The sequence below is a fragment of the Rhinatrema bivittatum genome, chromosome 2 (assembly GCF_901001135.1).
Source record: "Rhinatrema bivittatum chromosome 2, aRhiBiv1.1, whole genome shotgun sequence".
NCBI lineage: Eukaryota > Metazoa > Chordata > Amphibia > Gymnophiona > Rhinatrematidae > Rhinatrema > Rhinatrema bivittatum.
The window spans coordinates 5660967-5725989 of record NC_042616.1 but is presented as its reverse complement, the minus strand read 5'-3'; the positions used below and the strand labels follow the sequence as shown (position 1 = coordinate 5725989).

Sequence of the window (65023 nt, the reverse complement as noted above, 5' to 3'; positions counted from 1 at the left end):
CACACTGAGCAGAAGATTTCAACATATTTTCAATGATGTCACCTAGATCCTTTTCCTGAGTGGTGACTCCTAATGTGGAACCTTGCATTGTGAAGCTATAAATTGGGCTACTCTTCCCTAAGGGGTAGATTTTTAAAAACGGCGCGTTCGCGTACTTTTGTTCGTGCTCCAGGTGCAAACAAAAGTACGCTGGATTTTAGTAGATACGCGCGTAGCCGTGCGTATCTGCTAAAATCCAGGATCGGCGCGCGCAAGGCTGCCGATTTTGGGCAGCCGGCGTGCGCCGAGCCGCGCAGCCTACCTCAGTTCCCTCCGAGGCCGCTCCGAAATCGGAGCGGCCTCGGAGGGAACTCTCTTTCGCCCTCCCCTCACCTTCCCCTCCCTTCCTCTAACTAACCCACCCCCCCGGCCCTATCTAAACCCCCCCTACCTTTGTCCGGGGATTTACTTCTCCCTCCGGAACCGCCCCCGAGACGCAACCCGGGGGCGGTTCCGGAGGGTGCGGCCACACCCCTGGACCGCCCCAGGCCGAATCCACGCCCCCAGGCCCGCCCCCGAAACACCGCGTCCCGCCCCCAAAACGCTGCGTCGATCGGCCCCGCCCCCGACAACAGGACTTATGCGAGTCCCGGGGCTCTGCGCGCGCCGGCAGGCCTATGGAAAATAGGCGCGCCGGCGCGCAAGGCCCTGCTCGCGTAAATCCGCCCGGATTTTCGCGAGCAGGGTTTTAAAATCCACCCCTAAGTGCATCACTTTGCACTTGTCTACATTAAAGGGGCACTTAGAGAAGATAAGGCCATCGCGGAAAGATTAAATGATTTCTTTGCTTCGGTGTTTACTGAAGAGGATGTTGGGGAGGTACCCGTAATGGAGAAGGTTTTCATGGGTAATGATTCAGATGGACTGAATCAAATCACGGTGAACCTAGAAGATGTGGTAGGCCTGATTGACAAACTGAAGAGTAGTAAATCACCTGGACCGGATGGTATACACCCCAGAGTTCTGAAGGAACTAAAAAAATGAAATTTCAGACCTATTAGTAAAAATTTGTAACCTATCATTAAAATCATCCATTGTACCTGAAGACTAGAAGATAGCAAATGTAACCCCAATATTTAAAAAGGGCTCCAGGGGCGATACGGGAAACTACAGACAGCTTAGCCTGACTTCAGTGCCAGGAAAAATAGTGGAAATTCTTCTAAAGATCAAAATCATAGAACATATAGAAAGACATGGTTTAATGGTTTTATGTGAATAAACAGAAAATGTCATAATGCCTCTGTATCTCTCCATGGTGAGACGCACCTTGAATACTGTGTACAATTCTGGTCTCCGCATCTCAAAAAAGATATAGTTGCGATAGAGAAGGTACAGAGAAGGGCTACCAAAATGATAAAGGGAATGAAACAGCTCCCCTATGAGGAAAGACTAAATAGGATAGGACGTTTTAGCTTGGAGAAGAGACGGCTGAGGGGGGATATGATAGAGGTGTTTAAAATCATGAGAGGTCTAGAACGGGTAGATGTGAAACGGTTTTTTACTCTTTCGGATAATGGAAAGACTAGGGGCACTCCATGAAGTTAGCATGTGGCACATTTAAAACTAATCGGAGAAAGTTCTTTTTCACTCAACGCACAATTAAACTCTGGAATTTGTTGCAGAGGATATGGTTAGTGCAGTTAGAATAGCTGTGTTTAAAAAAGGATTGGATAAGTTCTTGGACGAGAAGTCCATTACCTGCTATTAATTAAGTTGACTTATATAGTAACCACCGCTATTATTAGCAGTGGTAACATGGACTAGACTTAGTTTTTGGGTACTTGCCAGGTTCTTATGGCCTGGATTGGCTACTGTTGGAATCAGGATGCTGGGCTTGATGGACCCTTGGTCTGACCCAGTATGGCATATTCTTATGTTCTTATGGCTTTACCCAAGGCAAGTCTTGCCTCACAAATCTGCTTCACTTTTTTGAAGGGGTTAATAAACATGTGGATAAAGGTGAACTGGTAGATGTAGTATACTTGGATTTTCAGAAGGCGTTTGACAAAGTTCCTCATGAGAGGCTTCTAGGAAAAGTAAAAAGTCATGGGATAGGTGGCGATGTCCTTTCGTGGATTACAAACTGGCTAAAAGACAGGAAACAGAGAGTAGGATTAAATGGACAATTTTCTCAGTGGAAGGGAGTGGGCAGTGGAGTGCCTCAGGGATCTGTATTGGGAACCTTACTTTTCAATATATTTATAAATGATCTGGAAAGAAATACGACGAGTGAGATAATCAAATTTGCAGATGACACAAAATTGTTCAGAGTAGTTAAACCACAAGCAGATTGTGATAAATTGCAGGAAGACCTTGTGAGACTGGAAAATTGAGCATCCAAATGGCAGATGAAATTTAATATGGATAAGTGCAAGGTGATGCATATAGGGAAAAATAACCCATGCTATAGTTACACAATGTTAGGTTCCATATTAGGTGCTACAACCCAAGAAAGAGATCTAGGCATCATAGTGGATAACACATTGAAATTGTCGGTTCAGTGTGCTGCGGCAGTCAAAAAAGCAAACAGAATGTTGGGAATTATTAGAAAGGGAATGGAGAATAAAACGGAAAATGTCATAATGCCTCTGTATCGCTCCATGGTGAGACCGCACCTTGAATACTGTGTACAATTCTGGTCGCCGCATCTCAAAAAAGATATAGTTGCGATGGAGAAGGTACAGAGAAGGGTGACCAAAATGATAAAGGGAATGGAACAGCTCCCCTATGAGGAAAGACTAAAGAGGTTAGGGCTGTTCAGCTTGGAGAAGAGACAACTGAGGGGGGATATGATAGAGGTGTTTAACATCATGAGAGGTCTAGAATGGGTAGATGTGAGTTGGTTATTTACACTTTCGGATATTAGAAGGACTAGGGGGCATTCCATGAAGTTAGCAAGTAGCACAGTTAAGACTAATCGGAGAAAATTCTTTTTCACTCAACGCACAATAAAGCTCTGGAATTTGTTGCCAGAGGATGTGGTTAGTGCAGTTAGTGTAGCTGGGTTCAAAAAAGGATTGGATAAGTTCTTGGAGAAGAAGTCCATTAGCTGCTATTAATCAATTTTACTTAGGGAATAGCCACTGCTATTAATTGCATCAGTAGCATGGGATCTTCTTAGTATTTGGGTAATTGCCAGGTTCTTGTGGCCTGAATTGGCCACTGTTGGAATCAGGATGCTGGGCTTGATGGACCCTTGGTCTGACCCAGCATGGCAATTTCTTATGTTCTTATGTAATTTAGGAATCCTGCCGGGTACCTGTGACCTGGATTGGCCTCTGTTGGAATCAGGATGCTGGGCTTGATGGACCTTTGATCTGACCCAGTATGGCAATTTCTTATGTTCTTATGTGCAGACGGCTACAATGTGCATACTAAGCAGGGCCAAGCATGGCTTTTGGGCTGTGCAACCTGTGCATCCGTACAGTGCTCCATGTATGAGGGTACCCTACCATGCCATGCTAGCCCACCCTCCCTCCACGTCCTTACACATCGTGGCGGCAGAGGGAGGAGGGTCATGGGATAACGTTGGGAGAAGTGAGAACGGGATGCTGTGCCAGACCTGCTACCACTTAGTGGGGGAGAAGAGGGCACTGGTTAGCCCTGCGGGTGGAGGGAGGCAGCGAGAAAGGCAGAACAGAGAGGAGGCCCGGCATCGGGCTGGGGGGGGGGGGGGGGGGGATGACCGAAGCACATTTCTTCACTGGATTGTCGATGGGTTGCAGCCCGTAGGTTAACACTGTAGATGGATGTCTCTCTGTTTTTTAATCCATTTCAGATACGGTTGAGATCTTTTCGTACCACAGCCTCTGCTCATCTCAAACCGTCCTCCCTGCCCCCTACACAGACTCATTTTGGAAATTCATCTCTACGGGGCGGGTCAATCTTTGCACGCTCTACACCGGTGCAAAGCCTGCAGTTATCTTCTACCCACAGACTCAGGGAAATGACTTAACAGGTGCGGATGGAAGAGCGGGCAAGCGATCCCGGGGAGCCCCTGGCCAGTCTGGCTTTCTGAATATGCTTGAGACAGACTTGCATGCACATTCATAGGGGATGTGCCGAAGACTGCACTCACTCGAGGGGGGTTTCCAAGCTCATTCCACTACATGGCCCACCACAGAAGCATTTAACACATTGTCTGCCTGAGTGCTAGAGTTTCAGCTCCAAGCTTAGGCGCCTCATGGACTCTGAAAATGCTTTCCAAATTTTAGGCACCTGCTGTTATGCGCTTAACATTGGACTTGGGCGTCCCACACCAAGTCTCTGAAAATCTAGCTCGGCGTGACCAGGGACAAGAATGAACAATCGCTGGAATCCTGGAATTGTCTTTATTTATCCAATGTGATTTGCAATTGTTTTTCCTTTTACAAGTCCGAGGTCGACATTCAATGGCTCTGTCTGGGCAGCTTACGGGGGTTACCTTGACGAAACCTGGGAAGCGAAAACTTAACCTGGGCGACTCTTTACCTGCGCAAGAGGCGTCGATGGGAGCAGCGAGCGCCAGCATTCAGTGGCTGCCTAATTAAAGTTAGCTGGGGCCGGGGTCTGGCACAGAACCCTTAGCTGGGCATGTAAGCTTACCACTCACTGGCCCACTCCACAGTGGCCTCTATCTGTATTACTTCAGCAACACGTGAGCAGGATCTCAGGGTGAAAAACGCATTTCTCCCTCAGTCGCTTCAGGAACTTTACGGTAAAGCCTGCGGCAACCAGAGCAAGAGAGCCATCCCTTCCTAAACCACCATCGTAGAGGCTAAAGCAAGGGCTAAGAGCCATAGCCCTCCCCTCAGTCCTTACCAGCTCCAGAGCGACACAGCATCAATGCTAAAGCAACATCTGACAGAGGTATCCTTCTCTGAAACGACCCAGAGAGATGCCCTTCCCCTCGTTCATTACCATCAGCAACTCTACAGCAAAGGGAGCGTCTTCAATGCCAAAGTTTGAAAGGCAGCCCTTCCTCAACCGACAAGCCCTGAGTCCTTACATTAGCTCCAGAGCAAGGCCTGAGAGACAGTCATCCATCTCTAAACAACCATGATCAATGTTAAAGCAAAGTCTGAAACAGACATTCCTAATATCAAGAGACAGACCTCCTCCTGTCACCACCATCATTAATAATCCTGCAGGAAAGGGATGAAGCAGGCATCTCTCTTTCAACTGTCACCATTTTCATCCTTAATTCTGGAGTGAAAGCTGAAAGACAGCCCTCCCTCCCTCTACCGCCGTCACCATGAGCCCTACTGCCAAGGCTGAGAGAACGGAGCATTCTTCATGCTATCATTAATCCTACTGCCAAAGCAGAAAGAGACATCCCTCCCTCTACCACCGTCACCATGAACTCTACTGCCAAGGCTGAGAGAGAGGAGCATTCTTCATGCTATCATCAATCCTAGTGCCAAGGCTGAAAGAGACATCCCTCCCTCTACCGCCATCACCATGAGCCCTACTGACAAGGCTGAGAGAGAGGAGCATTCTTCATGCTATCATCAATCCTAGTGCCAAGGCTGAAAGAGACATCCCTCCCTCTACCGCCGTCACCATGAGCCCTACTGCCAAGGCTGAGAGAGAGGAGCATTCTTCATGCTGTCATCAATCCTAGTGCCAAGGCTGAAAGAGACATCCCTCCCTCTACCACCGTCACTATGAGCCCTACTGCCAAGGATGAGAGAGCGGAGCATTCTTCACGCTATCATCAATCCTAGTGCCAAGGCTGAAAGAGACATCCCTCCCTCTACCGCCGTCACCATGAGCCCTACTGCCAAGGCTGAGAGAGAGGAGCATTCTTCACGCTATCATCAATCCTAGTGCCAAGGCTGAAAGAGACATCCCTCACTCTACCACGTCACCATGAACCCTACTGCCAAGGCTGAGAGAGCGGAGCATTCTTCATGCTATCATCAGTCCTAGTGCCAAGGCTGAAAGAGACATCCCTCACTCTACCACCGTCACCATGAGCCCTACTGCCAAGGCTGAGAGAGCGGAACATTCTTCACACTATCATCAATCCTAGTGTCAAGGCTGAAAGAGACATCCCTCCCTCTACCACGTCACCATGAGCCCTACTGCCAAGGCTGAGAAAGTGGAGCATTCTTCACGCTATCATCAATCCTAGTGCCAAGGCTGAAAGAGACATCCCTCACTCTACCACCGTCACCATGAGCCCTACTGCCAAGGCTGAGAGAGCGGAGCATTCTTCCCGCTATCATCAATCCTAGTGCCAAGGTTGAAAACGACATCCCTCTCTCAGTCACCATTGTCAACCCTAGCACCAAGGCTGAGGAAATACATTTTTACCCTTCAGTCCCAACACCACTGACCCCGTGACATGTGGAAAATGCCAACACTGAGTTGTACAACCTATCTGAGGTCATAAACAGGATGTTAGTCATATTGGAAAGTGCTGGTGGAGCTGATGAGGTCCTGCAAGAATGCCGTAGATACAACTAGGTTTTCATGGAGGCTTGAGCAGAAGTCACTCTGCAGCTCTGCCACAGTTTCCTCTTTCGCTGCCTCTTCCAGCACTCTTTGCTCATGAATTTTCAGGTGGACCGTGAGGTCCCTCTTTCGAATGTAACATCTCCCACATTCCTTGCACGGAAACTGCCTCTCTCCAATGATGCCTGTCTGGTGGGCTAGTAAATCTGTTGCCTCAGAGAACGCATTTCCCCAACGAGTGCCATCATCTGCTTTCTCTCCTGGGTGTGATACGGGACTGTGTCCGTCAGTGAAACCCGTCCCGCAGTCCATGTACAGAAAGAGTCTCTCTCGAGTGTGGGTTTGCCTGTGTTTTCTGAGAGCTTGGGTCCCTGTGAAGACCTTCCCACACTCGGGGCATGGAAAGGCCTTCCTCGCGGAATGGACCTCCTGGTGTTTTCTCAGGTTTTTCTCTTGGTCGAAGCTTTCGCCACACGCCGCGCACGGGAAGCGTCTCTCGGCTTTGTGGCTTCTCTTGTGCATCATGAGCGCTTGGACGGTCCTCAAGCACTTCCCACATTCCGGACACATCCAGAGCTTCTCCCGGGCGTGCATTCTCTGGTGTATTCCGAAATCTGCCTTGTTACTGAAGCGTTCTTCACAGTCGCTGCAGGAAAAGCGCTTCTCGAAAGTGTGGCTCCTCCTGTGTGCCGCGAGAGCTTGGTTGCCCCCGAACGTCTTCCCGCATTCCGGACATATCCAGGGTTTCTCCCTGTCGTGCCTTCTCTGGTGTATCCCCAAGTCTGTCATGCTGCCGAAGCGCTCATCACACTCAATGCATGCAAAGCGCTTCTCGGATCTGTGGCTCCTCCTGTGTGCTGAGAGGGCTTGGTTGCCTCTGAAGCTCTTCCCACATTCTGGACACGCGCAGAGTTTCTCTCTGGTGTGACGTCTCTTATGCACTTTGAGATCTGTAATTTCAGAGAAGCTTTCTTCGCATTCGCTACACGGAAACATTTTCTCACCCGTGTGGGTCCTCAGGTCCATCTGCAGATGTGTCAGCCAATCAAAACTGTTCATGTACTCCCCCCAGGTGACCGGCTGCTTTTCGGGCTGATACACAGGGCACTGGCTTTCAAAGGAGTCCTTTGCGTATTCAGAGCAGGCGAATGCTCCATTTCCCGCCGGCAGCTCTTGGCAGGTCGGAACGGCGGGGCTTGAGTGGCAGACTTCCCAGCAGTCGGGGGATGGAAGTGGGACGGGCTCCGTCTGCCCAGGATCCTCCGGCGCTTCTCCGGCTGCATCCCTGGCTGCCTCCTGAGACTCGCTTTGTCCGCAGCAGGTCCTGTCGCTCTGGGCTATTGTGGGCTGCAGCTGTAGGGGGTCGATGCCTTCCTCAGGGGATCCCACATCCTGGGTTCCACTCCCAGAGATGTGCCCTGCGGACGAAAAACAGCGAGGACGTTAGTTAACGGTGGCGGAGGGGACAGGAGAGGGACAGGGCTGGTGTGTGATGGCAGCCTGGGATGAAACGGTAACAGAAGATTCCCCCCCATGTTTTTCACAGCCTCCACCCCACCGTCTCCCCGAGGGAGAAGGAATAATGCTGCAAAGTTCAGAGAAGAACTGCTCGCTGCCTGCCTGCCTGGAATTCTGTGCAAGACGAAGGGACAAATTGAACAAAAATACCACAAACTGGATGATCTCTGCTCTGTTTCCTATTTCTGTTCATTTCCACTTAGCATCCACCTGAGGGGAATTGCATGAAAGCATCGTAATTAACCAAAACCCACTGCATAGAAAGCATTAATAATATTATTACACCTCCCCCTTCCCTACCCCCTGTAGATGCACATGCATAGAAAGCATTAATAATATTATTACACCTCCCCCTTTCCTACCCCCTGTAGATGGACATGCACAGAAAGCATTAATAATATTATTACACCTCCCCCTTCCCTACCCCCTGTAGATGCACATGCATAGAAAGCATTAATAATATTATTACACCTTCCCTACCCCCTGTAGATGCACATGCATAGAAAGCATTAATAATATTATTACACCTCCCCCTTCCCTACCCCCTGTAGATGGACATGCACAGAAAGCATTAATAATATTATTACACCTCTCCCTTCCCTACCCCCTGTAGATGGACATGCATAGAAAGCATTAATAATATTATTACACCTCTCCCTTCCCTACCCCCTGTAGATGGACATGCATAGAAAGCATTAATAATATTATTACACCTCCCCCTTCCCTACCCCCTGTAGATGCACATGCATAGAAAGAATTAATAATATTATTACACCTCCCCCTTCCCTACCCCCTGTAGATTCACATGCATAGAAAGCATTAATATTATTATTACACCTCTCCCTTCCCTACCCCCTATAGATGGACATGCATAGAAAGCATTAATAATATTATTACACATCCCCCTTCCCTATCCCCTGTAGATGGACATGCATAGAAAGCATTAATAATATTATTACACCTCCCCCTTCCCTACCTCCTGTAGATGCACATGCATAGAAAGCATTAATAATATTATTACACCTCCCCCTTCCCTACCCCCTGTAGATGGACATGCATAGAAAGCATTAATAATATTATTACACCTCCTCCTTCCCTACCCCCTGTAGATGGACATGCACAGAAAGCATTAATAATATTATTACACCTCCCCCTTCCCTACCCCCTGTAGATGCACATGCATAGAAAGCATTAATAATATTATTACACCTCCCCCTTCCCTACCCCCTGTAGATGGACATGCACAGAAAGCATTAATAATATTATTACACATCCCCCTTCCCTACCCCCTGTAGATGCACATGCATAGAAAGCATTAATATTATTACACCTTCCCTACCCCCTGTAGATGCACATGCACAGAAAGCATTAATAATATTATTACACCTCCCCCTTCCCTACCCCCTGTAGATTCACATGCATAGAAAGCATTAATAATATTATTACACCTCCCCCTTCCCTACCCCCTCTAGATTCACATGCATAGACTCCTGTCAGCCAAGACAGAATTGAAGCTGGAGTACTTCCTTGGCTCCCCTATCCTGGGGAGAGAAGTGACAGAACTACTCCTAGTTCCCAAACCCTATCACCAGCAGGACCCGCAATTAGCACATGGCCACCTTTTAGGGGTCCACTTGGACGAGGAAAAAAAAACCCAGAGAGAGAATGTTAGTGCAGTTGTTTTGGCCTGGCATATACTGACAGGTACAGTCCTGCCTGACGTGCCAATCACCTAAGCCTGCTGGGGTGCAGCTGGCATCCCTTATACCAATGCCAATTATACAGACCCCCATTTGAAAGAGTTGACATGGACCTAGTGAGGCCTTTAGAGAGATCTGCCCGGGAAAATAAGTACATCTTAGTTATTCTTGACTATGCCACCTGATATCCAGAAGCAGTATCTTTACGGAATATAAAGATCCAGACAGTGGCGTCCGCCTTAATGGAGTTTTTTCCTGACTTGGGCTGCCCAAGGAACTCCATTCATTTCCAAGGTAATGAAAAAACTTTGCACCTTGCTCAAGGTAAAGACTCTGCATATCTTGGTGTACCATCCACAGATGAATGGCCTTGTTGAGCATTTCAATAGGATGCTCAAACAAATGTTGAGAAGGTTTGTGGTGAAAGATGGCAACAATTAGGACTCCTTGTTACCCGACATGGTGTTTGCAGGCCAAGAGGTAACCCAGAGCTGGAGGGGGCTTTCATCTTTTGAGTTACTGTATGGGAGGAGACCGAGGAGAAGACTTGGGAAGAGTAACCAAACCCAGGGCAGAATGTAGTCCACTTCATTTTCTGTGTGCATGAAAGGCTGTAGAAGACTGGGGAGGCTGCCTGCCTATGCCTAGAAAAAGCTCATAAAACCAAGTCCGAGCACACGATCACTCCCCGGGTCAAAGAGAATTCCAACCAGGGGACCGAATCCTTGTCCTTCTCCCATCTTTGGAAAGCAAGTTGTTAACCTGCTGGAAAGCCCCTTATGAAGTCTTAGAGAAAACTGGACTCATGGATTATAAAATAGCCCAGCTGGATAAACAGAAGAAAACTCAGATCTACCACGTAAATGTCCTGAAGAAATGGGAGGCACCAGTGTGTGTGGAGTAGTGCAAGAAAAACAGTTTGGTCCAGAGGTGGAACCAGAAAAAGACTGAATCCACCACACAGACAGCCAACTTAAATCAGCTAGTGGAGCAAAACAAGGAGAACGTCTTGAACCTACCAGGTTGAATCTACCTTGTGCAGCATGATATCATTATGCCTCCTGGAGTTGTCATACAGCAATGACCCTATTGGATTCCTGAGGCCAGGTGCCATGTCATTGAGACTGAAGTGAAGTAGATGCTCCAGCTCAGAGTTATAGAGGAATCTAATAGTGACTGGTCCTCACCCATATTGCTGGTGCTGAAGCCAGATAGGAGCATCAGATTCTGCATTGACTTTTAAAAAGTCAACAAGGTCTCAAAAGTCAACACGTACGCAATGTCTTGAGTGGATGAGCTGATTGAGCATCTGGGATCAGCCTAGTTCATTTCTACCTTGGACCTTACAAAAAGGGTATTTGCAGGTGCCTCTCACACCAACCACGAAGGAGAAGACTGTCTATGCCAGGTGGACTCTTCCAATTCATCGCCCTTCCATTTGGACTCCAAGGTGCCCCCACAATATTTCAGTGCTTGGTTGACCACCTGCTATGCTCATATGCAGCCACCTACTTGGATGACAGCGTGGTGTGCAGCCTGGATTGGAAGACACATCTAAACCAACTCCAGTCCATGCTAACAAGTCTGAGGAAAGCAGGCTGATGATCAACCCTAAGCAGTACTGGTTGGGAGGGCAAGACTGAATCAAATCACGGTGAACCTAGAAGATGTGGTAGACCTGATTGACAAAATGAAGAGTAGTAAATCACCTGGACCGGATGGTATACACCCCAGAGTTCTGAAGGAACTAAAAAATGAAATTTCAGACCTATTAGTAAAAATTTGTAACCTATCATTAAAATCATCCATTGTACCTGAAGACTGAAGGATAGCAAATGTAACCCCAATATTTAAAAAGGGCTTCAGGGGCGAGCCGGGAAACTACAGACCGGTTAGCCTGACTTCAGTGCCAGGAAAAATAGTGGAAAGTGTTCTAAACATCAAATCACAGAACATATAGAAAGACATGGTTTGATGGAACAAAGTCAGCATGGCTTTACCCAAGGCAAGTCTTGCCTCACAAATCTGCTTCCTTTTTTTGAAGGAGTTAATAAACATGTGGATAAAGGTGAACCGGCAGATGTAGTGTACTTGGATTTTCAGAAGGCGTTTAACAAAGATCCTCATGAGAGGCTTCTAGGAAAAGTAAAAAGTCATGGGATAGGTGGCGATGTCCTTTCGTGGATTGCAAACTGGCTAAAAGACAGGAAACAGAGAGTAGGATTAAATGGACAATTTTCTCAGTGGAAGGGAGTGGACAGTGGAGTGCCTCAGGGATCTGTATTGGGACCCTTACTTTTCAATATATTTATAAATGATCTGGAAAGAAATACGATGAGTGAGATAATCAAATTTGCAGATGACGCAAAATTGTTCAGAGTAGTTAAATCACAAGCAGATTGTGATAAATTGCAGGAAGACCTTGTGAGACTGGAAAATTGGGCATCCAAATGGCAGATGAAAGTTAATGTGGATAAGTGCAAGGTGATGCATATAGGGAAAAATAACCCATGCTATAGTTATACAATGTTGGGTTCCATATTAGGTGCTACAACCCAAGAAAGAGATCTAGGCGTCATAGTGAATAACACATTGAAATCGTCGGTGCAGTGTGCTGCGGCAGTCAAACAGAATGTTGGGAATTATTAGGAAGGGAATAGTGAATAAAACGGAAAATATCATAATGCCTCTGTATCGCTCCATGGTGAGACCACACCTTGAATACTGTGTACAATTCTGGTTGCCGCATCTCAAAAAAGATATAATTGCGATGGAGAAGTACAGAGAAGGGCTACCAAAATGATAAGGGGAATGGAACAACTCCCCTATGAGGAAAGACTAAAGAGGTTAGGGCTGTTCAGCTTGGAGAAGAGACGACTGAGGGGGGATATGATAGAGGTGTTTAAAATCATGAGAGGTCTAGAACGGGTAGATATGAATCGGTTATTTACTCTTTCGGATAGTAGAAAGACTAGGGGGCACTCCATGAAGTTAGCATGGGGCACATTTAAAACTAATCGGAGAAAGTTCTTTTTTACTCAACGCACAATTAAACTCTGGAGTTTGTTGCCAGAGGATGTGGTTGGTGCAGTTGGTATAGCTGTGTTTAAAAAAGGATTGAATGAGTTCTTGGAGGAAAAGTCCATTACCTGCTATTGAGTTCACTTAGAGAATAGCCACTGCCATTAGCAACGGTAACATGGAATAGACTTAGTTTTGGGTACTTGCCAGGTTCTTATGGCCTGGATTGGCCACTGTTGGAATCAGGATGCTGGGCTTGATGGACCCTTGGTCTGACCCAGCATGGCAATTTCTTATGTTCTAATGTAATTTAGGAATCCTGCCGGGTACCTGTGACCTGGATTGGCCACTGTTGGAATCAGGATGCTGGGCTTGATGGACCCTTGGTCTGACCCAGCATGGAAATTTCTTATGTTCTTATGTAATTTAGGAATCCTGCCGGGTACCTGTGACCTGGATTGGCCACTGTTGGAATCAGGATGCTGGGCTTGATGGACCCTTGGTCTGACCCAGTATGGAAATTTCTTATGTTCTTATGTAATTTAGGAATCCTGCCGGGTACCTGTGACCTGGATTGGCCACTGTTGGAATCAGGATGCTGGGCTTGATGGACCCTTGGTCTGACCCAGTATGGCAATTTCTTATATTCTTATGTAATTTAGGAATCCTGCCGGGTACCTGTGACCTGGATTGGCCACTGTTGGAAACAGGATGCTGGGCTTGATGGACCTTTGATCTGACCCAGCATGGCAACTTCTTATATTCTTATGTAATTTAGGAATCCTGCCGGGTACCTGTGACCTGGATTGGCCACTGTTGGAATCAGGATGCTGGGCTTGATGGACCCGTGGTCTGACCCAGTATGGCATGTTCTTATGTTCTAATATCTTGGCTACACCCTTGGGAAGGAGAAGGTCCACCCACAGACCTGGAAGATTGAGGTGATCACCTGGGTGCCAGTCCCACAAACAAAAGCAAAAATGAGAGCTTTCCTAGATCTTACAGGGTAAAAGGAGGTTTATACACAATTATTCGGAGAAGGCGGAACCGCTCACAAGGCTCTTGTTGAAGAAAGCCACAGAGAAGGTACAGTGATCAGTCGAAGCAGAGTAGGCCTTTCGAGCTTTGAAAAAGCCATTTTGCTCTGAACTGATCCTGATAGGTTCGGACTTCGCCAAACCTTTCATGGTGCAAACCAATGCCTCAGAAGTAGGCCTGGGAGCAGTTTAGTTCAAAAGAAGGATGGCCAGGAACATCCTGTGGCATACATCATCTGGAAGTGATGCCAAGGGAGAGGTGCTGCTCAACAATTGAGAAGAAGGTCTGGGTAAGTCAAATGGGCCTTAGAGGCCTTTCGGTACTCTCCGTTAGGATGGCAGTTCATGCTTGTGACGAATCATCAACTGCTCATATGGATAATTAGAAACAAGGAATCGAACAAAAGGGTTATGAATTGGTTCCTGGAACTGAAACTCTTCAACTATGCAATCCGACATAGGGAAGGAAGGGCAAACATCATTGCAGATTTCCTGTCTAGATAGGTGCCCTAATACAGGCAGGCACTCAATCTAGTAAGGCTAAGCTGAGTGGGATGGTATATGAGGGAGTATATAAGAAACTCCCTCAGAACATCTTAAGGGACTGGCCACAGCTATCTGGACCAGTCCTCCTTAAGACCCAGCCCAGCAAAGTATTCTGGGCCCAGGGAGGATTGCTTTGCCCTAGCATAAGAAGGCAGGGCCCAGAAGGGTGGAAGAGGCCCTAGGGAGAAGGCAGGAAACCAGTTTATGCGAGAACTATATATATTTGATTGTTTGTTAACACAAGGGACTGCTGAGGTAAGTGGCCTTTATGCTGTACTTATGTTATTGCTTGTAAATAAAGTATTTTGTTCGTTTAGAACCAGCCAGAGTTTGGCCTCACTTTATACTCCTGGCTATTTCTCAACCTGTGATCGCTCCAGAGTGACCACAGGGGGTAAACACTGAAAAGGGCTATTGTGGGGCTGCTGAGGCAGCAAGGAAGTTGAAAATTTAGGATTTTAGATATTAGAATGGAGAGACAGAGGACACATCTGTGCAGTGCTCAGACAAAAAAAACGAGTAAGGAGGCTCACGAGGCAACGCCCACTCGCGAACTCCTGCACGTGCTCAGTAGAGTTCAAACCTCTGCTAGCAAAGAGAGACAAGCCTGTTCGGCGCTGCCGGATGACATCACCCCACGTGTTGTGGTCAATCTAGCCTGCTCGGAATTGTGCCTGTTTTACGCAAGCTGAGCCGTTTCAGTCTCCAGAACAGACCTTTGGACTATTCTTCAGTCTTTAATAAGGTCAGGATTGGTACGATTGCAGTTCCGTTCCCATGGGCCTTTCTGCCAACACAGTCAAGGCCCCGTCAGCAATTCAGAATGCAGCTGCCTTGAGTCTTAACCGGGGCACGGCTGCGTGATTACATAACTCCGGTCTTGAAACTGGTTACTTCTTGCTTGGCCTCTAAAACACGAGGCCGGGCCGGCTTTAATTCAGCAAGTCCTGAACAACGAGACTCCCTTGTGCGCTGTCTCTGCTGCGGCCCAGCTCGACCTTTACGTTCCAACGGTCAAGGTTGGTTGGAGAGCAAGTTCGTTTGTGCGAGGCTGGAGTGCGGCCTCCGGCTGGACCCGCTCTATGGGATGCACTTACGCTTAACCTTCCCTCAGTAGAACGTCACAAGTTATTTAAAACACATCCGAAAGGGTTTTTTTTAGTAATCGGGGGGGATTTTTCTCTGGTCCATGTGTGATGGGCGATCAAGTTTTTACATGCTGGTTTTGTTTTAATTCTGAGTGTTTTCTTCTAACTCGCCACAAACTATGGAGCGGGCAAGAAATAAATGTTTCCTTCTGATTAACATTGGGTTTTTTTGGCCCGTGTGTGTGTTCCAGACCCTGACAGAACTGGCACCCCAGCGTATTACTTCAGTCCTGGCTTCTGACTGTTTTTACGTCGGAGGAATCGCTACCGCTGGCCCTTTCCTCCCCCTCTGCCCCTTGAGAGCTGCTTTCCTCGCTTCTCCCCCCCCCCCCCATCCCCCACTGCAAGTTTCTGTGCACGTCCCCTGCTTACCCAGAGATGCCACCAGCTCCAGCGTCTCCGCCATCACCTCCTGGTACAGCGCCTTCTGCCACTCCTGCAGCCCCTCCCACTCCTCCAGGGAGAAATGGACAGCGATGTCGTCCAGGCTGACCTGAAAGACAGGACCCATGAACACCCTTGAATGGTCACAGGCGCATCTCAGAAACCCGCGGCCGCGCCTGCTAGAAAGGGCCCGGAAATCCGCTCCCTCCCACTGCATCATTTTCTGACACCTTCCCCCCTGGACTGGAACCGTTTCGGGTCTGAAGGGGAAAAGCAAATAGCTCTGAGCAGTTTTGGGGCGAGCGGTGTCACTCGGCACCAGGCTCGAGGTGGCGCGGGGGTAAATGTCAGGCACAGGCCGGCAGAGCACTGGATACGGTAAATATTCTGGAGCAGTAACTGATGAGACAGGAGACTACCTGCAAAGCTTAAGAAATGTCGAGACACGGCGACAGATTCTCATGAAAGGCAGCCCAGTCCCCTGGAGGAGGAGAAGGAGCCCTGCCTGAGGCGCAGCATCACAGGCTGCGGTCATCCAGCTGTGCAGACGGGTTAACCTGCGGATGTGCGCACGCTATCACCTGTGCCACTCTGCTCCCACTTTAACAAGGAGATTAGCAAACAGAAAACTTGCAGGCGCAGGTTACAAAATCGGGGGTCGGCGCGCGCAAGGGGGTGCACACTAGTGCGCCTTGTGCGTGCCGACGCCCGCGGGCTTCCCCCGTTCCCTCCCCCCTAACCTAACTATCCCACTCCTTCCCCTAATCTTTCCCCCCCAGCCCTACTCTAAACCCCCCCCCCAAATTATTCTCAAACCTTTTTGGCGCAGGTTGCGCGCGCCGGCAGACTACCGGCGCGCGCAACCTGCGACACGGCGGCAAAGGGCCGCTGTGTTGGAGGCCTCTGGCCCTGCCTCCTCCCCACCCCTTTTTGAAAATCCGGCCCTGTGTGCACAAATCAGCTGGCTGGATTTTTGCTGGATATGTGCCCAGTCTTCATTTAGCCAGATAACGTCTGAGTTAGCCAGGTAGATGCTTTTGAAAATGGACCTGGAGGCGTCTTCTGTGCACTTTTCAACCTCCTGATGCATTAGCATACCATTTGCTTACAGCATAAGGTGACTAGAACTTATCCAATCCTTTTTTAAACACAGCTATACTAAATGCACTAACCACATCCTCTGGCAGCAAATTCCAGAGTTTAATTGTGCGTTGAGTGAAAAAGAACTTTCTCCGATTAGTTTTAAATGTGCCATATGCTAACTTCATGGAGTGCCCCCTAGTCTTTCTATTATCCGAAAGAGTAAATAACCAATTCACATCTACCCGTTCTAGACCTCTCATGATTTTAAAGACCTCTATCATATCCCCCCTCAGCCGTCTCTTCTCCAAGCTGAAAAATCCTAACCTCTTTAGTCTTTCCTCATAGGGGAGCCGTTCCATCCCCTTTATCATTCTGCTCACTCTTCTCTGTATTAATTTTTAGCTTATTTGCCTGGCACTAGGAAACCACCGCTTGCAAAGAGCAATTAATTTTCTTAATCGTGGAACTCCCATTAACTTCAAAAGGACAAATAACCTGCACATTATTGGAATATAAATAAATGTAAGTAGTCATCCAATCGAGCCTCATAAAAATTTCATATAAACACTGCGGATAAAGATTAAACATATACAGCAACAGAATAGGAAAATTGATTCTAACCTGCTAATTTTTGTTCCTGTAGTACCACGGATCAGTCCAGTCCAGTGGGGTTTATTCATCCCTTCCAGCAGATGGAGACAGAGAACAAAACTTTGAGGCCCTGCTTCTTAACCGAGAGCGCCACCTGCAGGACCTCAGTACTGGCGTGCACCCAAGCCAGGATCCTTTAGAAACCCCTTCACACAGACGCAGGGGTAGATACCCCTGAACTACAAACCTTCTTCATCGAGAACCAAACAAGACAAGGAAGTGAATCCCGTAACCGCCCTCCAAGAGGAAGATTCTTTATTAAAACAGAAATCAGGCTCTCGGCATCAAACGGGAGGGCCTCTGAGCTGATCTGTGGTATTACAGGAACGAAAATTAGCAGGTAAGAACCACATTTTCCTTTCCTGAACATAGCCAGATCAGTGGGCTGTACCCAAGCACCCCTAAACCGGGCGGGCCCCTCGAAAGAACTGCACGCAGGACGGCTCCACCCTGTGCCCTGACACCCAGACCACACTCCTGCCCTACAAATCTCCGGTGGCGACAGAAGTCGACTGCAGCCCAGGAAGCAGATCCAGAGCTGGAGGAATTATTCAGCGAGAGAAGAGGAGAGGGGCACGTATGCGTGCGAGGTACTGAGGAAAGTGAAAGACGAAGCTTCCTGTCCTTCTGGCTCTTGTGATCTTTTCTGCAGTCGGGGCAGAACTGAAGCTGGTGTCGAAGAGAAAATTCTGCGTTTGCATAGCCTCATCAGAGGCCTTGGAATACCTGCATTTAAAGCCTCCTTGGACAAATGATCCTTTCCATTTCAGCTCTCATTGCATCTTGGTCTCCTATTAACTTACACTGCATTAAAGCCTGCATCTGTCAACCTGTAAGTAACCATCATGGTTACCCCTGGCATTACCATTAATAGACCCAAATTCCAAAAAATCCTAGGGAAGCCAGTCGTTACATCAAGATGTCTTACTTCAATTCTGCTTGTGACAAATTCATTGTTAATAGGCCCGTCAATGATATCTTTATTATTACTCAATGCTCAATCCCTGGTAAAAAAAAAAAAAAAAAATGCCGGTCTTTACCGATCATTTACTGGATAATAAACCAGACTTTTGTGGAGTGACTGAAACTTGGTTCAGAAAAATCGGACACTGTCGCCATTAGTCAATTACCAAAAAGCCTTTATGACATTCATTCTATCCCCAAAACTAATAAAAGAGGAGGAGGCTTATTACTTATGATCAAAAAGTACTTTAAATTAATTTTACAAAATGTTAATGCTCCAACTAATTTTGAAATTGGTTTGTTGAAACCCAAGAATTTACAGATCGGCTTATTATACGCTCCTCCTGGACTTGTAGAGCATAACCCTTCACCCCTAATTGAATTCTTAAGAGATAATATAGACATCGATCTCCTCGCTGTTATACTCGATGATTTCAATTTACATGCTGATACTGTACCTTTGTCTACCAGTTGTGAAACCTTCTTATCTGCTATGACTGCCATAGGCTTTCAACAAATTGTGAATTTGCCAACACATCAAGCAGGCCATACACTGGATCTTCTGTTTATTAACTCTCAAATGCAAAATACTGACCCACCCACAAGCACACCCATCCCCTGGACTGACCATCGTTTGATCTCAGCTCATCTTATTATACATAACTCAAAATGTGACCCATTCATTCAAAAAACATGGATTGAATACAGAAAACCATGTAGACAAGACGACCTAACAGAACTCCTCCCAGAAGGTCTTAAAAAACTAATACCGCTGTTAATTCCTGGATGTCAATAACTAATGATCTCGCCAACATTTGCTGTCCACTAATTAAGAAAGATCTAAAACTGCCTAAAAAAGCCGGAACCGCCTGGTATACTTCTGATCTCAAATCAATGAAATGTTCCCTTAGTAATGCAGAAAAAAAATGGCGAAAAAAATCCCTCAACATCTTTGTTAAGCAATTATCGAATCTTGCTTCATAAATACAGAGTATCAATAAACCCAAACAAGATTATTACTCAAAAAAATCCACAACTTTCAAGTCAACCGTAGAGTTCTATTCTCTTATGTCACTGATATAATTCAACCCACACCCAACTCAAGTCCTACTGATAACGCTGAAACTCAATGCAATGAACTTGCAAAATATTTTAGAGACAAATCTCTTAATCTGATAAATGCCATCCCTATAGATAAGACAAATACGATAATGCTGCCTACCAACATATGAACAACATGATCTAATTTCGAAAATATATCTTCCACAGAAGTGGAAACCCTTATAAAAAAAAAAAAAGAATCCTGGGAGGAGTTCAGCAGGAGAAACCTCTCTGTGGAGAGGGAAGGCGAGAGGGATCTTGACCGAGGCTTGTTTTGTCATCTGGGAGCCAGTAACACCTGAAATCGATCCGGAACCACGTCCCCCTTGTGACGTCATCTCGTGGGGATGGGACACTGAATAAATTCAAGGGAAGTGAGGCACGCATACCTGGAGGAGTTCAGCAGGAGAAACCTTTCTGTAGAGAGGTAAGGCGAGAGGGATCGTGACTGAGGCTTGTTTTGTCATCTGGGAACCAGTAACACCTGAAATCGATCTGGAGCTACGTCCCCCTCGTGACGTCATCATGTGGGGACAGGACACTGAATAAATTCAAGGAAAGTGCGGCGCGCAGCCGCCGGCGCGCTGCCAAAGCCATGCACCAAAGGGGCACGCCCCTTATCAAGAATGTTTTACTTAAACACTTTTCTTAACCTCCATGGGTAGGAAAAGAAAAACAAAAGTATGGACATCATCACCAGCTGCTCCTGTGGCCAGAGGTCCTATGGACTCCTATGTTATGAGGAGGGTAAGTCAAACTGCCTGAAACTCAATCCCTGAAATCTTTTTTTTCATTGCGATCCTCGGAGAGTCCCTGCCAGATACAGCCATCTCAACTATTGAGAGAAATGCCCATCCCCTCAGCCCAAACTATGATACCACTTTTGGTGGAAACATCAAATATTGACTCTGTGTTATCCACAGTTAGTGGAGATACAGAGGTATTGGGGGTACAGGGGGGTTCTGGACTACAGGTAGTAGTGCCGGAGCCCATAGACCCCCAAAATGTAATGTTGGGAGATGTGTGGATGGCAATTACTGACTTACAGAAAACTTTATTTGTCTCTATAACCCAGAATAATAAGACCTGTATAGAGATAAAAAATGCTATAGAATTACATAATCATCAAATAACTCAATTAGAGGAAATTAGTAAAACAACATCTGTACAATTAACTGTGTTACAGACGGCGAACATTTCCTTTATTAAAGATAGTATAACAACTCAGAGGCAGATGGAAAATTTGGAAAATGCTTTTAGGGTTAGAAACTTGAGATTTCTAAATTTTCCTGTTAAATTGTTAAAAAAATATTTGGAAGAAATTTTGTCAATTTAATTTATAGATGACAAGAGTATATCTAAGATATTCTATATTCCTAACACCAGATTAAGGATTCAAGAGGATGAGGAAGGTATGGACCAAGTCCAACAAGAGTCTCCTAATCTAACAGCATTCTTGGAAACATCAGTTGATGGTATTCCTCAAAGAGCAACCTTATTGGTCACTTTTTGTAGAGAATGTGATAAAAAAAATACTTCTGTAATATTAAGTTAAGAACAAAGACTTCTTGTTTTGTGGACAAAGGATCCAAATATTCCCTGATGTTTCACGTAGTGCACAGTGGAAAAGGAAACAATTTTTGGTTTTGAAGCCGAGAGTTTTATTCTAAGATTTCCCTGTAAGTGTTCGGTAGTATTTCAGAAGAATACATTTACATTTCAAGACCCTGCCCATTTGGAAACCTTTCTGGTGGAAAAAAATAAATAAAGGTTGAGGTAGTGCTGTACAAAAAAATGTATCTCCTGAATGTGTAAGCAAATACTTCTTTTTTCTTTATATTTGTCCTTGAAGAATCCTCCCATGCTGGGGACTAGGAATTTTGATGTATTAGATATTTTATACCTTGTTCCTTACGATTACTTGTTGCAAAAGTTCTTTCCTTTTGATTTTTTACAATTGTAAATTTGTTGAAAATCTCAATAAAGTACAAATTAAAAAATAAATAAATAAATAATCCAGCCGCCCATCCCTCCGATGCCATATCCATTACATTTTTAAAACTGGTCCCTAATATCAATGCTAAACAATTAGCTGACTTTCAGGTCGATACTGTAAGACCGCGGGAGAGCGGACGAACGCCCGCTCTCCCGGCGCACGCACCAGCCCTTCGCCGGTGCGGGCGATTCGGTATTTAAATGAGGTGACGCGGGAAAAACGGGGAAAAGGAGGCGCTAGGGACACTAGCATGTCCCTAGCGCCTCCTTTTTGTCAGGAGCGGCGGCTGTCAGCGGGTTTGACAGCCGATGCTCAATTTTGCCGGCATCGGTTCTCGAGCCCGCTGACAGCCACGGGCTCAGAAACCGGACGCCGGCAAAATTGAGCATCCGGTTTTCGGCCCGACAGCCGCGGGCCGAATTCAAATTTTTATTTTTATTTTTTTACTTTTTTTTACTTTTGGGGACCTCCGACTTAATATCGCTATGATATTAAGTCGGAGGGTGCACAGAAAAGCCACTCGGGAACTACGAGAATGACCGGACTTTGGTGGAGCTCTATTCATCTGAGCACTTTTCCTACCAGGGGCCAAGGGGGAAATACGTACAGAAGGACGTTGTGCGGCCAGGGAAGGACTAGAGCATCTACCCCTTCCGATCAGTGCTCCCCCCAGCTGCTGAAGAACCTGGGAGCTTTGGCGTTGTGCAAGGTTGCAATCAAGTCCAGGTGCAGAGGACCCCACCTGCTGACGATCAGTTTCATGGCGCCGGACAACTCCCACTCGCCTGGATCTTGACGTTGACGACTCAAGAAGTCGGCTTGCACATTCTCCTTGCCTGCAATGTGAGAAGCTGCTAGACACTCCAGGTGGTGCTCCGCCCACGCGAAGAGCTGACTTGTTTCGAGGGCCATATGGCGACTCCTGGTGCCCCCCTGGCAGTTGATATATGCCAAGGTGGTAGAGTTGTCCGAGAGTACCCCGACTTCCCGTCGGGGAAGCAGTGGGAGAAACGCCTTGAGAGCCAGATGAACTGCCCGAGCCTCCAGGTGGTTGATGTGCCAATGAGATTGGGCTGGGGACCAGTATCCCTGCGTGGCCTGAGACTGGCAGACCGCTCCCCAGCCGGAGAGGCTGGCATCTGTTGTGACTACCATCCACTGCGGGGTCTGAAGGGATATTCCACGTAGAAGGTGCTTGAGCGATAGCCACCATTGTATGTCGTTGATGGTAGAGTCGGAGAGTGGGAGTGGCATCTGAAACTGTTCTGATACCCACTTCCAACGGGACAGCAAAGCTCTCTGAAAGGGATGCATATGCGCAAACGCCCAGGGGACCAAGTCGATCATGGAAGCCATGGTCCCCAGGACCTGTAAATAATCCCACGACGTGGGAAGAGACATGGAAAGGAAATTTCGAACCTGATCCATCAGCTTGAATGCTCTCGAGTCCGGCAGAAAAACCTTGCCGACACAGGTATCAAAGTGAGCCCCTAGGAATTCTAAGACCTGGGTCGGTCGGAGATTGCTCTTGGAAAAATTGACTATCCAACCCAGGGACGAGAGAAGAGCAAGGACACGGTCCACTGTCTGACGGCATAGAGTCTCCGACTTGGCCCATACTAACCAGTCGTCCAAGTATGGGTGGACCAGGACCCTGTCCCTCCTGAGGGCGGCCGCCACCACCACAATCACCTTGGTAAATGTGCATGGTGCCGTGGTGAGGCCGAAGGTCAGAGCCCGGAACTGGAAGTGTTGGCCCAAAATGTGGAAACGGAGATACCTCTGATGTTCGGCATGAATTGGTATGGGCAGTTTATCGTTATATGTAAACCGGAGTGATTTATAGTCTCTATAAGAACCTCGGTATATAAAAATTAAAAATAAATAAATAAAATAAAATGTGCATGTAGGCCTCCATCAGGTCGAGAGAGGCCTGAAATTCTCCAGGATGGACCGCCGCTATCACTGCCCACAGTGTTTCCATCCAAAAATGGGGCACCTTGAGTGCTCGGTTGACCCTCTTGAGATCCAGATGGGATGGAAGGAGTCGTCCTTTTTTGGAACCACGAAGTAGATAGAATCCTGGCCGGTGGGGGGGGGTCAAGACCTGCCTCAGGAGACTGTGCGGGGCTCAAATCGGGGGGGCACTTGAAAAAAATCAGGCTCCTGTGAGTCCTGCTGCCCTGAAAAAGAAGCAGCTGAAAAACCCAAAATGGCCGCCGTTCCGGCGGTTTGACAGCCCGGGAACGGCGCGGCCATGCGTTTGGGAGGCCTTGCTCGGGCTCCTGAAGCCATCGCGACCGCAGAGGAACCTTCCCCTCCACTCCACCCGGCAAATAGTGAGAGCAGAGGCCATCTCTGGAGAGACGAAGAGAGGAATCCCCGCAGGCCAGACACAAAGGGGAGCGCGGTATGGCCCCGATATGGAGGAGGAGCAGCAATTAAGGTCAGCTGGGCTGCCGGGACTGAAAGGAGCAGAGGCAGAAGATTGAACTCTGCGCGCTCACAACGCTCTCAAAGGCTGCCGAGTGCTAATAGCGCTACGTCACACTTTTTTAAACAGTGCAGGGGAAAACACGTCCCTGCAGGTAGCTCGAGGAAGAAATCATCCCGATGAAGGGAGAGAAAGATTAGAGAGAGGGGGGCTATACAGGGGGAGTGACTGGCACCACCAATTTCACCCCCGCAGCCGAGGATCACCGGGGATAGGGAGCCTAGGCTATGAAATACAAGGGGCAAAGCGAAAGAGACAGAAAGGGGCGGATTTTAAAAGCCCTGCTCGCGTAAATCCGCCAGGATTTACGCGAGCAGGGCCTTGCGCGCCGGCGCGCCTATTTTCCATAGGCCTGCCGGCGCGCGCAGAGCCCCGGGACTCGCGTAAGTCCCGGGGTTTTTTGTCGGGGGCGTGTCGGGGGCGGGGCCGATCGACGCGACGTTTTGGGGGCGGGATGCGGCGTTTCGGGGGTGGGCCCAGGGGCATGGTTTCGGCCCGGGGCGGTCCGGGGGCATGTCCGCCCCCTCCGGAACCGCCCCTGGGTTGCGTCTCGGCGCGCATGGATTTACGTCTCCCTCCGGGAGGCGTAAATCCCTGGACAAAGGTAGGGGGGGGTGGGTTAGGTAGAGGAAGAGGTAGAGGAAGGGAGGGGAAGGTGAGGGGAGGGCAAAAGAGAGTTCCCTCCGAGGCTGCTCCGATTTCGGAGCGGCATTGGAGGGAACGGAGGCAGGCTGCGCGGCTCGGCGCGCGCTGGCTGCCCAAAATCGGCAGCCTTGCGTGCACCGATCCTGGATTTTAGCAGATACGTGCGGCTACGCGAGTATCTGCTAAAATCCAGCGTACTTATGTTTGCGACTGGTGCGTCAACAAAAGTACGCGAACGCGCATTTTTTAAAAATCTACCCCAAACTGTCTTCTGTAAGAGAATCTACAGAGTCCAATCAAAACAAATTATTTATTTATTTATTTATTTATTTTTACAGATTAATAAAGAATAAATACTTGCTTGATCCAATCAGTGTTAGATAAAAAAAGAAAGAAAGTCCCCAAGAGGGACAGAGAAGAAGAAAGACAGAGAACCGCAGGGTGAGCTTCCGGCATCTTCTGGAGACAGACAAATACTGAAGGGCTGCAGGGTAGGCTCTGTCCTCATATAGGATAACTTTTCACTTTTGGTCTGTCTCCATCTGCTGGACAGGAGGCTCAATCCACGGTCTGGACTGATCCGGCTACGTACAGGGAATGTATGTTATCTATAAAAGAAGGATCACTTCCAGTATAAGATGAGATGCTGGTGGACAGGTTGTCAGAGGCATGGCATCAGCATCTCCCGAGAATACTTATATTGTTCAATAAAAGATTATGTTCTACACTGAAAATCTAAGTGTTCTTGTCTCCCTGGCCATAAGCGTCATAAAAAATGGCGTGGCGCTTAACATTATGGCACCCCAGGTGGGACGGGATGGCTGTGGCCATCGCTTGTGCAGTCTTACGTCTGACTCTGCTGGACTGGATCAGATCTAATGCTGCTACTCGGAAGTTTTGTTCATTGCATAGTAATTCCTAGGAACAGGGGTTTCTGATTTCTGGATGACTGGTTATTGAAAAAGTAGTACCGGGAAGACAGAAGTGAGTGCCCCACGGGAAGACAGATCTGTAAGTAGTTAATCAGGCCTATATAATTAATTTCCAAATTAAATTTTCTAGGTAAGTAAAAGATTTTCTTCTTTGGCCAATTGCAAATAACAGTGCACTGTTTCTTTTGATCTACTTTGGGGACGCCCATTGTAGACTACTCTACTTAAAGGAGAACTTACTAAGAGTGATTGTGAATTATTTGTCTGTATATTTGTTAATAACTTACAGCCCGATCCAGTAAAGTCCGTGGGAGAGCGGACTAACGCCCGCTCTCCTGGCGCGCGCACCGGCCCCTCGCCGGTACGCGCGATTCAGTATTTAAATTAGGCGACGCGGTGTAAACGAGGAAAAGGAGGCGCTAGGGACACTAGTACGTCCCTAGCGCCTCCTTTTGGCCTGGAGCGGCGGCTGTCAGCGGGTTTGACAGCCGACGCTCAATTTTGCCGGCGTCGGTTCTCGAGCCCGCTGACAGCCACGGGCTCGGAAACCGGACGCCGGCAAAATTGAGCGTCCGGTTTTCGGCCCGACAGCCGCGGGCCGAATTCAAAATTTTTTTTTTTTTTTTTTAACTTTTTTTAACTTTTGGGGACCTCCGACTTAATATCGCTATGATATTAAGTCGGAGGGTGCACAGAAAAGCAGTTTTTACTGCTTTTCTGTGCACTTCCCTGGCGCCGGAAGAAATTAGCGCCGACCTTTGGGCGGCGCTAATTTCCTCCCCTTACTGAATAAGGGGTAAGGGAAAACACGCGTCCAGAGCAGGGTGACAGTGTGCTCCGACGGAGCACACTTTACTGGATCGACCTGTTTGTACTGAAGAAAAAAAAAAAACTCAATACAAGGAAGTTTAAAAATAGTGCCAGTTAGCCTATGGTTGTAAGCCCTTGCCCTGCTTGCGAGGCTGAGGGATTATTAGAGGAACATAAAAAAAAAAGTGGGAAAGTATAGCTTGCAATCTGGTTTTCTATTTATGTCTGATTGTTATGGCAGTTTCAGCACTTGAAAGGGCACTGGGAGCTGGAGAATTAACTGGGTTGGCAGGTAAAGCAGAGGTGGAAGGGTAAAGCTGCAGGGATTCATATGCACAGTAGGACCCAGTGGGGGAGAACTGGTTTACCTGACTGGCTTTTGTTTAAAAGGTATAAATAGACTATGGAGGAATTAAAGTTGTGGACAGTAAGTGAATCTAATTTAGTAGGATTCTTTCAGACAGTTTGGTTTCGTCAGCTTTCTCTGGCTGGCTAACATTCAGGCCGATACAGTACAGTGCGCACTGTTAACCCCTGATTGGACATGCATTTTCCCTTACCCCTTATTCAGGAAGGGGAGGAAAATGCGCGTCCAACCCAAATCACGGTGAACCTAGAAGATGTGGTAGGCCTGATTGACAAACTGAAGAGTAGTAAATCACCTGGACCAGATGGTATACAACCCAGAGTTCTGAAGGAACTAAAAAATGAAATTTCAGACCTATTAGTAAAAATGTGTAACCTATCATTAAAATCATCCATTGTACCTGAAGACTGGAGGATAGCTAATGTAACCCCAATATTTAAAAAGGGCTCCAGGGGCGATCCGGGAAACTACAGACCGGTTAGCCTGACTTCAGTGCCAGGAAAATAGTGGAAAGTGTTCTAAACATCAAAATCAAAGAACATATAGAAAGACATGGTTTAATGGAACAAAGTCAGCATGGCTTTACCCAGGGCAAGTCTTGCCTCACAAATCTGCTTCACTTTTTTGAAGGGGTTAACAAAACATGTGGATAAAGGTGAACCGGTAGATATAGTATACTTGGATTTTCAGAAGGCGTTTGACAAAGTTCCTCATGAGAGGCTTCTAGGAAAAGTAAAAAGTCATGAGAGGTCTAGAACAGGTAGATGTGAATCGGTTATTTTCACTTTCGAATAATAGAAGGACTAGGGGGCACTCCATGAAGTTACCATGTGGGTAATTGCCAGGTTGTTTTGGCCTGGATTGGCCACTGTTGGAATCAGGATGCTAGGCTTGATGGACCCTTGGTCTGACCTAGTATGGCATTTTCCTATGTTCTTATGATAAGGAGTGTGAGAGCCTCCTACCTGCACACATTGCCCTGCAGCCATGTCCCTCACTCTGGGGATCCTGGGGAGGGAGGGTCAGTGTCAGGGCTGGTGTCAGTCTCCTGTACTCCCAGGATAAGGGGTGTGAGAGCCTCCTACCTGCACACATTGCCCTGCAGCCATTTCCCTCACTCTGGGGATCCTGGGGAGGGAGGGTCAGTGTCAGGGCTGGTGTCAGTCTCCTGTACTCCCAGGATAAGGGGTGTGAGAGCCTCCTACCTGCACACATTGCCCTGCAGCCATGTCCCTCACTCTGGGGATCCTGGGGAGGGTCAGTGTCAGTCTCCTGTACTCCCCGGATAAGGGGTGTGAGAGCCTCCTACCTGCACACATTGCCCTGCAGCCATGTCCCTCACTCTGGGGATCCTGGGGAGGGAGGGTCAGTGTCAGGGCTGGTGTCAGTCTCCTGTACTCCCAGGATAAGGAGTGTGAGAGCCTCCTACCTGCACACATTGCCCTGCAGCCATGTCCCTCACTCTGGGGATCCTGGGGAGGGAGGGTCAGTGTCAGGGCTGGTGTCAGTCTCCTGTACTCCCAGGATAAGGAGTGTGAGAGCCTCCTACCTGCACACATTGCCCTGCAGCCATGTCCCTCACTCTGGGGATCCTGGGGAGGGAGGGTCAGTGTCAGGGCTGGTGTCAGTCTCCTGTACTCCCAGGATAAGGGGTGTGAGAGCCTCCTACCTGCACACATTGCCCTGCAGCCGTGTCCCTCACTCTGGGGATTGGGGAGGGAGGGTCAGTGTCAGGGCTGGTGTCAGTCTCCTGTACTCCCAGGATAAGGAGTGTGAGAGCCTCCTACCTGCACACATTGCCCTGCAGCCATGTCCCTCACTCTGGGGATCCTGGGGAGGGAGGGTCAGTGTCAGGGCTGGTGTCAGTCTCCTGTACTCCCAGGATAAGTGGTGTGAGAGCCTCCTACCTGCACACATTGCCCTGCAGCCGTGTCCCTCACTCTGGGGATCCTGGGGAGGGAGGGTCAGTGTCAGGGCTGGTGTCAGTCTCCTGTACTCCCAGGATAAGGGGTGTGAGAGCCTCCTACCTGCACACATTGCCCTGCAGCCGTGTCCCTCACTCTGGGGATCCTGGGGAGGGAGGGTCAGTGTCAGGGCTGGTGTCAGTCTCCTGTACTCCCAGGATAAGGGGTGTGAGAGCCTCCTACCTGCACACATTGCCCTGCAGCCATGTCCCTCACTCTGGGGATCCTGGGGAGGGAGGGTCAGTGTCAGGGCTGGTGTCAGTCTCCTGTACTCCCAGGATAAGGGGTGTGAGAGCCTCCTACCTGCACACATTGCCCTGCAGCCGTGTCCCTCACTCTGGGGATCCTGGGGAGGGAGGGTCAGTGTCAGGGCTGGTGTCAGTCTCCTGTACTCCCAGGATAAGGAGTGTGAGAGCCTCCTACCTGCACACATTGCCCTGCAGCCATGTCCCTCACTCTGGGGATCCTGGGGAGGGAGGGTCAGTGTCAGGGCTGGTGTCAGTCTCCTGTACTCCCAGGATAAGGAGTGTGAGAGCCTCCTACCTGCACACATTGCCCTGCCGCCATGTCCCGCGGTTGGAAGGTCAGTGATTTGCTGGTCTCAGACTCCTGCTGCAGGTCTGGGATGTGATCTCGGTCTCCCCATGCTGATCTGGGGCTCTGCAGTCTCTCTCTGGATCGCAGCTCAGGGTGTGTTTCTCTTCCTTCCGCTCTCCCCCTTCGCTGTACTTCCAGTTTCTGTAAGAGGAGCAGAGCTTGCTGTAAAACCCGGTCTGGCTCCGCCGTTCTCTACGGGTCTGGGGGTGGACTGTGACTGCCAGGGCTTTGCAAGCAGACGCCTACCTCGTGTCCACTGTCCTGCCAGTCGCATTTCTCTGAATCTCTTAAATGTGCCGAGGAAGGAAAGTTTTAGCATGGATAAGGGATTGTGCAGATTCGGGACACTTTACGGGCAGGGCAATCTTATCCACCACGGTGCTGCCCCCTGCTCTGCCCGAGCTTCGATTTCGGCTTTTATTTCACCTTGCCTGGACATTTCTATGTTAAAGCAGAAAGAAACAGGAGGGAATGTGACTTTGCCATTGCGACTTAAAAAGAACAAAACCCCAACCCTGCCTGGAAGGGTCCCTGCCGTATTTTGCTGTTCTGTCCGCCGCCTCTCCTCTTTGACCCCGGGATTAGAAAGAGGGTTTTCTTGTTTATTCCTTTGTGCAGGGAAACAAAAGCGGAAGGGAAGTGTCTGAGGCCAGAGATTGCTGTAGTGGTGGCTGGAGGAAGTGCGGGAGGAGCTCCCTCAAACCCTGACCTGGCAAGTTAGTGCAAGAAGAAGGAATCCCGCCTCTCCGCTCCGTTGCTCTCCGTTCCCTTGCTCTCCGCTCCCTTGCTCTCCATTCCCTCTTTTGTTATGGTAGTGGATCCTTGGTCCAGGACGAGGGATGATACCCACCAGCAGTGCCTAGGTGTGCTCGTCTCCAGAAGGTGGAAATGTACTGCAGCATAGCGAAGAGAAGTTCCAGGCAAGGGGTCCGAGGCAGGTGGCAAACAACACAGTCCGAGTTCCAGGCAAGGGGTCCAAGGCAGGCGGCAAGCAACAAAGTCCGAATTCCAATCCAAGTCAAGCCAGAAGACAGAGAATCCAAGCCACAGGTCGGGGCAGGCAGCGAACAACAAAGTCCAATATCCAGGCAAAAGGTCCGAGACAGGCGGCGAGCGGCAAAGTCCACATCCAATCCGAGTCAAGCCGGAAGACAGGGAATCCAGAAGAAACAAGCAGGCAACCACTGGAACCTTGTTGCAAAGGCGTCTTCCTGTCTTCAGGGAGAGGTTTAAATCTCCCTGGCTGATGATGTCATCTTCCGGGGCTGGCCTGGTCTTCGCGCTGCTGCCCCTTTAAGAGGCGGAGTTTGCCGCGTCTTCCCCGACGCTGCTCCCCGACGTCCGGAGGCAGTCGCGCCGTGGCCTCTGCGTTGCTGGCCGCCCCGATCGGGACCCTGTGCCGGCAGCGTGCTGAAGGTAGGGGGACCTGACCGCAGGTAAGCGCGGCCGGGAACCATAACAGTACCCCCCCCTCTTACGCCCCCTCCTGGAAGGTCCCGGCTTGTTAGGATACATATGATGAAAGTGTTGAAGTAAAGATTTATCTAAGATATTCGATGATGGTTCCCAGGAGTTCTCCTCCGGAACAAAACCTTCCCATGCAATCAGATATTCCCACCGTCTATGATTACGACGGACATCCAGAATTTCTTGATAGATGGGATCATCATCGGACTCGACGGCAGGAGGCTGGAGTGGAATATCGTGGAACGAAGAGGAAATCAAAGGCTTTAGCAAGAAGACATGGAAAGAGTTATGAATGCGAAGACTGGTGGGAAGTCGCAACCAATTGCTTACCGGCCCCAGACGTTTACTGATGAGAAAAGGTCCAATATATCTGGGAGTGAGCCACATAGAAGGAACCCGGAGGCGCAAATGACACGTGCAGAGCCAAACCCGGTCTCCCGTATTGAATTGTGGAGCAGGTCGACGACGTTTGTCGGACATCCGTTTCGTGGTCTCGGCAGCATGTAGAAGGCGAGCATTGGTAACCTCCCAGAGTTCATGGAGCTGTTGTGCCGAAAGTTGAGCCGCCGGGGAGGCGACTGTAGGAGGCAGGGGAAGTGGAGGCCGAGGTTATTTGCCAAAAACGATTTGAAAAGGAGACTGTCCAGTAGCCGAGTGTACATGGGAATTATGTGAAAATTCGGCCCATGGTAAGAGTGTGGACCAATCATCTTGGCGGTGGTTCACAAAGAGGCGTAAAAACATCTTCAACCCTCTATTGATCCGTTCCGCCTGCCCATTCCCTTGGTGGTGAAAAGCTGTGGTAAAATCCCACTGTATGCCGAATTTTTTGCATAGTGCACTCCAGTATTTGGCCGTGAATTGAGGACCTCTATCATAAGTTATGTGAAGTGGAAGACCATGGAGGCGGAAAATATGCAGAGAAAACAGACTCGCCAATTCAGGGGCAGACGGTAATTTGGGCAGCGGTACAAAGTGTGCCATTTTGGAGAATCGGTCGACTACGACCCATATTACCTGATTTCCGAATGACGAAGGAAGATCTACTACAAAGTCAGTGGATATATGGGTCCAGGGTTCTTGAGGAGGTGGTAGGGGCTGGAGGAGGCCCCAGGGTCGGCCGGGGTAATGGATTTTGTTGGGCACACTTTGGGCAAGAGGTGACATAGGCCCACACATCCCCTTTCATATGGGGCCACCAGTAATAACGCGATAAGAGTTCTAGAGTATGTACTCTCCCGGGATGACCTGCGGAGAGGGAATCATGTGCCCAGGATAGCACTTTGGGGCGAAGTGAAAGCGGAACTACCGTCTTCCCTGGTGGTGCAGTGTCGGTCGTGGCAAGAATCACCTTGGCTGGATCTATAATATAGCTGAGTGTTTCTTTTGTGTCCTCCGTCTCGTATGATCTGGAAAGAGCATCCGCACGGATATTCTTGGTTGCCGGACGATATCATAATACAAAGTCAAAGCGACTAAAAAATAATGACCAGCGGGCTTGGTGTGGGTTTAGGCGCTGAGCTTTGTTGAGGTATTCTAAGTTCTTGTGGTCAGTATATACCATAATGGTGTGTTGTGCCCCTTCCAACCATTGTCTCCACTCTTCAAAAGTCATTTTGATGGCCAACAACTCTTTATCGCCAATACCATAATTCTTCTCAGCGGGAGAAAATTTACGGGAGAAGTATGAGCAGGGGAGTAAGATACCTCGATCAGAGTGTTGGCTGAGGACCGCCCCAACAGCTATTTCGGAGGCGTCTACCTCCACTGTGAATGGCCGAGTAGGATCCGGGTGGTGGAGACATGGTTTTTGTAGAAAAGCTGTCTTGAGTCTTTCGAAAGCCTGTACAGCTTCACAGGACCATCTTCTGGAATCTGCCCCTTTCTTGGTTAGAGCTGTAATCGGGGCTACAATATGAGAGTATTGTGAAATAAAGTTCCTGTAAAAATTGGCAAAGCCAAGAAAATGTTGTATAGCTCGAAGTCCCACTGGTTGTGGCCAATCCCGAATACTTGCCACTTTATCCGGGTCCATTTGGAAACCAGTGGTGGAAACAATGAATCTCAAAAAGGGTAAGGACTGTCTCTCAAAAAGACATTTTTCTAGTTTAACGAATAACTGGTTCTCTCTTAGTCATTGCAGAACACGTCTGACATCCATGCGATGTGTAGCGAGGTCTTTAGAATAGATAAGGTTATCATCCAGATAAATGATTACTTGTTTGTATAACATGTTCCGGAATACTTTGTTCATTAAGTTCTGAAATACTGCAGGCGCATTACACAGGCCGAATGGCATAACAAGGTACTCGTAATGACCATCACGGGTATTAAACGCAGTCTTCCATTCATCTCCAGGCTTAATTCGGACCATATTGTAGACACCACGTAAATCTAGTTTGGAGAAAATTCTGGCTCCGTGCAGGCGATCAAGTAATTCTGGAATTAATGGAAGGGGATATCGATCCTTGCGAGTAATCGCTTTGAGTCCTCTGTAGTCGATGCAAGGTCTCAAAGACCCGTCTTTTTTAGGGACGAAGAAAAACCCTGCCCCAGCTGGAGACGTAGAGGGGCGGATGAACCCCCGTTCAAGGTTTTCTTTTATATACTGTGACATGGCTTGTGATTCTGGACCAGAGAGTGGATAAACTCGCCCCCTAGGCGGACTGGTATTAGGCAGTAGATTAATGGCACAGTCGAACCTTCGATGGATTGGAAGGATTTCTGCTCTTTCCTTGGAGAAGACATCCGTGAAATCAGCATACTGTCGGGCCGATACAGTAAAGTCTGCGGGAGAGCGCACCGGCCACTTGCCGGTGCGCGCGATTCAGTATTTAAATTAGGTCCAGCGGTAGATCCGGGTAAAAGGAGGCGCTAGGGACACTAGCGCATCCCTAGTGCCTCCTTTTTAAAGACAGGAGCGACGGCTGTCAGCGGGTTTGACAGCCGACGCTCAATTTTGCCGGCGTCGGTTCTCGAGTCCGCTGACAGCCACGGGCTCGGAAACCGGACGCCGGCAAAATTGAGCATCCGGTTTTCGGCCCAACAGCCGCAGGCCGAATTCAAAATTTTTTTTTTTTTACTTTTTTTACTCTTCGGGACCTCCGACTTAATATCACTAATTGGCTGCACATTTTACTTTCTGTATCCCGCGTGCATACCTAATAGGGCCATCAACATACATTTGCATGTTGAGGGCGCTATCAGGTGCCGCGGGTTGAACGCGCGTTTTCCTCCCCTTACTGAATAAGGGGTAAGGGAAACGCGTGTCAAATAGCAGGCTAACAGTGCGCTCCGTCAGAGCGCACTGTACTGATTCGGCCTGTGTGGGAGCACTGGAATCTTAGTGGTTGTTAACGGTATCACCGGTTGCGGTCTTGGTTGTAGACAAGTCTCAAAACAGTCCGGACTCCAGGCTGTAATCTGAAGTGTCTTCCAGTTAATAGTAGGGGAATGTCTTTGTAACCAAGGAAGACCCAGTACCACTGGGTGGGGCTGGAAGACAGTGATATGCGATTAGAGACTGACCACAAATGAGTCCAAGCCGCTGTTGTAAACGTCGGTCGATGCGGCCTGCCAAGTCAATGAGTGCTTCCAAATCCTCTGGAATATCCCAGGCTGCTAGTTCATCCTTGATGCAGGGAGACAAACCCTCAAGGAAAATACCCCGTAGACAGTCGGTATGCCATCCTAGTTTTGAGGCTAGGGTGCAAAATTCTACCGCAAAGTCAGCCAGTGTATGGGTACCTTGACGTAGATTGAGTAGTTCTGAAGAAGCCGTGGATAGCTATCCAGGCTCATCAAACACCTGACGGAAGGTCTGGATGAATCTTGATAGATCACTCAAGATGGGGTCCCCACGTTCCCAGATGGGAGAGGCCCAGGCCATGGCTTTCCCATCCAACAATGAAATGATGAACGAAGTCTTCACCTGGTCTGTAGGGAACTGTTGCCCTTGCAGGGAAAATCTGATAAAACACTGGTTCAGGAAACCTCGACACTGTTTAGCTTCTCCTGAAAAGCGAGGAGGAGCAGGCATGTGAGAAACTGAAGTAGAGGTACTTGGAATCGTCGGCAAAGGAGCGGCCGCCTCCGCTCCATGAGCAGAATCGAGACGACGGACCAGGCATTCCACGGTGGCGATTAAAGCCTCCAGACTCTGCTGCTGTTGCTGCTGTTGTTGTCGTTGCTGCATAAGCTGTTGGGCTAGGCCTGAAATAGCTTGGAGACCAGTCAAATCCAACGGATCCATGGCCTTTGCAATCTGTTAAGGTAGTGGATCCTTGGTCTGGGACGAGGGATGATACCCACCAGCAGTGCCTAGGTGTGCTCGTCTCCGGAAGGTGGAATGTACTGCAGCACAGCGAAGAGAAGTTCCAGGCAAGGGGTCCGAGGCAGGCGGCAAACAACACAGTCCAAGTTCCAGGCAAGGGGTCCGAGGCAGGCGGCAAACAACACAGTCCAAGTTCCAGGCAAGGGGTCCGAGGCAGGCGGCAAGCAACAAAGTCCGAGTTCCAATCCAAGTCAAGCCAGAAGACAGAGAATCCAAGAAACAGGTTGGGGCAGGCAGCGAACAACAAAGTCCAATATCCAGGCAAAAGGTCCGAGACAGGCGACGAGCAGCAAAGTCCAAATCCAATCCGAGTCAAGCCAGAAGACAGGGAATCCAGAAGAAACAAGCAGGCAACCACTGGAACCTTGTTGCAAAGGCGTCTTCCTGTCTTCAGGGAGAGGTTTAAATCTCCCTGGCTGATGATGTCATCTTCCGGGGCCGGCCTGGTCTTTGCGCTGCTGCCCCTTTATGAGGCGGAGTTTGCCGCGTCTTCCCCGACGCTGCTCCCCGACGTCCGGAGGCATTCGCACCGTGGCCCGTGCGCTGCTGGCCGCCCCGATCGGGACCCTGTGCCGGCAGCGTGCTGAAGGTAGGGGGGCCTGGCCGCGGGTAAGCGTGGCTGGGAACCATAACATCTTTTGTGTTTTTTGTATGGTCGGTCGCGCGGTCACCGTTCGCTTGGTCTCTGCTCGCGTGGTCACCGCTCGCTTGGTCTCGTGTTCCCTCGGTCTCGTGTTCTCTTGGTCTCTCGTTCTTGTCTTCTTGTGTCTGTGTTTCTACTGTACTTGCTTTGTTGGTTTCCTGTTGCTTTACTTTGTTCATGCTGTCCCCGGATTTACCAGTTTCCATTTTACCCTCGAATACCTCCATCCGGTATGGACTGATACCCTTATCCTTGAACTGTTGATAGGAGGTTTGAGGAAGGGGGCTTTGAGGAGGGGGTACTGTTATGAACCCTGCCCGCGGGCTTCCCCTGCGAGCAGGCACTCACCATTTGCTGCTTCCTTCCCCCGCGGTCGGATGCCGCCAGAGTTGGGCCTCCCATGCGGCCGGAGCCGCGGACTTTCCATCTCTCCTGCGGCCCAGAGGCCGCCCTGGGGTCTTGTCTTTGCTGCTGCAGGAGCCGCGGACTTCGCTTGACCATCTTCGCGGCTGGGAGCCGCCGCCAGCGTCTTTGTGATCTTCGCGGCCCAGAGGCCGCATCTCCTGGCTGGAATAGCGGCTGGAGCCGGCCCCGGGGTCTCCTGCAGCGGCTGGAGCTGCTGCCATCATCGGGCCTGCTCCTCAGGCCCAGCCCTGCATCCCTGGCGTCTGACGTCGGTGCAGGCCGCTGTCCGCAGTCCTGCACAGCTCTCCTGCTTCTTCCTTAGGCGCGGCGCACGCCTCTCTGCAAGATTTAAAGGGCCAGCCACAGAAAGTGTGGCTGACCCCACCTAGGGATGAACTTCCTGTACCAGCCCTATAAAAGGGCTGCTCCGTCAGTCAGTTTTGCCTTGCATCGGAGTTGCTTCACTCTGGAGGCTCCTGCCTGCCAGAGCTTCGTCAGGTCTTCTTCGTCTTCTCCCTGGAGTTCTTGTTGTTATGTCACCCAGCTCCCTTCCCCCTAATACTCTCATGCACCCTCATTCATACCCATAATCCCCTAATTCCTTCACGCTGATCCCTCCCCCCCTCCTCCCACAATCCCTTCACTCCCTCCCGATCCCCGAGTCTATCCCTCACCATCATTTGGTCCTCTGCTGACCATGCCTGGAGTGCAAATGAGCAGCCCAACACCATCTCCATCCTCCCCCCTGAGTCAGTCACTTACCCGCCTGGCCACCTCCTAAAAACCCGTGGCCTTGCAAGGACTCTCGTCTCTTTCTGCTTCGCGTGGTGTCATCGGGTGCCGACAGACGCGGGGCAGGAAGAGGGACCGAGGTGAGGCCACGCCAGCAATGAGTGAGTGAGCAGGATTGCAGGCAGAGGTCCGGGGTAGAGAGCGTGGCTGCCTGTCGCTGTGGCTCCTGCATCCCACCCCTCCAACTTCCAACGAGCTGCTAATTTGGCTGAAAATTGGTTTAAACAAACACGAAGATCTCTGCTTCTCCTATGTCTGCTTTCCCCACTTGTGAGCAGAGTGAGAGATTCTGCGTAGGGATCTGTAGCAGTCCGCCCGGATCTGCTTCCAGTTTGCTCCTCCCAGTGCAAGGTGTATTGGTGTTTTAGGGTACATTGCAATATTAGCATCGCCCTCTTTTCGTATGCCCGGTTGTGGTAGTTCGAGTTCCTGGAGCCAGTGCTGGCTTGCTACATCGGCGCTGGGAGTGCCTTTTCAGAGAGCCTGCTAGCAGAGGCCGGACCTTGGGTCACCGTTATTGAGATGACACCAGAATCTCCATATTCTTTTTTGGTAAGCTGAGAAACAAGGGAAGGTGCTCTGATTCTGCTTTGCACCTGTTATTAGGAGAGTTTCCGGGGTTCTGTCCCATTCTGTACAGTTTGGGGGGGGGGGGGGTTAATGATGGTCCCAGACCTCACTCCCAGATAGGATTAGTATTATTGGGGCAGGAGGGGGAAAGGGGGGGGGGGTGTCGTATATGTCCAGAGGTCACTGGTGAGGCCTCATCACGCCTCTCCTCTTTCCGTCTCACCAGTTCATCACCCCTCTCAGTCTTCCCCATCTCACCCAGTCCCCACACCTCAGTGGATGCTGGGAAAAATGGTAGAAGCCATTCTTAAGATCAAAATCACTGGCTATATAGACAGACGTGGTTTAATGTGAAGAGAGTTCACAGGGTCTTAGCAAGGGCAAGTCTGGTCTTGCAGATTGTTTAAATTCTTTTGAAGGCGTAAAAGATGTAGATAAAGACCAGCCGCTTGATATAGTGTACAAGGCATTTGACAAACTCCCCTTCGAGAGGCTGCTCAGGAAACTACAAAGTCATGGGACAGGAGGCAGTGCTCTGCTGTGGACTGGGCCGGATTTCAAGGTCAGGTCTCTATAGGGAGACAGGTGATTAGCAGTGGAGTAGCACAGGGGTCGGTACCGGGAGTTCTACTGCTTAACATCCTCATAAACAATCTTGAAAAGGGAACACTGTGCAGCTTCTTGCAAAGGCTGACAGTCCCTGGCCCTCTGCTCCACCTGGGACCCATCTGAGCCTCTTGCTTCTCACTGGGGGCTCCGTTCTGGGGTAATTCGGTGGGGGGGGGGGGGGGGATTATGATACATGTATGGACAATGCACCTACACCTGGCCCTCCAGCCCACACAGGCTGCAGTGGGCCCTGCTGTGGCCAAACTCCTACACTTCGCATTTTTGCAAGAGGAGCTAAAATGCTTTGCAGAACTGCACTGGAAACATTTCTTTATCTGCCCAGTAAGGAAGCCATTGGGAGACACTACTAATGAGAGGGGGTGCACGGAGGGAGATGAAGAAAGAAACAAGGAAAGCAAAAGGTCAAGTGGAAGAAAGGATGGCCGAAGAGGTAAAGCGAGGTGACAAAACATTTTTCAGTTACATCAGAGAAAGGAGAAAGGTCCAAAGAGCTATAGTGAAATTGAAAGGTGAAAAAGATCAATGTGTGGAGAGAGATGAAGAAGTGGCAGAAATATTAAACAAATACTTCAGTTCGGCGTTCACTAAAGAGGATCCTGGAGAAGGACCGTCGCTAGTTAACAAGAGACTGGAGGGGAGTGGCAGATGAAATTTAATGTGGATAAGTGCAAGGTGATGCATATAGGGAAAAATAACCCATGCTATAATTACACAATGTTGGGTTCCATATTAGGTGCTACAACCCAAGAAAGAGATCTAGGCGTCATAGTGGATAACACATTGAAATCGTCGGCTCAGTGTGCTGCGGCAGTCAAAAAAGCAAACAGAATGTTGGGAATTATTAGAAAGGGAATGGTGACTAAAACAGAAAATGTCATAATGCCTCTGTATCGCTCCATGGTGAGACCGCACCTTGAATATTGTGTACAATTCTGGTCGCTGCATCTCATAAAGGATATAATTGTGATGGAGAAGGTACAGAGAAGGGCTACCAAAATGATAAATGGGATGAAACAGCTCCCCTATGAGGAAAGGCTGAAGAGATTAGGGCTGTTCAGCTTGGAGAAGAGATGGCTGAGGGGGGATATGATAGAGGTCTTTAAGATCATGAGAGGTCTTGAACGAGTAGATGTGACTCGGTTATTTACACTTTCAAATAATAGAAGGACTAGGGGGCATTCCATTAAGTTAGCAAGTAGCACATTTAAGACTAATCAGAGAAAATTCTTTTTCACTCAACGCACAATAAAGCTCTGGAATTTGTTGCCAGAGGATGTGGTTAGTGCAGTTAGTGTAGCTGGGTTCAAAAAAGGTTTGGATAAGTTCTTGGAGGAGAAGTCCATTACCTGGTCCGTGAGTCCCAGAGACTGGAAGAGAAAATGGAGGAGTGGGCGCGGTATGGCCTAAGAACAGTCCTCCTGCAGGACTTAGGTCTGTCCGTATTCCGGATGAATGGAACATGTAGAGACGTTATGGCCGGGCTGACCACAGTACATGCAAAGACCGCGCCTCTTCCGAAGTCTACTTTCTTTGGAAGTTAAATGTCCATGACCAAGTTGCATCGGTTCATTTTTATCTACAGCAGGAATTACTGGAACCATCCGAGGTGCAGATATGGCACTAGCCTTTTCAACCCAGGCAACACCTTGGGCCGGAGTTCCTTCACCTTGTCCCGGAGCCGATGATCAATCCGAGTGGCCAAGGCTACTAATTCATCCAGCAAGTCAGGTGTTTCATGAGCAGCCAGCTCGTCTTTTAAACGGGTATCCAGGCCTCTGCAAAAGAGTGTCTTGAGACATTTGGGGTCCCAGCGAAGTTCTGCCGCAAGAGTTTTGAACTCGATGGCAAATTCAGCCAATGATCTGCTGCCTTGCTTCAATTCCACCAAAGCAGAACCGGCTACAGCAGTATGAGCAGGGTCGTTGAAAACGGATTTAAACAAGTCCATAAATCCTTCTATGTCCTGCAAAATGGGGTCCTTGTGCTCCCACAAGGTAGATGCCCAAGACAAGGCCCTACCATCCAGGTATGAAAGGATGTAGGTGGTCTTGGAAAGAGCTGTTGGAAATAAAGATGGCTGTAAGGCAAAGTGCATGCAGCACTGGTTTAAGAAGCCCCAGGCCTTCTGAATTTCACCGGAAAAGCAGATAGGAGCCGCCAGTGGTACAGCAGTTTTTAAAGTTACCTCCTGTAACTGACCTTCTTGGTTGGAAGCTGTGCCTTGAATCTTCTGTGTGTGTAGCTGATGAAACGCTGAAGTAAGTTTCTCCAAGGCGTCTTGCTGCTCCACAATGCGCTGGGCCAGGCCTGGTATGGCCTGCAAAGCACTGAGTTGTGCCGGATCCATGGAGTTAGCAATCTGTTGGTGTTTGAGGTAGTTGTGGGTGGATCCTTGGGCCGGTGGCAGATGACCACGCCCCCGGGGGAAGATCCCGAGAGGGACCACCGGTTAGGCTCAGAGTATGGAGACAGACACACACTAGTTCTTTTATTAAACAGTATATTGAACTAATAGAGGTGGCAGTAGTGAGCTGGAAGTGCCCAGCAGGGCTGTAGTCCCTCAGGTACTGGAACAGCGATCCTGGATAACTGAGCTGTAGAGAAATTGAATACAGTGAGTAGGCAGAGTATGCAGAATTCAGGAACAGAACCTTGATGGTAACACTCACACAATAGTCTCTAGAAATAGTCCAGGAGTTGGAATGAGTTAGGTCCTCGAGGAGCGAGTACCTGGTTCCAGGGAAAGGTCTGAGAGAGAGATGGTAACTCACTGGTGTAGTAGGCAGCGATGACTTCCAGGCAGAGTAAGTATTCAGCAACCAGTCTGGGCCCTCGAGGAGTGAGTGCCGGTTCCTGACTGTGACCTGAAAACAAAGAGAGAGCGAGGCCCCCGAGGAGCGGGTACCCCCGGTAAGTCCGAGGAGGCAGAGTAGCTTGGAGAGTGGGAAACTGGTCCTTGCTAACTCGATTAGCGATTTCTAAGACCTTATATATCCGGTACTGCTGACAGTCATCCTAGGGGGACGCCCCTGAGGTTCGCGCCATTGCTGGTACATCAGTCTCACCTTCTCACCTCACCCCTTCTCACCTCACCCCTTCCCTTCTCACCTCACCCCTTCACCTTCTCACCTCACCCCTTCCCTGAACTATTGTTATTTTATATTATTCCCTATAATTGTACATTTTGTATATACCTGCAATCTTCGCTTACAATAATTCACTAATCTAATTTTATTCTTCTGTCACTTCTCCCCCCCTTTTTTTCTCTTCTTTTACCTTCTTGTAATCATGTTATTCTAATTTTAGTTTAATGTTTTACTTCCCCTACCTTTCCTCATGCTCTAGTTATTATGTTCCAATATTTTTTTAACTGTATTATGTTAAACTTGTTCGATGTAAAGCGCCGCCACTGGCACTAGTTTCTTGTTACGCTGTGAACCGATGTGATATCTTTGATGAATGTCGGTATATAAAACCGTTAAATAAAAAAAATAAAAATAAAATAAATCAGTCGGGGCTGTGCTGCGCGTATCCTTAGGCCCTTGTGAAACATGGCGGATTGCAGCGTTGAGCCACTCCAGAGACGCCGGAGGAAGACGGCAGAATGACGCTGCGGCAGCCAACCTTCCACTTGAGCAAGAGGGAGATGCCAAGGAGGTGAGGAGGGCGGAGTGGAGACGTCGGGCAGCGACGGTCGCAACAATAGCACAGCTCATTTCTTCAACGGCAGGGGCAATGAAGAAAAGAGGATTTATATTAAGATAACAACCAACTAGGATTGAATTGCATAGTCTGGGTAAACAAATAAGCGTGGGAGTAGCTTGCTTATTCTGGCGGTTACTACCCCAAACCAATTATTTATTTATTTATTTAGGGTTTTTATATACCGACATTCTCGATATACATATCAAATCAAGTCGGTTTCCATATAACAAAACTGTCGCCGGTAAGGCGTTACATTAAACAATAGACAAAATATTGAACAGAGAACGTGCAGCGTAACATTAAACAATCAACAAATTATTGAACAAAAGAACGTAGATCAATAAATATTAAATATTAAACGTAAAAAAGATATATAAAATAAAATAACTATGGGAAGAGCATGAGCTAGAAAGCTGATGCTTCAAGAGATGGTTTTTCATAGCAGGTGGGTGGACTGTCCAGATAAGGTCCTGAAGGTCCTAAGGGTATAAAGTCGGTAGTTTAAGCCTGTTACTTCACTTTGAATACATATACAGCGCAGCTTGCTGCTTCAACGGCAGGGGGGATGAAGAAAATAGGATTTATACTAAGACAACCAACAAGGACTAAATTGCACAGGCTGGGTAAACAAATAAGCATGGGAGTAGCTTGCTTATTGCAGCGGTTACTACACCTAACCAATTAGGCTTGATACTTCACTTTTATGCAGCTCCAGCATTGCTCTCTACATCAATGGCAGGGGTGGAAGGAAATTAGAACCGAAAAGTTACCAATAAGGGCCCTGACCTCAGCGGTCAGAGTAACTGATAAGTATGAGAAAAATAACTGTGAAAGCTTGCTGGGCAGACTGGATGGGCTGTTTGGTCTTCTTCTGCCATCATTTCTATGTTTCTATGTATTGTTATTATCATTAGAATAAGCTGTGAATTGTGTTTACAACGTAGGTGTATGAGTAGAGGAGCCTATTGAGCCAGCTGCTTTAGCTGTCAGTGTTAGGAATAGCTGGTGCTCATTTTTCCCAATTATTTATTTATATATATATTTAAAATGTTATATAAATACAGAGGAGAAATTTAAAGCCAGTTGCAGAGTTATAGCTTTTTTTTTCTTCTCACTGAGACAAACCACAAAGGCTTCCTGTCTCTTGCACAGAAGTTTTGCAGCCAGCAAGATGCACTGCCAAGGTAGGCCAAGAGCAGTCATATCTGATAAGACTGAGCCATGGAAATGTCAAAGGTTGGGAAGTCACACCAAGGAACATCTTCAGCCAATCAACAAGAACCGGGCAGACAGAGGAAAAACTGCAACCTTTGCAATAGACTGAACAAGAGAGAAACCTGGGCGTATGTGACATTTCAGAACCAGGTGGGGAACCGATGAAATAATGAGAACCTTGAGCCCAATACTGAAAATGGCACTTAGCCAGCTAAGCGGCACTGCTGAATATCTGGCTACAATGGTCAGCAGGCGTGGGTTAGCAGGGTAACTGGTTCAGCTGGCTGAGACTGGGGCAGGGACTGAGCAGAGCAGGGAGGAATCGAGTCGGCTGGATAAATTAAATGGCTAACTCGGTATTCATTGCTAGCCGGCTGATTTATCCAGCCAGCTCTGGTCGGGGACAAAGGGCCATCCTAAAGTTAGCTGGTTATCCGTACTGTGACTGTAAGATAGCTGGATGTATTCAAAGGCACAGCTGTGCCGCTGAGCATAACAGCACTAGTGTAACCGGCTAACTAGCAGAGCCACGTGGCGGCGGAATACACACCTCTGTAGATTTGGTTTTTGTCAGGATGGGCCTCTTGAAAAAACTTGACGTCACAAGCAAAACAACTCCAGGTCCTATCTGGCCAAACAGCCAATGCATTTCTGATGGCAAAATCACTCTGATGTGAAGGCAGGGATACCATGAGCAATCCTGTGACGCAGTGCGTGGTCTCTGGCTGTTTTCCCTTGGGATCATCACAATGAGGCCCTAAGTCTTGAACCCTGTGAGCTACGACAGGAAAGGTAGTGAAGGAGAGAGGGGGGGGGCTCCAGTTTTCTGAACACCTCCTCCACCGAGGTCGCTGGAGCTCCTTGTAAAAGCAGGCCGTGGCATTGCTAGGTACGGCATTTTGCTCAGGAGTTAGAGAGGAGGAATGCTGTTCTTGAGTCGTTCCCCTGCTTTTCACAGCCTGGGCCAATATCTTAGATGGAAGGGGATCAGTTGCTGGTTCTCTGTTTTGATTGAGACTTTTGGATGGTTTTTTTTTTTTTTTGCCTTTTTGAGGATTCCTTCTGTGAGAGCCCTGGTACCCCTGGCTGGAGGAATCAGAGAATTCACCAGTTGGGTGAGATCTGGAGGTCGGGAATATTCGAGGTGGAGACTTGCAGAGTTGTTCTACTTGTTTGCCCATCTTGAGAAGATTTTGTTCTGAGTTCCCAGGAGGAAGCTTGTGGCCACCCTTCCTGCCTGAAGAGGGAACATCTGTAGAGAGCTGCTTTGTTCCCTGCCTTTGGACTTTTCCTAAGAAAACTCTCATTGAGAGCACTGAATGGTAGAGTTGTGGATCCTTGTGTTGTGTTGACGCCACCTACTGAGGGAAGGCCCAGGAGGTCCTCACTGTCAACTAGTGGAAGATAATGCAGAGACTTAACCGGGGCCTTTCCTATACCAGCCCCTTTGCCAGCGGGTTGAGGCTTTGGGGTTCCGGAGGCCGGCAGGTTTTAGGTGAATGTCTCTGGAGAAGGGTAAGAGAGGTTCCGTAGTAAGGCAGGCAAGGATGGTCAGGTCACAGGCTACGGTCAGTCCAAGGGTCAGTCCAAAGGGGACAAGGCAAGGATGGACGAGGCTGAAGATGACGAGGCAAAGCAAGGCTGAAGACGAAGAGTCTAGGCACCGAAGCAGCAACTCACACTACTGGGATGGTAGTCGACCCGTTACTGAGGCAGTGAGAGAGAGGCAGAGAAAGCCCTTTATAGAGCTAGGCGTGTGATATCATCTGAGGGTGCCGCAGGCCTTTTCCCGCCACAGGCCCTCTAAATCTGCCCCGAGTTCATGTGCACAAGCCTAGAGGCGGGTTGGAAGGCAGCAGGAGTGGCGGCGTCCGGCCGTGAGTCGGCAGCATCCTGCCGCGCTTCGGAAAAACTGGCATTAAGGTGAGCGAGCCGGCTTGCGGGGCAGTCCACAAGCCGGCAAACGTAACACTGAAGAGGAGAACCACAAGTAAGACCTAAAATTCTATTCTGAGGACACCCAACTGGAGTCTTCACCCTGGGAGAGAGGATTTGGGGGAACTGTGCAAAGACTGTAAACCTTTTGCCATTCACTATTTTTGGAAGGGGTTTTCGGTTCCAGCTGGGAACCTCACTTAGAGTCAGATGAAAGCGGGTGAGAGTTTCCCTGCCCTGTACTGAGAGATACCTGCACAGACAGAATTTACAGTTCTCCGGTTTATCTTTTGCCAAGGACTGATGAGAACAGTGCCTTTGTATTACTGAACCACTCTGATGGTAAAAAGATTTAATTTCTGGACACTCAGCCTGAGCCTCCAGAGCCTGTCCCAGGGCCTTTGCACTACGGAGTGGGAGAAAGCTCAAGGTATTGGCCTAGGAACCATCGTGTGCCTATTGCCCTCCTGGCCCCATAAACCGGAGAAAGTTACATAAACCTTTCATTAATTGCAGAAATAAAAACACAAGAGAAACAACTCTGCTTACCTTTGCAGTTTTCAAAAGCAAAAACAAATCCAGCCAGGCAGTTCACGGCGAGTCAGGACTGAGCTTAGCTGGGCTTCCTGGGATCCCGTGTCCTTCCCCTGGCCCAGCTTCTTATCCCCTGCCGGGGAGAAAGCCCTCAGAGATGAACTCTACTTACTGCTGTCTGTGGCTTAAGGGTGGGGACCCTGGCTAAACGCCTGGCCTCAGTTTGCTAAATAAAGCTCGGCATTCGATTCTTATTCTGTGTGCGTGTATGAGTTTTCTGGGTTTGGGAATGATAACCTTCAGGGCAGCAGGGCCCAGGGGCGGGAGGCCACAGGTTCAGCGGGGAGACTCCCGTCCGTCCCCCCACTCCGGATCCTCAGGGCCCTTCCCGCACCATTCCCGGCCCCACTCTGGCAGCCCCCAGTCCGGGCCAGCGCAGGGCAAAGATGGGCCGCATTTGTGTCTTACGCCAAGGACGGCGCTGCTACTGGAGGAGCGAGTTTCCTCAGCAGAGATGTGAGGAATTGCGCCTCAGGTACAGACTTAAGCTCCTGAGCCCCTCTGGGGACAAGGAAATGCGGACAGTTACCTGAACGTAACCCGCTCTGAAGTGTCATGAAAGGGGGAATATAAATCAAATAAATGCATAGATAAATACATTGAATTTGTAGCCCAGGGTGCATAACTCCCGGCCCATAAGTAACTCTAGAAATCCATTCTCAGGGTGGAAACATCCAAGATCTGGCAACGTGTAATTGTTGGTTTCTGACAGCCCAGAGTTGCCAGCAGCAGGGACAGTGCCACCGGCAATTAAGCGGCTTTTGCAGCCACAGTGGATGGCTAAAGGCAGGCAGCTTGCTCATGCCGCCCTTCCGTTTTAAGCCTGGATCCCCCGGATAAGTCAGTTCTGGTTTATGCCACTGCTCTGGCCCCTTCCTGCTCCCTCATGGGTCCTCCGCCATCTCACTCTCTCCCGGTCAGGGACCGGGGGGCTACCAGGCTGAAGATCCTCTTTCCGCCATAGCAAGGTGAGATTAAGCCAGCCTCAGGCGTCACTGCAGGGAGGGGTAACACGGATATTCAGAGGAGATTCCCTATCAGCTGCACTTGTGGCCAAGACCTGACCTTTTTGTTCAGGGCACTTCTGTGCAATGCCCCACTAACTGGACAGTGTGCGGTGTGTGCGTATGTCTGACTCCAGTAATACTAGGGTAATGTCGGTGCACAGAGCTGCTCTTCCTGGCCAGGGACCATTTCTGTGAAATGCCCCACTAACTGGACAGTGTGCGGTGTGTGCATATGTCTGACTCCAGTAATACTAGGGTAATGTTGGTGCACAGAGCTGCTCTTCCTGGTCAGGGACCATTTCTGTGAAATGCCCCACTAACTGGACAGTGTGCGGTGTGTGCATATGTCTGACTCCAGTAATACTAGGGTAATGTTGGTGCACAGAGCTGCTCTTCCTGGTCAGGGACCGTTTCTGTAAAATGCCCCACTAACTGGACAGTGTGCGGTGTGTGCATATGTCTGACTCGAGTAATACTAGGGTAACGTTGGTGCACAGAGCTGCTCTTCCTGGTCAGGGACCGTTTCTGTGAAATGCCCCATTAACTGGACAGAGTGTGGTGTGTGCGTACGTCTGACTCGAGTAATACTAGGGTAATGCTGGTGCACAGAGCTGCTCTTCCTGGTCAGGGACCGTTTCTGTGAAATGCCCCACTAACTGGACAGTGTGCGGTGTGTGCATACGTCTGACTCCAGTAATACTAGGGTAATGTTGGTGCACAGAGCTGCTCTTCCTGGTCAGGGACCATTTCTGTGAAATGCCGCACTAACTGGACAGTGTGCGGTGTGTGCGTATGTCTGACTCCAGTAATACTAGGGTAATGCTGGTGCACAGAGCTGCTCTTCCTGGTCAGGGACCATTTCTGTGAAATGCCCCACTAACTGGACAGTGTGCGGTGTGTGCGTATGTCTGACTCCAGTAATACTAGGGTAATGCTGGTGCACAGAGCTGCTCTTCCTGGTCAGGGACCATTTCTGTGAAATGCCCCACTAACTGGACAGTGTGCGGTGTGTGCATAGGTCTGACTCGAGTAATACTAGGATAATGCTGGTGCACAGAGCTGCTCTTCCTGGTCAGGGACCATTTCTGTGAAATGCCCCACTAACTGGACAGTGTGCGGTGTGTGCGTATGTCTGACTCGAGTAATACTAGGGTAATGTCGGTGCACAGAGCTGCTCTTCCTGGTCAGGGACCGTTTCTGTGAAATGCCCCACTAACTGGACAGTGTGCGGTGTGTGCATAGGTCTGACTCGAGTAATACTAGGGTAATGCTGGTGCACAGAGCTGCTCTTCCTGGTCAGGGACCATTTCTGTGAAATGCCCCACTAACTGGACAGTGTGCGGTGTGTGCATATGTCTGACTCGAGTAATACTAGGGTAATGTTGGTGCACAGAGCTGCTCTTCCTGGTCAGGGACCATTTCTGTGAAATGCCCCACTAACTGGACAGTGTGCGGTGTGTGCGTATGTCTGACTCCAGTAATACTAGGGTAATGTTGGTGCACAGAGCTGCTCTTCTTGCTCAGGGACCATTTCTGTGAAATGCCCCACTAACTGGACAGTGTGCGGTGTGTGCATAGGTCTGACTCGAGTAATACTAGGGTAATGTTGGTGCACAGAGCTGCTCTTCCTGGTCATGGACCATTTCTGTGAAATGCCCCACTAACTGGACAGTGTGCGGTGTGTGCATAGGTCTGACTCGAGTAATACTAGGGTAATGTTGGTGCACAGAGCTGCTCTTCCTGGCCAGGGACCATTTCTGTGCAATGCCCCACTAACTGGACAGTGTGCGGTGTGTGCATAGGTCTAACTCGAGTAATACTAGGGTAATGTTGGTGCACAGAGCTGCTCTTCCTGGTCAGGGACCATTTCTGTGAAATGCCCCACTAACTGGACAGTGTGCGGTGTGTGCATAGGTCTGACTCCAGTAATACTAGGGTAATGTTGGTGCACAGAGCTGCTCTTCCTGGTCAGGGACCATTTCTGTGAAATGCCCCACTAACTGGACAGTGTGCGGTGTGTGCATAGGTCTGACTCGAGTAATACTAGGATAATGCTGGTGCACAGAGCTGCTCTTCCTGGTCAGGGACCATTTTTGTGAAATGCCCCACTAACTGGACAGTGTGCGGTGTGTGCGTATGTCTGACTCGAGTAATACTAGGGTAATGTCGGTGCACAGAGCTGCTCTTCCTGGTCAGGGACCGTTTCTGTGAAATGCCCCACTAACTGGACAGTGTGCGGTGTGTGCATAGGTCTGACTCGAGTAATACTAGGGTAATGCTGGTGCACAGAGCTGCTCTTCCTGGTCAGGGACCATTTCTGTGAAATGCCCCACTAACTGGACAGTGTGCGGTGTGTGCGATTGTCTGACTCGAGTAATACTAGGGTAATGTTGGTGCACAGAGCTGCTCTTCCAGTTCCAGCCCACCACCACCATCACTGTCACATAATCCCCCCTCCCCCTGTTACTCTGACATTTAGCCATGGACATCGTAAGGCTGTCTCTGTATAAATAATACCTGCAGTGCCTGAACGTAAAGCACTTTGAAGGGCCTGAAAAAGCGGTACGTGAAGTGAAAAGATCGACAAGCTTGCTGTCACTGTTCAAAGCTCTGCCTTCCTTCCCCACCTGACTCTTTCACAGACTCCAGGAGATAAAGTGAGCTGCCATGTGAAAGTTCCCTCTTTGTGATCTCTGCACGACCAGCACACGCCTGAGCACAGGCCTTCTCCTCCTGCCGCCCTCCAGTCCTCCTTGGTATCACCTTGCAGCCTGGACAGGACACCCTGCGCAGACTGGATGGGGCAGCTGCAGGTTATCTGCCTTCACCTGCCATGTTACCCTGCGTTACTGCTCGGGCGAGATAAAGTGACTCGCCCTAAAATCGCAAGCAGAGTCAGGAGTGAAGCACCCGAAACGGCCCTGGCAGGGGAAGAGCACCTTAGCTCTGACTCAGGGTCAGTGACAGAGCTGGGATTAGAGCCCTGGAGCTGTCCTGGCAGGGTCTGATCTCTTGAGGTCACACACAGGGTCAGTGACAGTGCTGGGATTAGAGCCCTGGAGCTGTCCGGGCAGGGTCTGATCTCCTGAGGACACACAGAGGGTCAGTGACAGAGCTGGGATTAGAGCCCTGGAGCTGTCCTGGCAGGGTCTGATCTCCTGAGGACACACAGACGATCAGTGACAGAGCTGGGATTAGAGCCCTGGAGCTGTCCTAGCAGGGTCTGATCTCCTAAAGACACACAGAGGCTTGGTGACAGAGCTGGGATTAGAGCCCTGGAGCTGTCCTGGCAGGGTCTGGTTTCCTGAGATCACACAGGTCAGTGACAGAGCTGGGATTAGAGCCCTGGAGCTGTCCTGGCAGGGTCTGGTTTCCTGAGGTCACACAGGTCAGTGACAGAGCTGGGATTAGAGCCCTGGATCTGTGCTGGCAGGATCCGGTCTCCTGAAGCCACTCGGAGGATCAGAGGCAGAGCTGGGATTAGAACCTTGAGCAGGGGTGGATTCGGACGGTGTCTGAGCTGCTTTGGAAACCACCACCTGGAACAAGAAAGAGCGGAGAATGCTGGGCCGGTGCCTGGCAACTGGCGCCTAGCAACAGGAACCAGTGCCTAGCAACTAGACCTGGCACCTAGCAACTGCCAGCAGTGCCTAGCAACCCCTTGTCCTCACCCCGAGGGAGAGAGAGAATGAGCGGGAGCTGCCGGGCCCGTGCCGGGATGAAAAGCTGCTTACAGAGTCGCTTACAGCAAAAGTGGATTTCCAGGCCCGAAGCTTTTTCTGCAATGTGATTCTGGGGCAGAGTTATGCAGGGAGGAAGACGCTCATGAACCCTTTGCACTGGTGCAGGGTCAAAGATGGTTAAGAAAAGCTGCGGGAGCACTTCCAATGCTGGCAATGCGCTTGGCTGATCTCCCGGGGAGGGTTTTTGCTATTCCTTGTTTCCTGCTGTTTCTGTCTCTTAAGGGAGCGGCCAGTGCCAGGGCTGAAAGAGCCTTGGGGGTATGGGCAGCCCCCATGTATATTTATCGCCCAGGCCTGAAGTGTACCCGCAGTGCAAGCCATTCATTTTAATAACGTGAAAGTCAAAGGTTCATGATTTCATGGGCTCGGAGGATGTCAGCGGCCATATATGTAGTCCCTTCTAGAACGACAACCATCCTAATTAAAGGGCATGAAAAGACGGGACACGATTAACCATGACTTCTCCCTTAGGTCTCCGCCTTTATTCCCACTTCGTTCCCTTTGGCCCCTGCCCTACTTCCTTCTTTACCTGACACCTCAGAGGAGGAAATGGCCCATCTTCTGTCGTCCTCCAAACTCACCATTCCCACCCAGGTCCTCAGCTCTGTCTTCCCCTGCAGTTACCCCTTCCATCTATCACATCCTCAATTGATCGCTTACCTCCACGACTGCTCCCTCCTTCCCCGAAACATGCTGTGATCAGGCCGCTCTTCAAAAAGACATTCACTGGATCCTACCTGCCCTGCTATCATCCCATCTCCCATAAAATGCTTGAATGTGCCGCCCAACTCCTCGGTCTTGGCTTTCTTTCATCTCAAGCCATTCGGGATCCACTCCAGTCTGGTTTTCTCCCTCTACATTCCACAGAAACTGCTCTTGCTAAAGTCTCCAGAGACCTCTTTGTGGCCAAGTCCAAGGGCCTTTACTCAATCCTCAACCTTTTTGATCTATCTGCTGCTTTTGATAGCATTGATCACTGTCTACTCCTTGACATACTCTGCTCATTTGGATTTCAGGACTCTGCATTTCTTATCGTTCCCATCGTACTTTCACTGTATTTTCTCTTGGTTCTTCTTACACTGCTATTCCGCTATCGATCAGTGTGCCTCAAGGCTCTGTCCTAGGCCATCTTTTTTCTTCTATTTACACATCTTCGTCGGCGCTCGGATATTTCCCATGGGTTTTACTACTACTTTATGCTGAAGACTCCAAGATCTACCTCTCTACACCAGTCCCAAATTTCAGCCTGTTTGTTTAACCTCACTGCCTGGTTGTCCCACAACCACCTTAAGCTTAACATGACCAAGATGGAACGTCTTGTCTTCACCCCAAAACCCACTCCCCCTCTTTTTCTGTCTCTGTGGATGGCACTTTCATCCTCCCAGTTCTCTTGGCCCATAATCTTGGGGTCATCTTTGATGCCTCTCTCTTGTTATCAAAGCACATCCAAGCTCTACTAAAAAGCGTGTCAGTTCTTCCTTTATACAGTTGCAAAAATCCATCCCTTCCTTTCACAGCATGCTACCAAAAGATTCATCCACTCGCATCACTGCCTTAGACTACTGCAACCTGCTCTTTGTGGGTTTCTCATGGAACTTTCTCCACTGCAATTTAGCTGCATTACTTATCCATCTTCAGCACTGGTTTGACCGTGTAACCCCTCTTCTGAAGATAACTATAGTGACTCCTTGACTGCTTCCACAAACAGTTCACGCTTTTCCCTACACACTTACAAATGCCTTCACTCTGCAGCTCCTCATTACCTCTCTTCTCTCTCCCTACCCCCTTCCAGGTGAACTCCATTTCATCGGGCAATTTGCTCTTTTCTGTGCCCTTCTTCTCCACTGCCCAACTCCCGACTCCTCGTTTTCCAACTTGCTGTGTCGTATGCCTGGCATAGACTTCCTGATTTGGTGCATCGTGCTCCCTCGCTGGCCCTATTCAACTCTTAAGCTCTAAGCACTGCTCACAGACTCGTTTGTCACGTATATTCGCCTTCACTAGAATGCAATCTCCATGGAGCAGGAACTGTCTCTTGCATGTACCTGTACATTGCTACATATGTCTCCATTGTAGTCTAAAAGTTCAAATGCAGTTTTTTGGGTTTTTTTTAAAGCAAATTTTAAAATAATTTGTGGAAACTGCAATTTCTTAATTCCTTTCTTCAGATGCTGAGACTCGGGAATAGAACTGTATGTTGACTTGGTGTTTGAATAAATTCAATGTATTAGCAGGAAACTATTATTTCGTATGGAGCTATAGAGTGGCAGATGACACCCAAATTCTTTAATTTAAGATTACTCATAGCCTGTGGCTTTGATCTGGATGTTTTGTACATTAAAACATTCAGGGAAAAAAGTTTTAATAATGATATTAAAGAAAATGTGTAAATAATTATTAGGAGAGCAGAAACTGGAAAAAAAAATGTTTGTTTGTTTTTTTACGTAAGTCCTATTGTTTCAGGATAAAGGCACGCCATTTTTTTTTCTTAAATCTATTTTGTCAGTATCCTCTCACAGGGATTTCTTAATGCTGAATTATAAAGCAATGGATTTTGAGTTCAAACAGCTGCTTTGGCGAGAACAGGCTGAGAGCAGGAGACTGAAAGAGTTTGATGAACTGATGCCAAACGCCAGCCACATGACGTGAGAACCTGGGAAAAAAGTGTAGCATACAGAAAGTTGGTACTGGTTATTAAAACATGTAAATGATGTACCTGCAGCACGTGATCAGGAACCTTTGTTCTGTTCCCGAGATAGTGCAACCAGAATAAACCAATCAGCTGAGACACAGAAACGTAGAAATGACGGCAGAAAAAGACAAAACGGTCCATCCAGTCTGCCCAGCAAGCCCATAGCAGCACCCACTCTGCGCAGTACAGATCATCCCCATACTTATTAGTTTCTCAGACAGTAAAAGTCAGGGCCCTTGTTTATTGCTGTCTGAGTGCAATTCCCCGTTATCTCTTGCCATTGAAGCAGTTGCATCAAAAGTATCAGGCTTATTGGTTAAGGGTAGTAACAGCCCCAGCAGCAAGTTACTCCCATGTTTATTTGTTTCCCCAGACCGTAAAAGTCAGGGTCATAAGAACATAAGAACATGCCATACTGGGTCAGACCAAGGGTCCATCAAGCCCAGCATCCTGATTCCAACAGTGGCCAATCCAGGTCACAGGTACCCGGCAGGATTCCTAAATTTCATAAGAACATAAAAAATTGCCATACTGGGTCAGACCAAGGATCCATCAAGCCCAGCATCCTGATTCCAACAGTGGCCAATCCAGGTCACAGGTACCCGGCAGGATTCCTAAATTACATAAGAACATAAGAAATTGCCATGCTGGGTCAGATCAAAGGTCCATCAAGCCCAGCATCCTGATTCCAACAGTGGCCAATCCAGATCACAGGTACCTGGCAGGATTCCTAAATTTCATAAGAACATAAAAAATTGCCATGCTGGGTTAGATCCAAGGTCCATCAAGCCCAGCATCCTGATTCCAACAGTGGCCAATCCAGGTCACAGGTACCCAGCAGGATTCCTAAATTACATAAGAACATATGAAATTTCCATGCTGGGTCAGATCAAAGGTCCATCAAGCCCAGCATCCTGATTCCAACAGTGGCCAATCCAGGTCACAGGTACCCGGCAGGATTCCTAAATTACATAAGAACATACGAAATTGCCATGCTGGGTCAGATCAAAGGTCCATCAAGCCCAGCATCCTGATTCCAACAGTGGCCAATCCTGGTCACAGGTACCCGGCAGGATTCCTAAATTACATAAGAACATAAGAAATTGCCATGCTGGGTCAGATCAAAGGTCCATCAAGCCCAGCATCCTGATTCCAACAGTGGCCAATCCAGGCCACAAGAACCTGGCAATTACCCAAACATTAGAAAGATCACAAGCTACTATTGCTTATTAATTACCATCATAGCAGTTTATGGATTTATCCTCTAGGAACCTATCTAAACCTTTTTTAAACCCAGCTACACTAACTGTAACCACATCCTCTGGAAATGAATTCCAGAGCTTAACTATGTGCTGAGTGAAAAAGATTTTTCTTTGATTTGTTTTAAATTAGCTACTTGCTAACTTCATGGAGTGCCCCCTGGTCCTTCTATAATCTGAGTGTAGATAACCAATTTACATTTACTAGTTCAAGCCCTTTCATGATCTTAAAGACCTCTATCACATCCCCCCTCAGCCATCTCTTCTCCAAGCTGAACAGCCCTAACCTCTTCAGCCTTTCCTCATAGGGGAGCTGTTCCATTCCTCTTATCATTTTGGTAGCCCTTCTCTGTACCTTCTCCATCGCAATTATATCTTTTTTGAGATGCGGCGACCAGAATTGTACACAGTATTCAAGGTGCGGTCTCACCATGGAGCGATACAGAGGCATTATGACATTTTCCGTTTTATTCACCATTCCCTTCCTAATAATTCTTAACATTGTTTGCTTTTTTAATTGCCACAGCACACTGGGCTGACAATTTCAATGTGTTATCCACTATGATGCCTAGATCTTTTTCCTGGGTGGTAGCTCCTAATATGGAACCTAACATTGTGTAACTACAGCAAGGGTTATTTTCCCCTATATGCATCACCTTGCACTTGTCCACATTAAATTTCATCTGCCATTTGGGTGCCCAATCTTCCAGTCTCGCAAGGTCTTCCTGCAATTCATCACATTCAGATTGAGATTTAACTGCTTTGCATAATTGTGTCATCTGCAAATTTATTCACCTCACTCGTTGTATTCCTTTCCAGATCATTTATAAATATATTAAAAAGCACCGGTTCAATTACAGATCCCTGAGGCACTCCACTGTTTACCTTTTTCCACTATGAAAACTGAACATTTAATCCTACTCGCTGTTTCCTATTTTTTAGCCAACTTGCAATCCACAAAAGGACATCACCTCCTATCCCATGATTTTTTAATTTTCTTAGAAGCCTCTCATGCAGGACTTCTGATGCTTTCTAAAAATCCAAATAACCACATCTACTGGTTCACCTTTGTCCACATGTTTATTCATCCCTTCAAAAAAATGTAGATTTGTGAGGCAAGACTTCCCTTGGGTAAATCCATGTTGGCTGTGTCCCATCAAACCATGTCTATCTAAATGTTTTGTGATTTTATTCTTTATAACAGTTTCCACGACTTTTCCCGGCACTGAAGTCAGGTTCACTGGTCTATAGTTTCTCGGATCACCCCTGGAGCCCGTTTTAAATATTGGGGTTACACTGGCCATCTTCCAATCTTCCAGTCTTCAGGTACATCGGATGATTTTAATGATAGGTTACAAATTTTAATTAATAGCTCTGAAATTTCATATTTTAGTTCTTTCAGAACCCTGGGGTGTATACCATCCAGTCCAGGTGATTTACTACTCTTCAGTTTATCAATCAGGCCTACCACATCTTCCAGGTTCATCGTGATATGGTTCAGTCCATCTGAATCATTACCCACGAAAACCTTCTCTAGAACGGGTACCTCCCCAACATCCTCTTCAGTAAACACTGAAGCAAAGAAATTGTTTAATCTTTCCATGATGGCCTTCTAACTGCCCCTTTAATCCCTTGATCATCCAACAGTCCAACCAACTCCCTTGTAGGCTTTCTGCTTTGGATATAATTTTAAAAGGTTAGGGTTAGTTTTTGCCTCTATGGCCAACTTCTTTTCAAATTCTCTCTTAGCCTGTCTTATCAGTGTCTTACATTTTACTTGCTAATGTGTATGCTTTATCTAATTTTCTTCTCAAGATTCCTTCTTCCAATTTTTGAATGAAGATCTTTTGGCCGGTAATCGTTTTGCCTTTCTTCCACCTTTCTTAATGCATGGAATATATCTGGACTGTGCTTCTGGACTGTGCTTCCAGGATGGTTTTTTTTTTTAACAATGTCCATGCTTGTTGCACATTTTTTTTACCTTTGTAGCTGCAGCTTTTAGTTTTTTTCTAACTATTTTTCTCATTTTATCAAAGTTTCCCTTTTGGAAAGCTTAGCGCTAGAGCCATGGACTTACCTACTGTCCCCCTTCCAGTCATCAATTCAAATTTGATCATATTATGATCACTATTGCCAAGCAGCCCCACCACAATCAAAAATTTCTCCCTCTCTCGTCCGTTCCTGAACCAATTGCTCATAAAAACTGTCATTTATTCCATCCAGGAACTTTATCTCTCTAGCATGTCCCGATGATACATTTACCCAGTCAATATTGGGGTAATTGAAATCTCAATTATCAAGGAGAGTCAACCCACGTAGTAAACTATAGGCAAACAAGGAAACCACACACATATATTCAAAATAGCCTAAGTGGTGGCTAGGGGATCATGTCCCCTTCTGCTCCAGATAACAGTCTTGCCCCACCTGCATACAGGAATATGGAAAGATCTGCAGCATGATGCTTTGGTGTTTTTATCACCAAAGGAGTAGAGGATTGATGATCCAGGGCGTGATGCATCATGGACTTAATGTTTCAATCTCCAGGATTTGGAATAGTGCAATTACCTCATCAATTGCTTGTCACAGAGGTGGCTCTTAAAAGAGCAAAGAAAACAAGAATACACTCAAAATACTCCACAAGGAAAAGATCCTAGGTTTTTAAACAATTTTATCAAAAAGATGTTTCAAAGCTCCATGCAATGCATACCTACTATACTTAAAAAAAAAAAAAAAGACATAGAAGTGAATTTTAAAAACCCGGCACGCGCCAAAATTGGGAGATATGTTCACAAATCAGGCTCGCGCACATCCACAGAATTTTAAAAGTTGTCCAGATTCATGCGTATCTCCTGCTGCATGCACATAAAAACATAAGAAATTGCCATACTGGGTCAGACCAAGGATCCATCAAGTCCTGCATCCTGATTCCAACAGTGGCCAATCCAGGCCACAAGAACCTGGCAATTACCCAAACACTAAGAAGATCCCATGCTACTGATGCAATTAATAGCAGTCGCTATTCCCTAAGTATAATTGATTAATAGCCATTAATAGACTTCTCCTCCAAGAACTTATCCAAACCTTTTTTGAACCCAGCTATACTAACTGCACTAACCACATCCTCTGGCAACAAATTCCAGAGTTTTATTGTGTATTGAGTAAAAAAGACCTTTCTCCGATTAGTTTTAAATGTGCCACATGCTAACTTCATGGAGTGGCCCCTAGTCCTTCTATTATCCGAAAGAGATTTAAATAACTGATTCACATTTACCTGTTCTAGACCTCTCATGATCTTAAACACCTCTATCATATCCCCCCTCAGCCGTCTCTTCTCCAAGCTGAACAGCCCTAAACTCTTCAGCCTTTCCTCATAGGGGAGCTGTTTCCATTCCCTTTATCATTTTGGTTGCCCTTCTCTGTACCTTCTCCATCGCAACTATATCTTTTTTGAGATGCGGCGACCAGAATTGTACACAGTATTCAAGGTGCGGTCTCACCATGGAGCAATACAGAGGCATTATGACATTTTCCTTTTTATTCACCATTCCCTTCCTATTACATGCACAAAATATATGTGCATATTTTAAGAAAATGGTAGACAAAGTATACATTTTCCTGGAGTATAAATAGTTTTCATAAAGGGAGGAACGTGGGCATGGTCTGGGCAGGCAGAGGCATTTCCGGGCATGGCCAAGAGATGTATGCGTAAATACCTTAGCGCTGGGTGCACACCCAGATCCCCCACTACGTAAGTTTACTTCTGCTATAGAGGAAGTGCAAGTTTAAAAATAAAAAGAGCCATTTTTCAGGGGTTTAAGAGGCCGGGGGTAACTGGGGGAAGTGCAGACTATCAAACCGGAGGGGGACGAACTGGTGAACAAAGTGGTGGATGAATTGGTAAAACTGGCAATGGCATGGATGCAAACCCCTTTTAAAATTCCCCAACTTATACGGCAGAAGCAGGATTTATGCACACAAGCTCGCACCCATTTAAAATTGGGCACACGTGCACGATCAGACTATTTATAATGTGTGTACGTATATGCAAGTTATAAAACTGCCACGTAGCTGGGTGCGCGTTGATGCAGAAATGCCAAAGTGCGCCCACATGCCGGTTTGAAAATAACTGTCCCTCTTTTTAGAGATGCTCCTTCCCAAAATTCTAGCAATTCGGATGCAGCTTTTACTGCCATAACAACAACAACTTCTACCTCGTGCTTGACAGCATGAACTGTCCAAACTAAACCTGGACCAAGTTTTTGACCTCTTTCCAAACACAAGAACCATCCTCTCTAGTAGGGGGAGGAATCCAGCACTTCTTGGAAGAATGGCACAAAATCATTTGGCGGTTCGCAGGCTCCTCCTGTGAATCACCGCACTCACCCGATAGGCCGGGCCGCAGCAGCCTCACTCAGATGCTGCCAACTAGTTCTCTCTTTCCACGCAGTGGGATGCAGCTCCTCGCCACAGCAGGACGCCGTTGATGGTCTTTGCTCACTTATATAGTACTCGTGAGACCTCTTTTTCCATTGCTGCGCCAACACAATGGAATCCAGTCCATTTGAGCTCAGGTCTTTGGATGATGCAAAAAAGTTCAGACAGTTATTGAAAGAGCACCTTATCCATCGTGCATACAACATATTGTAGAGTGCTGCCAGCAGAATAAATACCTTTACAGATGTGAGGATTCTGTTACATATTTTGGGTGATTGACTATTTATTTTGTTTATATGAGATTGGTTATTTTTGTTTCTGTGAAATACATGTAATTTTTATGTTTTCATTATGTATGTTAATGTTGTAAATCGCCTAGGCCTCTCTGTGGTAGGCGATCAATACATTTTAATAAATGAAATGAAATGAAATGGATGCCGCCAGCACTCGCCCCAGGCCCTCCTAAGGTGTGCATGCACCCGATAATGTCTCATTTAAAGGAAAATTAGTTTCTTACCTGTTAGTTTTTGTTCCTGTAGTACCACGGATCAGTCCAGACTCCTGGGGTTTTGCCCCACCCCTCTAGCAGATGGAGACAGAGAAGTTTTCAAAACAAAACTCCGCCTTATATAGGATGGTGCCACCTACAGTCCGGCAGTATTACTCAATGTCAAAGCAGAATGGCTCTCAAAAAATCACCATAACTATGTACAATAACCCTTCAACAAGAAAAAGAAATAACCGGTTCACTTAACCCTCCTCGGAACTGAACCTGTAGAACCACTTGAGGACGGACAATCCAATTTCTGCAGATCTGAAAACAAATCAGTCAATAACTGAGTGGACTCTCCTTTACTTCTATGCGTTCCCTGGGCGGGATTTGGACTGATCCATGGTACCACAGGAACGAAAATTATCAGGTAAGAAACTAATTTTCCTTTCCCTGTATGTACCCAGATCAGTCCAGACTCCTGGGATGTACCAGAGCTTTTTTACCTGGGATGGGATCTGGAGAGGCCTGCTCTAAGCACTGCTTCTCCAAAACCTCCTTCACCCGGTGCCTGAACATCCAGTCTGTAGTGTCTGGCAAAAGTATGCAAAGACTTCCAAGTCGCCGCCCTGCAGGTCTCCTGTGGTGAGACCATTTGACACTCTGCCCAAGATGCCGCCTGCGAACGGGTAGAATGAGCCCGAAGACCAATCGGTACAGGCTTACCACGCAGCAAATATGCCGAGCCTATAGCCTCTTTCAACCAGCGCAAAATCGAAGCTTTAGATGCCATATTTCCTCGTTTCGGACCAGCCCACAGCACAAAAAGATTGTCCGTTACACGAAATGCGTTAGTAACTTCCAGATAACGCAACAAAGCCGGATGAACATCATCCAGCTTCCGTAAGTCTTTAGACATAGGGTCTGACCGGTCCAAAACGGGAAATGACGGAAGCTCCACTGACTGATTCACATGAAAAGCAGACACCACATTCGGAAGAAAGGAAGGAACCGTCCGCAAGGACACACCAGAATCTGAAATTCTCAGAAACGACTCCCTACAGGATAGAGCCTGGAGCTCAGATACCCTGCGAGCAGATGTGATAGCGATAAGGAAAATCACCTTTAACGTGAGATCATTTATTGTAGCCGTTTTCAGAGGCTCAAAGGGCGCCGTACACAGACCTGAGAGAACCAAGTTCAGATTCCAAGAAGGACAAGGATGCCTGATCGGGGGACATAAATGCTTTGCCCCCTTTAGGAAACAAGCCACATCGGGGTGAGCAGCCAACATCACTCCTTGAATGGAACCGCACAAACAACCAAGAGCTGCCACCTCAGGGAACTAAACAATAAGCCCTTGGCGAGTCCGGATTGTAAGAAACCTAAAATATCCGACACCGAAGACAGAGTAGGAACAATCGCCTAGTCCATGCACCAAGATTCAAAGATTCTCCACACGTTCACATATGGGACCGGAGAAGTGTTGCTACCACAGCGTTCGAATACCCTTTGCTCCTCAGGCGGCGCCTCTCAAAAGCCATGCTGCTGGACAAAAGCGATCGACCTCTTCCAAACACACGGGCCCTTGATGGAGAAGGTCCGGGAGCAGTAGCAACCACAGGGGAACCGCCACTGCCAGCTTGACCATGTCCGCAAACCAAAGCCGTCTCGGCCACTCTGGAGCTACAAGGATGACTTCTGCTGGGTGCATCTCCACTCTCCTGAGCACTTTGCCTATCACCGGTCAAGGAGGGAAGACGTACAGCAGCACATCGGTCGGCCAGGGCAGCACCAGGGCATCTACCCCTTCTGCTCCTTTTTCTCTGCAGCGACCGAAGAAGCGTGGAGCCTTGGTGTTCTGAAACGTTCCCATGAGATCCATGCGGGGTAAGCCCCATGTGTCACATATGAGCTGGAAAGCTTCGACTGTGAGCTCCCATTCCCCGGGATCGAGACAATGCCGACTGAGAAAGTCCGCCTGAACATTGTCGACTCCTGCCATGTGAGACGTTGCAATACTTACTAAATATTCTCCAAGCTATCTTATTTTCAAAAATAGATTACTGCAATTCCCTTCTAATCGGCCTTCCAGCTATCACTACCAAACCACTTCAAATGCTACAGAATTCCGCAGCCAGGATCTTAACCAACACCAGCAGAGGAGAACACATCACCCCAATTCTTATGAACTTACATTGGCTCCCCATTAAATTTAGAATTCTGTATAAAGTGCTAACCATGATCCACAAATCTATTCACTCCCAAACCTCGTTCGAATTAAATTGCCCTCTTCAACATCGCTCAGCATCCAGACCAATTAGAACAATGTACCTAGGTACCCTGTATGTACCCCCTGCAAAGTCATCACTAAAGAAACGTGCCTTCTCGATAGCCGGCCCCATGCACTGGAACACTCTCCCCCCGGAACTTCGCCTAGAACCCTGTCTGCGAACGTTCAAGAAAAAGCTGAAGACTTGGCTCTTCAAAGAGCCTTTACTTAAAGTCTTTACTACCTAATACTACAGCATTGACTGTTATCAGTATTTATGCTCTTATTACTTCATTGGACTAGATCACCCCCGGATCTAAGGTCACAGGTTAGAAAGTCTGTGGCAAAGGCCCAAATATCTACGTGTTCCAGATGATACTCTTTATACTCTGTGTTTCAGTTGATACTAGGCTTGTTATTATGTTTTGGATGTTTTGCATTTCTTGAGGTTCTCTTTAATCCTTATTATGAATTCCATGTTCAATGTATTCATTCATTTTGTTTGCTGTAATTTCCAATTTTTGGTTCTCTGTAAACCGAAGCGATATGTACCAGTACATGATCTTCGGTATATAAAAGCCTTTAAATAAATAAATGCTTCTCCGCCCAGCTGATCAGCTGCCGGGCTTCCATGGCCACTGGCTGGCTCTTGGTTCTCCTTTGGCAATTGATATAAGCCACCATGATCGCATTGTCGGAAAGAATTCTGACTGACTTCCCCTGGAGGAGAGGGCGGAACGCTTGCAATGCTAACCACATTGCCCTGGTTTCCAAACGATTGATCGACCACTGAGATTCTTCCTGGGACCACTGTCCCTGCACCGACTTCCTCAGGCAAACCGCTCCCCAACCAGAGAGGCTGGTGTCCGTGGTCACCACTGTCCATTTGGGCACCTCCAGGGGAACACCTCGGGATAAGTTGTCTGAGATAAGCCACCAATCGAGACTGGAGCGCGCCGTATCCATAAGAGAGAGAGGTAAATTAAACTGTTCGGAGACTGGATTCCAATGTGAAAGCAACGCTGACTGTAAAGGACGCACATGAGCAAAGGCCCAAGGCACCAGCTCCAGGGTGGAAGTCATGGAGTCGAGAACCCACAAATAATCCCGCACTCTGGGAAGATGGTTGGCCAATAAGTCCCGCATTTGTCCTTGTAGCTTGACAATTCGGTCCGAGGTAAGGAACACTCTCCCCTGTTGAGTGTCGAATAGAGCTCCCAAAAACTCCAAAGACTAGGTGGGCACTAGGTCGGCTCTTGGCTAAGTTGATCACCCAACCCAGTGATCACAGGAGTTGAAGCACTTTGCGAATTGCCAACTGGCCGAATGACTCCAACTTTGCCCGAATTAGCCAGTCATCCAAGTATGGATGCACCAGGAGCCCCTCTCTGTGCAGATGAGCCGCCACCACAACCATTACCTTGGGCGTAGTGGCAAGACCGAAGGGCAAAACTCAAAACTGAAAATAGCGACTCATCACCGAGAACCTCAGAAACTTCTGGTGGTCAGCCTGAATGCCTATGTGAAGATACGCTTCCGTTAGGTTCAGTGACGCCAGAAACTCTCCTTTTTTTACCGAGGCAATGACTGACCATATTGTCTCCATGTGAAAACGTGGCACCCTGAGGCAGCGGTTTACATGCTTCAAATCCAGAATGGATCGGAAGGACCCCTCTTTTTTGGGGACTACGAAGTAAATGGAATAACGCCCTTTTCGCTGCTCCGCCTGAGGAACCGGAGTGATGGTGCCAAATTGCAGAAGGCGTTGCCAGGTATCTTGCACTGCCTGTTGTTTCTCTTCGTAACCACATGGAGAGACCAGAAACTGCTCCGAAAGGGGGTGTGCAAAATCAAAAGCGTAGCCTTGATTTATCACAGTAAGGACTCACTGGTCTGACGTCACCTTGACCCATTCCTCGTAAAACAGGGACAATCTGCCCCCGACAGCTGGAACTGAGGAATGGGTCAGTGTTCCTTCATTGGGAAGACTTGGCCCCAGATGCGGACTGGGTAGCCCCGGTTCTGCCAAAGCCAAAAGCAATTTACCCTTGAAAGGCAACGACCCCAGCTGAGCCTTGGAGGAAATATCCGCCGACCAGTTTCTTAACCACAGGAGCTGACGAGCCGAGACTGCAGAAACCATGGATCTGGCCGAAGTCCGTAACAGATCATAAAATGCATCCGCACTATAAATGATCGAAGCTTCCAGATGCCCTGCTTGCTGTGCTTCTGCATCGGAAAGACCAGCATTAGCCTGTAACTGCTGAACTCAGCGAAGGCCCGCTCGTAAGGCAAAATCGCTGCACATAGCTGCTCGCACTCCCAGTGCCAAGACTTCAAACATTTTCTTGAGCTGCAGCTCCAACTTTCTATCCTGCAGGTCCTTCAGGGCTATAGCACCCATAACCGGGATTGTGATCGTTTTGGTGACTGCGGACACCGCTGTGTCCACCTTGGGCACCCGCAATATGTCAATTGCTTCCTCCTGAAGAGGATATAGCTTATCCATAGCCTTGCTAACTTTCAATCCCAGATCCGGGGTATCCCATTCTCTATATAGCAAGTCTGTGGCAGAAAAATGAAAAGGAAAGGAAGTAGCCGGGCCCCTCAGACCCAACAACACTGGGTTTATGGCCCCCTAGCCTGGACTCCTCTGGGGGCCCATCTATGCCCAGCTCTCTGAGTATGGCAGGGATAAGTGGAGCCAACTCCTCCCTCCTAAACAGATGGACCACCTTAGGGTCGTCTCCTTCCACAATGTGAGAGCCTCGTGCTGGATCCTGTGGATGTTGATCAGGGTCTGTATCCACCCTCATCGGAGGCTTGCCCTACGGGTCCTGGTCCCCTGGGTCTGTATCCTGACCCGTGGAATCAGTATCGGTCTGATGAGCCCCTGTACGCAAAGGGCGCTTAGCTGTGGAGGACCCAGAGACTCCCTTAGACTTAGACCGCTTTCAAGAAAGAGACTTAAGACCACGAGAGGAAATTTTACCCCCAGCCTGCAGCTTCCCTTCCCTCCTGGCTTTAAAAGCCTTATGGAGAAATAAAATAAACTCCGAGGAGAAGGAGGAAGAGGAGGAGGAGTCAGAAGCCCCCTCGGGAGCCCTGTTGCAGGTGAGAAAGGCTGTAAAGGTTCGCTCCCTCCAGGAAACCCTGGCTGAGGAGAGAGAGAAGGCAGGGGAATCCCCTCCCCTATAGCTGCATGAGTTGCTGATCTAAAAGACTCCAAAATGGCCTCCGTGGGAATGGATCTCACTCAGCTGATCTCAGTGCAGCTAACACTGAAGGAGCTTGGGCAGCCTTGCCTTTAACCATTTTCGCAGCCCCAGAGGATTCCTCCCCCCAGAGAAGACACGCCGAGCACAGCCCCTCCCGAGAAAAGACGCACGCGGGCCGAGCCACA

The 65023-nt window shown here is 48.3% G+C and overlaps 1 protein-coding gene across 1 annotated transcript; it reads right to left on the bottom strand.

Annotated features, from left to right (window-relative positions):
• Positions 1–4356: 4356 nt before the first annotated feature.
• LOC115083445 (oocyte zinc finger protein XlCOF6-like) lies at positions 4357–30394 on the bottom strand. The gene is made up of 4 exons (XM_029587261.1): positions 29681–30394; positions 29381–29575; positions 15820–15940; positions 4357–7895 (listed from the first exon to the last, which is right to left on the bottom strand). Exons 2-4 carry the CDS (start codon positions 29402–29404, stop codon positions 6424–6426), a joined length of 1617 nt encoding a protein of 538 aa, XP_029443121.1. The 5' UTR covers positions 29405–29575; positions 29681–30394; the 3' UTR covers positions 4357–6423.
• Positions 30395–65023: the final 34629 nt, after the last annotated feature.

What these genes read in the sequence shown, in the direction of transcription:
- LOC115083445 (XM_029587261.1), bottom strand. Translation starts at nt 29,404, where the DNA reads ATGGCGGCAGGGCAATGTGTGCAG. An exon ending in CGGCAGGGCAATGTGTGCAG is followed by an intron (nt 15,941 to 29,380) that starts GTAGGAGGCTCT and finishes CCTGTCTTTCAG; the next exon opens with GTCAGCCTGGACGACATCGC. An exon ending in GGAGCTGGTGGCATCTCTGG is followed by an intron (nt 7,896 to 15,819) that starts GTAAGCAGGGGA and finishes TTTCGTCCGCAG; the next exon opens with GGCACATCTCTGGGAGTGGA.